This window comes from Cupressus sempervirens, chromosome 4 (genome assembly GCF_028749045.1).
Source record: "Cupressus sempervirens isolate cs-2001-9-10 chromosome 4, ASM2874904v1, whole genome shotgun sequence".
Taxonomy (NCBI): Eukaryota; Viridiplantae; Streptophyta; class Pinopsida; order Cupressales; family Cupressaceae; genus Cupressus; species Cupressus sempervirens.
Window position 1 is genome coordinate 141,693,503 of NC_143121.1, and position 72,089 is coordinate 141,765,591.

The following is a 72,089-nucleotide window of genomic DNA, read 5'->3' on the forward strand; positions in this document are numbered from 1 at the left end:
AAGTTGCCAACTACCAAATCTCTCTCACCTTTCGTCGTGGGATCGAACTGTCTACTCCGTTAGCTCCGGGTGGCCGGGTAAACCCTATCCCCAACCTCATCCTATCCCCTTCAGTGCTCGAACGTTCTCAGGCACGCCAATCTGAAATGTCCCCAAGGGTCACTAAATGCCATAGGGCTGCGATCTTTGACAGGGCATATCTCGGAGCTCATGCGAGGTATGGATGGGATTCTAGTTCCTACAGGACCGTGTTGTGGAGACCTACAATAAACTCTCTCGCTTTTTGGAGATCACATTCTGTTTTCATTTTACAATGCCATCTCGGCTGATGCTGAAACTTGTAGTGTTGGCCAGTACAAAGTTGCCAACTGCCAAATCTCTCTCATCTTTCATCGTGGGATCAAACTGTCTCCTCCATTAGCTCCGGGTGGCCGGGTAAACCTTATCCCTAACCTCTTCCTATCCCCTTCAGTGCTTGAACGTTCTCAGGCACGCTGAACCAGAATGTCCCTAAGGGTCACTAAATGCCATAGGGCTGCGATCTTTGACAGGGCATATCTCGAAGCTTGTGCGAGGTATGGATGTAATTCTAGTTCCTACAGGACCGTGTTTGGGAGACCTACAATAACCTCTCTCACTTTTTGGAGATCACACTCCATTTTTGTTTTACAACTCCATCTCGGGTGATGCTGAAACTTGCAGTGTGGGCCAGTACAAAGTTGCCAACTGCCAAATCTCTCTCACCTTTCGTCGTGGGATCGAACTGTCTGATCCGTTAGCTCTGAGTGGCCGGGTAAACCCTATCCCCAACCTCGTCCTATCCCCTTTAGTGCTCGAACATTCTCAAGCACGCCAATCCGGAATGTCCCCAAGGGTCACTAAATGCCATAGGGCTGCGATCTTTGACGAGACATATCTCAGAGCTCGTGCAAGGTATGGATGCGATTCTAGTTCCTACAGGACCGTGTTGCGGAGACCTACAATAACCCTCTCACTTTTTGGAGATCACATTTTGTTGTCATTTTACAACACCATCTCGGGTGATGCTGAAACTTGTAGTGTTGGCCAATACAAAGTTGCCAACTGCCAAATCTCTCTCATCTTTCGTCATGGGATCAAACTGTCTGCTCCATTAGCTCTGGGTGGCCGGGTAAAACTTATCCCCAACCTTGTCTTGTCCCCTTCAATTCTTGAATGTTCTCAGGCACGCCGAACCAGAATGTCCCTAAGGGTCACTAAATGCCACAGGGCTGCGATCTTTGACGGGGCATATCTCAAAGCTCGTGCAAGATATGGATGAGATTCCAATTCCTACAGGACTGTGTCGCAGAGACCTACAATAACCTCTCTCTCTTTTTGGAGATCACATTCCATTTTTATTCTACAATGCCATCTCAGGTGATGCTGAAACTTGTAGTGTTGGTCAGTACAAAGTTGCCAACTGCCAAATCTCTCTCATCTTTCGTCATGGGATCAAACTATCTGCTCCATTAGCTCTGGGTGGCCGGGTAAAACCTATCCCCAACCTTTTCTTGTCCCCTTCAATGCTTGAATGTTCTCAGGCACGCTGAACCAGAATGTCCCTAAGGGTCACTAAATGCCACAGGGCTGTGATCTTTGACGGGGCATATCTCGGAGCTCGTGCAAGATATGGATGAGATTCCAATTCCTACAAGATTGTGTTGCAGAGACATACAATAACCTCTCTCGCTTTTTGGAGATCACATTCCGTTTTCATTCTAAAATGCCATCTCGGGTGATGGTGAAACTTGTAGTGTTGGCCAGTACAAAGTTGCCAACTGCCAAATCTCTCTCATCTTTCATCGTGGGATCAAACTATCTGCTCCATTAGCTTCGAGTGGCCGAGTAAACCTTATCCCCAACCTCTTTCTGTCCCCTTCAGTGCTCGAACATTCTCAGGCACGCTGAACCAGAATGTCCCTAAGGGTCACTAAATGCCACAGGGCTGCGATCTTTGACGAGGCATATCTCGGAGCTTGTGCGAGGTATGGATGCAATTCTAGTTCCTACAGGACTGTGTTGTGGAGACCTACAATAACCTCTCTCACTTTTTGGAGATCACACTTCATTTTCTTTTTACAATGCCATCTCGGGTGATGCTGAAACTTGCAGTGTGGGCCAGTACAAAGTTGCCAACTGCCAAATCTCTCTCACCTTTCATCATGGGATCGAACTGTCTGCTCCGTTAGCTCCGAGTGGCCGGGTAAACCCTATCTCCAACCTCATCCTATCCCCTTTAGTGCTCGAACATTCTCAGGCACGCCAATCTGGAATGTCCCCAAGGATCACAAAATGCCATAGGGTTGTGATCTTTGACGGAGCATATCTCAGAGCTTGTGCAAGGTATAAATGTGATTCTAGTTCCTACAGGACTGTGTTGCGGAGACCTACAATAACCTCTCTCACTTTTTGGAGATCACATTCTATTTTCATTTTACAAGACCATCTCAGGTGATGCTAAAACTTGTAGTGTTGGCCAGTACAAAGTTGCCAACTGCCAAATCTCTCTCATCTTTCATCATGGGATCAAACTATCTGCTCCATTAGCTCCGGGTGGCCGAGTAAACCCTATCCCCAACCTTTTCTTGTCCCCTTCAATGCTTGAATGTTCTCAGGCACGTCGAACCAGAATGTCCCTAAGGGTCACTAAATGCCACAGGGCTGCAATCTTTGACGGGGCATATCTCGGAGCTCATGTAAGATATGGATGAGATTCCAATTCCTACAGGACTGTGTTGCAGAGACCTACAATAATCTCTCTCACTTTTTGGAGATCACATTTCGTTTTCATTCTACAATGCCATCTCGGGTGATCCTGAAACTTGTAGTGTTGGCCAGTACAAAGTTGCCAACTGCCAAATCTCTCTCATCTTTCGTCATGGGATCAAACTGTCCGCTCCATTAGCTCTGGGTGGCCGGGTAAACCCTATCCCCAACCTCTTCATGTCCCCTTCAGTGCTCGAACGTTCTCAGGCACACTGAACCAGAATGTCCCTAAGGGTCACTAAATGCCACAGGGCTGCGATCTTTGACGGAGCATATCTATGGGCTGTCAATACTTTGACTATACTTTAAGTCAATGATTATCAATATGTGAAAAAATGGAACTCGTTGTATTTTGAAGTACTGAGAAGATGGCCTTGCCCTTCCCCAGGAGTTTCAGAAATGGGAGACATTAGGTAAGAGAGTGAAAATGTTACTATCACTTAAACGCACATGACGCAATTGGAAATGCAAATTTTGATGGTAATCATTTTGTGATAAGGAAGAGACTAGGGATGATCATTGTTACTATCTCTTTAGTAGTGGAATTTTGTTTTCTCTTGAATTTGGTGGTGGGGGATCAGTGGTAAGACTCCTTGGATATTCCTTCTTATGATGTTAGTGACAAGTGTTGCTCTTTGAAAACACTTGTACAATCTTTTTTAAATTATTAGATAAAAATAGAGAATTGTAAGTATTAAACATGATTAGCCTTTAGTTCCTAGAAGATCTTTATTTCCCCATCAATGCATTTAGAAAGTTAAGTTTGAAGAAGATCATAAATAGAAAAAATTAGAGAAGCGATTTAAACATTTATATTGATTGGAAACATGTGAGTCTTGAGTTTCCTCTACCTTTTAAAGAACGTTCCTTAGCTAGCAGACCTAATTCCACATTCCATAAGACTGTCATTGCACTAAAGATTTAGGAAACCAACAGCTCTAAGATAAAGCTTCTCGGTCAATAATAATCTAGCCTATTGAGGTACATAATACTTCTCAATTAAACTTGTGTTAATTCAGTATTAATTTTGTAATTAACTACAATTTTAGTATCTGTGTACAGGGGGTGACTGAGAAAACTATTTGAGGTCCAATTTGAAAATATATTTGTAAGGATCTCGACCAAGGTTCACAACTTCGATGATTAATACATTCATTCAGGCCAGAACCTCACTACAAAAAAATAATATATAAAAAAGGTAGTGAATAACGTCATGTCTAGACCCAAATCAACCAATGAAAGTCAAATTAGCATAATGTGGAAAAACAATATATGCATTGAGTGGGTTGTCATAAAAAAGCTTCATGATAAAATTCATGTCTAGAATTAAAAGACCTTAAAGAACATTTATGCTTGTAACACAAATGGCCATTCAAAACTGAATATGATTACAATATGTGAAATAGCATTACAAGAACTTGTAATGCTCTTGTGAACATCGTGTTAATTCTTGTAAGAATCCCTAAGATGCTTGTTATACTCAAAATTTTGTTGAAATTGAATTAATTTTTATCCTGTCGGTTAATTGGCTTAGGGTGATATATGCTTCTTGGATGGAATAATGAGTTCATGATTAACTCTGTATTAAGATTCATAGCATCTTCTAGTTATTTGTAAAGGAATTTTATAAATTACTTGCTAATGTCATATGGCTTGCTTGAGAAAGATGTCTGTGTTCTTATTGATGGGTACTAATGACTATCCACATTTAGTTCTTTAATATCCTATTTGACAAGCGTTCCATAGACATTTCTTTGCCATACTAAGTATTTTTGAAAACATATTTGAGTAGGACTATAGTAGATACTACCAGAAACAGCTTCTTTGCAATTTTTGAGAAATACTAATAAAGCAAAAAAGAACATCTACTAGTTGGTAGACATAATGGCAACTCTCTAGCAATTCAATTTAATTTCATACATGCACATATCTAATTTAATGTCATACACGAACATATCTAATTTAACGTCATACATGAACAAACATATAATATAAAATGATAACCAATAATGTCATATACATTAACAAACACATAATATATTATGATAACCAATAATGTCGTATATGAAAAAACATATCATATATTAACCAATAATGTCATACATCAAATATGTCATACATCAAATATAGAATGTCATATGTACATCAAATGTGTATCGAATATGTCTCTCAAATGCCTATATATATACATGGGGAAGGAAACAGGTATCTATATATGTGTATCAAATATCTCAACTACATCTTTTCCTTCCCACGAGGGGAAGGAAACAAGTCTCTCGACATCCTCTGCCGTCGTGTGGAGGGAGACAGTGGAGATGACGGGGCCTTCCTGACACGCTCACTTGACCTCTTGTTGAGGCTCTTCTCCAGGTCCAACTAATACAAAGAAAGTAGATATGAATCAATATTTATTATACGTTGAAATCAAATATATATACTCACAAAATCAATTATTTTATTACCGCCAACAAATAGTCACTCTGTAAGCCCACCTCAAATGCTCGTGGACGATCAGGCGTGACAAGACCCTACAACAATTCAATAAATATAATCACTTATAAATAACATTAGAAATTTTGAGATTAACTATTATAAACAACAACTAAAACGAAGAAAATTCTTTCATACCTCCGTCAGTGGCTGTGAGCTAGCCACAGCTGCGGCCACTCCACTATCAATAGACTGTCGCAGATGAGGAGGTGTGTCCGACATCATGAGCTGCACGTCATACAATACACGTTATATCTAACATGAAACATGGAATAAATATAATCAAATGAATTAAATTAACATGAAACAACTGTATTGTGTGAAGCTCGTATGATGTCTCTGCTCTGCATCTGTGGTAAAGGTTGAGGGTCCTGTGGAGAACTGATGCACATGCATATTTTTTTTGGTCAATCCTTAATATGATTACGTAATAAATATATGTATTAATTAAAATGATTAAATTGATACATACCTCAAGACTCGTCGAAGGGACAAAAAATGGGCCTGGAGGATCACTGCTAGGCCCAGGAACACTTTGACCCTAAATTTTGAACAATGTCAATAAATCCTAATTAATTAATCATTCACTATACGTATGAAATGTGATCAAATTAGTAATTTACCTGTGTGTCAATGCCAAATGTCTCATTCAGGAACTGATCGGTGACAAGCCCATCATCTACACCATCTCCGACATGAGTGCCAAATGTGCATAGGGATCCACATGAAGTACACATGTGACCACGACGTATAGAAGGCTCCCCCTCAACTAATGGGCTCGTGGAATGGATGAGGGTCTGTGTCAAAGCATTAATGGTCCCTAGAGTGCTGGCCTCTACATGTTCCTTCACAACTGAAGGAATAATCACGTGCTCACGTTGTGGATGGACCACGGGTGCCCTAATTACATTAGGGTCACGACGTGCTCTGGGCCTCTCAAATGATGACCCCCCACCTCTACCCTGGGAGTCTAACATATCAAAATAATTGGGGATCTCCCCAAGGACAAACTCACAATATAATTTCTTCAAAAAATACATGGGGACCTCATGATTGTTGCAAGGAGGGGCATCAAAAACCATCCACCATCTATCCCAAAAATTATTTCTAATAGCATCATGTATGCACCAATGGATGGGGAATCGTTTAGTACCCTCTCTAACAGTATTTTGCTCACCGGGTTTTCTAAATAATGCACATATACTACCTTTTGGTATTTCCTTTTTTTTAACATCTTCATATGACAATTTATTTGCATAAAATCTTTTTTGTTCATCCCTCTTAGCCCGCCAAATATCTAACTAACCACTAATTGAGGCTATCTGAGTGTTAAAGGATTCGAGGAATGATGCCAATTGAGCCCTCATTGGATTGGTTTGTCCGGATTCTTTCAACCGAGCAATGATTCCTTCTAATTCAGTTTTGCCTCTATCTATTTCATTTTTTAGATTTTCTTGTGTGCCTGGTGGAGGTCTTGCAATTGGTTCGGGTTGTGGAATTTGTTCTTCTTCTTGAGGAGGGTTTTGGTTTTGGGGTTCTTGAGGGTTTTGATGTTCTTGTGGATTTTCTGGTTGATTATGAACATTTCCTGATAAAAAATCAATTGAAATTCAAATAAATAAACAAATCTAAATGAAATTTGTAAAAACCCTACAAAAGAATATAAAAAACTTACAAAACAATATGAAAAATATATCAAACAATGCAAAGTTAGGTTTATATCACTTACGGCGTCGCCGTGGGTGCGCTTGTGGTCTTGAATTTCGTCAACGAGGAGGCATTTTGGCAAATGGTGGTGCAAATGTTGAGTCTTCAACTCACGTACGTGCTGCTCGCTATAGGAGTAAAAGAAAATGGTAATAAAAATGATGGGCTGCGGGTTTGCAGCCCATCATACATACTTTTTATTTTTTAGAAAGCGCGTACGCGCTATTTAAAATAGAAAAAAAAAAAATTCGTTGTCACCTTTTTGGCACCACAACTCGGTGCATATGCCCAGATAGTAGAGTGCACAATGTGTTTCATGTATCACACCTCAAAAAAGCATTGGGTCAGAATGTGATGCCTTCTGTAGTATTACCTCCCTTGGATGATGAGTGAAAATTGATCTTAGTGCCAGAATCCATTCTGGATAGTAGAGAGAAGCAGCTTCACAGGAGAGTAATCAGAGAGTATATGGTTAAGTGGAAAGATATACCTGTTGAAGATGCTACTTGGGAGGGAGAGGTGATTTTGCAGCATCCAGCATTAAGATTGCTTGAGGCCAAGCAATTTGGGAGGGGGGGACCTGTAATGTCTCCATTTTGGAGGAGTTGATTATTTATAAAGTTATCAATAAAAAAAAATATTACAAGGTAACTTTATATTTAATTAAGTGATATATCTTATAAAGTCATTAAATAAAATAATGTTCTAGAGGTTGCTGGAAGGAGCAGAGAAATAATTTAAAAAAGAGGCCGACCTATCGACGAAAAAAGAATAAATAGGTATTGAAGGCTCATTGCCTATCATCGAGATTTATTATTGATTTTTGTTGATGTGCATTGTGGAGCCTAGGGTTTCTGCAAGTAGTCACAATTGGCCATTGAGAACGAAAACTCTCAATTGGTACACAATTTTGAGGGTGTGAAAGATCACCTGAATTATTGCAGCTGTGGGAAGGATATTTCAGTCCTTTCACTTGTGCTTAATTGTTGGTTTGGAGTCTCAAGTGGAGTTGCACTTTCACCATATCATCTTCAATAGTCAGTCTCCAATATTTGATCAATCCAGGTTCTTCATTTCAGTTTGTAGTTGTAACAAGTTCTCAATTGTATACAGCCAGTTAGGGTTTGTCTATAATGTGCCATGTCATAATGTTTCGGTGCTAAAAAGTGCCATATCATTTGTAAAAACATTTCATTTTCATTGAATGAATACATTAGCACTATTATTTCCTTATTTCAGCAATATACTTTAGCAGTGTATTAAATTTAGGGTTTTGTTTAGTGGCCTATTGGAAAGGGTCATTACATATATCAATGAGGAACATGTTAAACTGTGGAAAACCACTCACAAAAAAGAGGGACACAGAAAGGTGGAAAACCACTCGCAAAAAAGAGGGATACACAAAGTTCCCAACAAGAGGGCAAATAGCCCAAGCAGCCACAGACCATGAAGATTTACATTTTGGTCCATTCTAATTATATTATTCTGTTATAATTTTATTAATAATTTTTTGAAATACATTTTTAAAAAATTGTTCTAATTATAATTTTTTTTTAGTTCTGCAATTAATCAAAGAAGCCATACCCAGCAGCTGGAGCTTGTAACAGAGAAATAGAGAACCTCCTTTTCACAAAATAACAAACAAAAAAATAATCATAAAAATACCTTCACACAACACCACCACCAGCTAATCGAGAGTTGCCTGCGTCTTTAGAACCCAAGATTTCTTTAACATGCTTATTTGCAATTACCAAATTAGAAGTGGAGTGTTTAAATTTATTTGTCAGTCAAAAACGCTTTAATTTTATCTTTAATTTATATTGTTGTAGATATTCTTCAAGTACCATAATTTCAAATGAAGAAAATACTTTAAACAACAAAGTTTTACAAATGGTAATGGAAATCTATCATATTGAATGGTTGCAGGATGCGCTGAAAAGATAATGAGGATGATTTACAGTGGTTTTTTAATGTTTGTTTGGGCTTTCTTGTGCATTTTTCATCGACGCATGATTCTGGCTATAAGGAGATAAACTCATAATTCTAGGTCCAAAAATAAAACATCAACATTAATTAAAAAATTATTAAAAATTACAAGATTCATTTATTTTTAAAACTACCAGGGATCATTTAATATCTCCGTTGTTCTTCAGCCAATTTCAATGACAATTTAGTGACAGATTGTGCCCAAAGCATTAAACAACTTAATATGCAATAGTTTGTAAAACAAATTATAATTAAAAAAGAAGATCATTCTCCATTGAAAGAGACTTATTTTTCCATCCACCGAAGGATGGGATTAACAAAAGTGAACATCACTAAATAATTATAAAGTTCTAGAGATGCATCTATAATACAGTGCTGCTTTCTTATGATTAATAAGATTTTACTCTTAAATTGTACTTAAACCTTGATGGCTTCTACAATCTTCATTTTTGAAAACAGTCCAGGCAGGCCCATGATCTTCACTACACTGAATCCTGACATTTGAAGCAGCCTTTCCCATTCCTGTTGGATTCTCTGTTTTCCCCCATTTGTAAGGGCAATCATACACAAATCCACAACCATTTCCATAGACTTATTTGGCTCTGACGCTTCTACAGTCATGTTTTCTGCAACTATGAGTTTTCCATTCTCAGGCAAAGCCTTGTGGCAATTCTCAAGTATCTTTAGGCAACTCTCCTCATCCCAGTCTATTAATACATTCTGCTTCACCCACAAAGATCGCATGATTCATAACCTGACTAAAGCTCAATTAATCTAAGCAAAGCTACTAAAACTTAAGTGAGATGGTGAGCAAGGGATCTTCACCTTGAAAAATATGGCATCTGCATTTGGTATGCTATCAAACATACTGCCACCCACGTTTTCTATTCCTGCATGTACAATATGAGGTAAAGTTTTCAAACAAAGGATTCTAAAATGATCATGTTTAAACATCACGTATTGATAGAAAAATTAAGTTTGAAAAAATAAGTAACTTTAATTATTTATCATTTTTAGTCTTCCAGTTAAGTCTTAATGTGTAATGTTTAAAAGTGTTGGAAAATATGGCCAGTGCTTTCCTCCAGATTTGTGACAAGTGCTTAACCACCTATAAGTTGAGTAGTGTAATGGAGCACTAACAGATCTGTCTTTTGGTGCAACGTCAAACTCACTCTAACAAGTGGTATCAGAGCTTGGTCACGGGTTAGAATTCTCACACCCTCCATAACGCTGAGGGGGAGATTGTTAGCAAAATGTTCAGCACTCCAGATTCATAACAAGGGCTTGACCAACTCTTGGATACTAATAGATCAGTCTTTTGATACAACGGTAACCCCGCTCTAACAAACAGTCTTTTAGCATATCTATATCTTCATCACTGTGAATTTCTCTTATACCTACAGCTTTTTCTATGAAAGAAACAAGAGTAGATTTACCTGGAATAGATGGGGCATCGTGAACAACATGAGGAAGATCAAAATTGATTCCATGGATGTGGGGATAAGCCTTCACAATGTGCTCCAAGGCCTTTCCTTTTCCTCCTCCCACATCAACCAAAGTTTTCACATCCTTAAAACCATCGTAGCAGCTCAAGATTTGCTCCATACCTAGAACCGTAAGAGTTGACATGCAATCATTGACAGCACTGTTAACAAGTGGGTCATCCTTCCCATACGCCCACAAGTCCTTTCCATGAGCTTTCTCGAATGCATTGCAGTCTTGAAGCACACATTCATGAAGATGATGCCACGGCGCCATTAACACAGGGTGTGCTTGCATGAGGAGAAGTGGGACAAGATTGCCTGGATTATTCTCCCTAACAAAAAACCTCTTTGCACAATCAGTGAGACCATATCGAATATCATTATCAGATTGGTTGATGTTGCTCCTCTGAGTCTGGACAAAAATTCCCTTGATAGATAGAAATGTGAGAATGCGAGAAAGGTTGTGTAGATTGGGAGATTCAATGGGTAGTTTTGAGGCAATCTCATTTAGTGAGAGGGATGCACCGGGGCCTGCTTTTGCAATGATATCAGGAATATTGAGAAGTATGGCGGATTTTAGAACAAGGGTGGGGACAAAAGAAAAAATGGTGTCTAGAGCCTGATCCAACTCAGCTGTGGCCATTGCTATTTTTTTTACTTAACAATGTTCAGAAAAAAATCTGAATTGCTTGATTGTTGTGGAAGTGACCGAGTTGAATATATAGAGAATTTGGTGTAGCAATATGATGTTGAAGTGTCTATTTGTTGAACTTCCTCATCCACTTGTTCAATGTCTTGTAATGAGAACTTAAAAAATATTTTTAAAATATTTTAAAATCTATATAAATTTGTTTAAGTAATAATAAATTAGTTTAATATAAATGATATTATTATTCAATTTTAATTATCAGTAATCTATTTTATTTATTTTTATTGATATTACTTATTTAGCATAATATTACCATAATAGTACATCATTGTATTATCAAATATTATTATTAGAATTTTTCATTAATTTAAATTAATTATGTAAGGAATAAAATTTACCTAATTGTTGACACACCTGAAATTATGAAAGTCATTTGATTATTACAAATATTTTTTCCTCATGTTTTTTAAGAAAGATATTATATTATTATTTACATAGCTCAAAAATGACAACACTACAAATTAACTACAAAATAGCAATGACAGCATAAAAATTCTTAACTAAATATAATAAAAATATAATTATTACACATTTTATCCTGATATGAATTGAAAATAAAACCAGTGTATATTTTTTTTCTCCGATAAACCTACATGAGCATGTTCAGCCTCCCTTTCTAATATACAAAATGCCCTCGATACGATTTGGGAAGAATGTAGACCGTTCATCTACGGCAGATTTGGGAAGCAATCAAATCAACGAATCCAGAAGATATAATTTTAAGATATCCTTTCAACATAATCATTTATGTCTACGCAAATGATATTTTCGCCATTGTCAACTTTGCTGGCGGTGACCATTAAGTCATGTTGTTTGGTAAGCTGTGAATATCGTCTCGGCTGAATACAATCCAACAAGGTTGAAACGATCACGATCATCGGTATTGGGAATGTGACATTCTATGAGTTGTCCCCCTTTCAATGCTTAAGGAAAGTCAACATACACAAGCATTTGAGTGCCTAGACCTCAGTAGGCAATATGATGAGTGCCTTCTCTTGGAAATGTGAAGTTCAATAATCACTTGAATCTTGATTTTTTTATGGGAAATGACTTTATAACTATTAAGGGTCTAATAATAGTGATTTTTTAATCATGTCTCTCCCCTCTTTTGCCATGTCCTTGTCCCCCGTCATCCTCGCTCTCTTTAAAAAAGTTAGGTTGATAGCTACTAGACCTTGGTGTGTAATAGAAATGTCAAATATGCCAAATATATGTCGAAAATCAATTCTGAAGAAAAAATTAGAAAGATGAGAGGGATGGAAAAAGAACAATGGCATTACTCTTGTGAATAACTCTATCCATTTCTATCCAGGTTTACCTCTCTATAATTCTAATTACCTCTCTCTAACTCTCTGTCCCTCTACTTCTAACTATATCTCTCTATCTCCATCTATTTATGGTATTCCATCCCTCCTCTTTCGTTCACTCCATCTCTCATTCTCTACTTCTCTCTCTAACTCTCTTATCTATCCTCTCTCAATAAATCTCTATCTGTATCACTCACTCCCTCTCTCATTCAATCCATCTCATCTAATTTTTATGTGCATCTTTATTTCTCTATGTATCTCACTTGCACTTGGGCCTATGTATTCCCTTCTATCTATATCTTTTTCTACATCTATCTCCTTGTATTTATGTCTCTATAATTTTGTATCATTTCTTTCAGAGGCATTCATGCAATCTTTAATGGAAACACTAGTATTGGACTTCAGTCCTGCCAATTTAATATTGACTTTTTAAATATAAATTTGGCAACTACAAATATGATTTTCTATGTCTATCTTTGTGATCATCAAACTATTAGCTGTAGTTGTCTAATTTGAATTAAAAACTATTTAATGAGAATAGTTTTAATAATTGTTAAACTATTTATTAATAAAAAGGAGCAAAGTTTATATTTTGTTAAATTAAATGTCAGAACAAAACATGTGTGGTGGAAAGAGGCATTAATGTTGATTCCCCTATTAGGTCATATTCCAGTCGTGATTAGATTTCTTGCATAATATTAAGTCATAACATCAGTTGATGTGTCATAAATTCAACCAAATTATCACTACATATTCTCATGGTTTTATATAGAAGAAACAAAATAGTAGATTTACCTGGAATAGATGGGGCATTGTGAACAACATGAGGATGATCAAAATTAATTCTGTGGATGTGGGGATAAGCCTTCACAATGTGCTCCAAGGCCTTTCCTTCTCCTCCTCCCACATCAACCAAAGTGTTTGCATCCTTAAAACCATCATAGCAGCTCAAGATTTGCTCCATACCTAGAACCGTAAGAGTTGACATGCAATCATTAACAACATTGTTAACAAGTGGGCCATCCTTCCCATATGCCCACAAGTCCTTTCCATGAGCTTTCTCAAATGCATTGCAGTCTTGAAGCACACATTCATGAAGATGATGACATGGCGCCATTAACACAGGGTGTGCTTGCATGAGGAGAAGTGGGACAAGATTGCCTGGATTATTCTCCCTAACAAAAAACCTCTTTGCACAATCACTGAGACCATATCGAATATCATTATCAGATGGGTTAATGTTGGTCCTCTAAATTTGGACAAAATTTCCCTTGATAGATAGAAATGTGAGAATGCGAGAAAGGTTATGCAGATTGGGAGATTCAGTGGATAGTTTTGAGGCAATCTCATGTAGTGAGAGGGATGCATTGGGGCCTACTTTTGCAATGATATCAGGAATATTGAGAAGTATGGCAAATTTTAGAACAAGGGTGGGGACAAAATAAAAAATGGTGCCTAGGGCCTGATCTAACTCAATTTTAGCCATTGCTATTTTATTTACTTAAGAATGTTCACAAAGCAAATCTGAATTTCTTGATTGTTGTGGAAGTGATCGAGTTGAATATATAGAGAATTTGGTGTAGCAATATGATGTTGAAGTGTCTTTTTGTTTAACTTCCTCGTCCTTTTGGGTAGCAATATGATGTCATAGTGTCTTGTTCATTGAACTTCCTCATCTCTTCCTTGTCTCTTTGCTCAATGTTTTGTAATGAGGACTTAAACATAATATAAAGTTTGATTTCTTAGCTAAAAATGTGAAATAGTCTAAGACTTTATTTTTTAAGTTTTTTTTTTGTCTTATAATAATATTTAAGACTGGTCACTTTATTAAATGTGTTGGGTAAGTTGGATAAATAATGTCTCCCCATTTAGCTGTTGTGACATTCACATTATCAAATGAACTTTGATATACCAATTAGAATTTTTTTTTACATTTTGACAAATTGTTTGAACTAAAAGAGTGGTAAAAATTTCATTGAATATCAAAGAGAGTAGAACAACACAAGAAACAAAGGAAACTACAGAGCTTTATTCTAGTCCACAAGTTGAACCTGCGTCTGAGATAAATCAAAGGGAAGCATCCTATGATCAATAATATTCCAAGCTGGCCCTTTCTTAGAATCCCATTTAGCCAGACAATTAGCCACACCATTCCACTCAAAAGGGAAATGCATAAAAGACACAGAATCCAGAGAATTGCATAATTGAATGATCTGTTGAATAACCAGAGCCAAATGCCAATCCACATGCACAAGGTTCCTTTTATTCAATAAATTCACAACCACCTGCGAGTCAGTCTCACAGATGATTCTTTTCCAGCCACGTTGACAAAACTGTTCCACTGCAACCAAGATAGCCAGGGCTTCCATGAGGTTATTAGTATGGTAACCCTTGTATATAGAAAACAAAAATTGAATATCACTAGAACTATCATGCCCAACTCCCCCAATACTAGCCAGACGAAGATTTCCCCAAGAAGAACCATCAGTGTTGATTTTAAGAATGATCACCTCAGGAGGAGACCAATGTCCCTGACAATTAACACGTTGAGAGTGTTTCTTAGCTCTATTCCCAAAGCGGGTGTGGGGGACCAAGGGAGTGCAACTGTGAAGAGGAAAGGAGAAGCGAGAGTAAATACTAGCATCTCTAGGATTCAAACCCCACCAATGTCACATTTAGCTAGGAGTGTTTCCTGAAGAGAATTAACAAGATTCCCCCACAAGTGCCTAATCTCAAACTGCAAGTCATGAAAGATCCTCCTATTCCTCTCAAGCCAAACATGCCACAAAATAAGGGAAGGGCCAATAGTCCAAGCAACTTGAAGAAAAGAAGTACTGGAAGGGGAATGGCCCAAACAGCCCCAAAATTTAGACAAAGAGGAAACATGCCAGCACGTGCATCCCCACACATTCCACTAGAACTGCCAAATCTGTTTCGCAAAGGGGCACTAGAAAAAAAGGTGAGATATAGTCTTTTCACTATTGTGGTAGAAAACATAGATGGAAGGCCCCTGGAAGCCTCGCTTGCAGAGATTATCCCAAGTAAGACAATGATTGTAAACCAAAATCCAGAGGAAAAAGTTACACTTAGGCCATGAAAAACTATTCCAAACTTTCTTCCACCAAGAGACCTCCACCTCACCAAAAATTTGCTTCGTCAGCGCAAGATACCTGGAAGAACCAAAATACTTGCCAAAAGAAGCACCTCCCCAAGCCAAAACATTAGGTTCCTACACCGAGCTACACTCCCTAAAAGCCAATATTTGAGATAGTTCCAACCGATCCCCCAGAGAGCCACCTAGCGACCAATCAGAAGAATTCTTCTATCTATAACCCACAGCAAGACCTAGGTTAAAAGCCACCTTATTCCATCCAACAGAAAGGAAAGAATCACAAAGAGACTGCAAGTGAGGATGAGAGGATAGGAGAGGAAGATGCCCATTCCAAGAATCACTCCAAAATAGAGTCTTAATGCCTCTGTTATAGATCCAAAATAGACTTCTCTTCACAAGGTGAGCACAAATCTTAAGGGTATTTCATATCATAGAGCCTCTTCCCTCAAGAGAAAACCTGAAAATATTTGAAGGTTCAACACCAACGCCAATAGAGCTTGGCAGCAAGAGCTTGACTGCACAAGACAGCAAACCAAAGGCCAAGGCCTCCTTCCTTTTTTGGCCTGCAAATGGTATCCCAATTGGTGAGGCTCCATTTGTTATGTTGCAAATTGCCACTCCAAAGAAATTGGTGGGAGAGGGCATCAAATTCCTTAAGAAAATACACTGGGGCAGCCTAAAACATGCTTCTGTATATGGGAAGGGCCTAAATTATAGATTGAAGGAGAGTCACCCTACCAGCAGTAGAGAGCCACCTATGAGTCCAATGATTGACCCTTTGTCGAAGTTTTTCAAGCAAGCTTTGCCAAAAATTCCTAGGCTGTCTACCCACCACAATAGGGACCCCCAAGTAAGTCAGAGGGAGAGACGCAATCTCAAATTGCAAGATATTAGCAATCCTCTGCTAGATCGGCTCAAGAGTGTTGAAGAAAAAAATAGAGGACTTGTGATCATTAATTTTTTGCCCAAAGACAACCAAATAAGTATCCAATGTGAGCCGAAAGGCTTTAGCTTCCCGAATCCAAGCTCTCCTAACAAGGGTCATATCATCAACAAACTGGAGGTGAGAAAGAGTGGGCAAACCATTTCCTCATTGCCATCCTTGAATCAAATTTTGGGAAACATGAAACTTGATAAGTCTGCCAAGTCCCTCAGCCATAATGATAAGCAAATAAGGAGAGAGGGGATATCCTTGACGAAGACCTCTAGAAGCCCCAAAAAGCTTTGTCGGTTCACCATTAAGAAGGACCGACAAGGAAGGAGTAGTAACACAACTAAGAACCCATCTAACCCACTCTTGATTGAAGCCAAAAGCCAAAAGAACTTTCCGCAAGAAATCCCAATTGACTCTGTCATAAGCCTTAGCCATATCAAGCTTAATAAACATAGCATGTTCCTTGGAAGTACACATAGAGTGAATAGCTTCCGAAGCAATAACTACCCCATCCAAAATTTGTTTTCCTACCACAAAACCCCCCTTGTTCCTCAGAGATAACTATGGGAAGACAAACTTTAAGTCTCTCTACTAGGAGCTTAGTGATGATTTTATAGACCACATTACAAAGAGCAATGGGCCTTAAAAAGTCCACTTGATTAGCCTCTTCCTTCTTCGAAATAAGGACTAAGAAAGTAGTATTCAAGGCTCGAAGCATTTCTTTGTTGGAATAGGACACTTGAACCACATCCAAAAGGTCATGATTGATAATATCCCAAAATTCCTAAAAGAATTCAACAGGGAAGCCATCAGGCCCCGGAGCTTTGCCCTTCCACAAGCTGAAGACCACCCCCTCCAAGTCAGACATACTAATTGGCCTCATAAGAGAATCATTCATCTCCCTGGTCACAACAGAGGGAATACAAGATAAGATAGTATTCTCTTCAATCTCTACTGGAGGTAAATCATCTAAAAAGAGAGAAGAGTAAAATTGAATAGCTTCCGTGGAAACAGCTTGAGAGGAGGTCAGATGCGTCCCATCAAAAGTAACAAGAGAAGAAATGTAACTCTTGTTATGCTGAGCCTGCATAGATTTATGGAAAAATGTGGTGTTCTTGTCCCCTTCTTGAAGCTAGTCAACTCGACCCTTCTGTTTCCAATAAATTTCTTCTCTAAGATCCCACTCAACTAAATCAGTAGAAGCTCAGGATTTTACTATGCCAAGAGCTTATGAAAAACTCAGATCCCGAATCTGCTTGGTAATAACATCAAGACGATCCTAAGCCCTCTTTTTCATAATATGGAGATTACCAAAACAATTCTTGTTCCAATGCTTCAACTTCCTTTTAACGTATTGAAGTTTTTTAGAGAAGGAGAACATAGCAGTGTCATAGGCAAGGCCTCTCTGTCTCCACCAGTAAGCTATTAAGTCATGAAGAGAAGAGTCTTTATAATTTTTCTAAATTATTTTTCGATGTGATATTATTATTTAATTTTAATTATCAATAATCAATTTTATGTATTTTTATTAATATTACTTATTTTAGCATAATACTATCATAATAGCACATCACTATATTATGAAATATTATTATTAGAATTGTTGAGCAAAAATCTCTAGTAACTTAGATATTTTTGAGGTTATTAATTTGTCATTAATTTAAATAAATTATGAAAGAAATAAAATTTACCTAACTATTGTCACATGGTAAAATTATGAAAGTCGTTTAATTATTAGAAATATTTTTTGCTCATAAAAAGATATTATATTATCATTTACATAGCTCAAAAGTGACAACAACACTACAAATTAACTATCAGGATATACCAATGATAGCATTAAAATTCTTACCTAAATATAATAAAATATAATTATTACACATTTTATCCTGATATGAATTGAAAATAAAATCACAATATATTTTGTTTATCCGATAAAACTGCATGTGCATGGCCTACCTTTCTAATATACAAAATGCTCTCGATACGATTTGGGAAGAATGTAGACCGTTCATCTATGGCAGATTTGGAAAGCAATCAAATCAACGAGTCCAGAAGATATAATTTTAAGATATTCTTTCCACATAATCATTTATTTCTACGCAAACGATATTTTTGCCATTGTCAACTTTGGCAGTGACCATTAAGTCGTGTTGTTTGGTAAGCTGTGAGTATTGTCTCGGCTGAATACAATTCAACAATCATCACTATTGGGAATGGGACATTCTATAAAGTTGTCCCCCTTTCAATGCTTAAGGCCCCGTTTGGTTGCTGGCATAGGAATAGAAAATTAGAATAGAAAAATGGAATGGGAATGAAAATGAGGAATGGGAATAGAAATAGGCAATTCCAATCATGTTTGGTGCACTTGGAATTCGACTGGGAATATGTTAATGTATTGTTTGGTTATACAAAAATAGAATAGGAATAAGGTTAAGTTTTGTATTTTTTTAAACATTTTTTCTATTTTTTTTTTAATTTATTATTTTTTTAGTTAATTCGTTTTCATTTTCATTTTTTTAAACAAATAGATATAATTTTAAAAAATGTTATTAAAAAAAATTTAACAAAAAAAATTCAAAAAAAAAAAAAAATTTAAAAAATTTTTAATGGAAAATCGGAATGGGAATGGAAATGGCCTATTCCAATAACAGATATTTTTTGGCATAGACATATGCTCATTTTAGGAGCAAAATTGGAATATGTCTTTCTATTCCCAATTCCGATTGAGCTTACCAAACAGCGAATATAAAACATATTCTAATTTCGTTTTCCTATTCCACTCATATTCCAGCAACCAAACGGGGCCTAAGGTAAGTCAACATACACAAGCATTTGGGTGCCTAGACCTCCCTAGACAATATGATGTGTGCCTTCTCTTGGAAATGTGAAGTTCAATAATCACTTGAATCTTGATTTCTAGGGAAAGGACTTTATAACTATAGGGGGTCTAATAATCGTGACTTTTTTGTGTCATGTCCACGTCCCCAGTCATTTTCCCCCTCCTTAAAAAAGTCATGTTGATAGATATTTTTGTGTCGTGTCCACGTCCCCAGTCATTTTCCCCCTCCTTAAAAAAGCCATGTTGATAGTTATTATCTAGAAAACAAAATAGCCAAAAGAAATTACTTACACACCCACCCTACAATTATTCACCATGTCACTAATAAGTAAACACTAAAGTGTGCAAGTATTGATACATTTGTGTTCATAATACAAATCAACTTGTACCAAAAAAGTAGCATTGTTATAAAAAAAAATGATTGTTTACAATTACAAACACAATGGATTGTTCTAACAATAGAAATATATTATATTTATGTACAAAACATATTTAATTTAAATACAAACATGCATGCATGGCCATTGGTACATAATATGTTCTCACTAGAAAAATTGAGACAGGCCCTGAACCCTTAACAACAAAATAACATCAAGTCTGTAGGACAACCAAATTGGGATTCACTAGGAGTGAATACCAGCCACAAAAAACCATAGAAAGCAAGAAACTACAACGAACAAGAACTAAAAACTACTAAAATCTATAAACACCAACTACTAACATAAGTAAACAAAAGTAAAACCAACAACTAACTATAATCAAAAAACCATTGGCCCAGAGAACCAGCAACCTCGAATAGTAGCACCACCAACATAGGGAACCAACAACCTAAAACAATAGCCCCTCCAGCACAGAGAACCAACAACTTCAAATGATAGCACCACCAGCACAAAGACCATGGACTGTGGCAAAAATTCCAACATAACAAAACTAGAAACCGACACATCCAAGCCCAGACACCACACCTCAACTAGTTGTAGACACTACTTGTTAAGATTTTTGAGCTTCTCCAATAAGGAAGCTTTCTTAATGGGCTAGAAGAGAACATACCCCTAGTCATTGTCTCCTCTTTTTTACCCTAATGGATACTTTCATCCCTCCTTTCCTCCTTTATTTTCCTTTGCATTTTGCTCTCATCTAGCTTGATCTAGATCCCACTTATGGCTTTGTTCATATTCTCATGCATTTCCTTATTCTAAGAGGTCATCTCTAGTGAGTGTTCCCCCAAAAGGAACAAGGAATCCTTCGTGGTAGCAAGGGCATTGAAGATATCTATCTTCTCCTCCTCTAAGGACATATGGTTTTTCAACTCAATTGTTTTTTCCTCCATAAAATCCCAATTATGGAGTCTCTCCCTAAATCTTCATCCACCTACCACAAAATGTCATCATCCTTCCCTTCAATCCTTTCTTCACTTTTCTCTCAGCTTCAACCACCACCTCCATCATATTGATCTTCATTCACACTATCTAGAGCTAATAAGAAGTCATTTGGTAATTGTGTTGAGCTCATTATGGTAGATACATAACACCTCAACTTTACCCACTAGTTCCTCCCCATCAAAACCATATATTGAATTGTGTTGGGTAATGGGGGAGGAAGACTTCTAAAAATTGGGTTCTCCTGTAGCTTAACTAAGTTGTAGAGGAAGGCAAAACAAAAGAGGTAGTGAGAGAGTTTTGTACAAATTTGGGAGTGGAATTCTTAGAGTTCCAATTAGACTCTGTGGACTATGATGACATTGAATCATTTGAAAGCTCAATCGTTCCCTCAATAGTAACATCTTTGTTTTTAGCCTTTCTAGATGGATTGAAACAACTTGAGGTGACCTGGGTCTTAGAGTGGAACACATCTTTCATCTTGGAAGTATACAAAATAGGAGTAAAAGTAAGGTTATTCAGCTCAATAGATAGGGTAGGAGTAGGAGTAGGCTATGGGGTAAGATTGAGATAGAAATTGTATGATCTATAGATCAATCCCTTCTAGAGGGGGGTCATCCCTTGACTTTAGCCTTAACAACTAAGTAAGATAGGGAGGAGAAAATCAAAAATGGAAAATAGAACTTAATATCCTACCTAATATGGTTAATCATAGGGAAGATATGAGAGTGAAAACATTTGTACCTTACCTCCAACATAACAGACTTAAAAAGGGTGAAAGAACAAGCATTAGTCATACTTTTATAAAGGAAAATGTTAACAATGGAATTTATTCATCTCTTTTCTATTGAGGTCTCTTTGCAACCTAGGGCATTCTTTTTGAGGGGGTTGTTCCATAGTCAGAAGGAGCCCTCGCACTTAATTCTCATCATCCTTATAGGATGGCTTGGTTGTTAATGGGCTCTCATAGCATAGGAAATAGCATTTTGCAAGAGAAAATGAAGGTTTCTCAATCCACACAACCCACTCACGGTGCTCTGGCTAAGATTAAATCATTTAAGGACACGGTGCAGAACAAGGTGGTGTTTCCTAATGGAACAAAATTATACCAGCAACCATCAAGGGACTCCATTCATTTAGAACCAAAAGAAACTAGAGGTAAGATTTCTAGTTCTAGAACCATGGCTATCAAACCTAGCATTTTCATGCAATTAGCCATTAATTCATAGAAAGTAAGGCTAAAAGATACAATGATATTCTTAGTTGTTCACGATGTTAATAATATCCCCTCAAGTAAATACATGAATGATTGGACCCATAATGTTTGGGTCAAGAAATTTGGTTTTCAATTCTCTTATTTTAGACTAATTCAAAAAGGGTTGTTTCTTGTATTTCTGCAACTCTAAGCATCAAAAGGATGTGGTAGATAAACAATATTGGAAGATATTGCAAAGTATCTTTCGAGATATATCTTGGATGCCTGATGCAATGTTAGAAGAAATTGTTGCATTATCATGCCCTAGATGGATTACGGTGGGGAAAATCCCCCCCTTCCTTTGGAATTTCATCCCTCAAGCCTTCACCACAATTGGCAATGTAAAAGGAATAGACCAGAAAAACATTATTCTACCGTACATGGATGCTTTCATACTTATTGTTATTAACCCAGGAGTTGATATTCTTGAAGTCTTAACCTTTGACATTGAAAACCAATTACTTGCATGCCCCATCACCTTCCTCAAATGGTTTAATGTGTATTTCTTGTGCAAGGAGGGCCATGGAAGAAAAGACTTCCTTGTGATCAAATCCAAAATCAAGTTGGATAATTCTAAGAGAAACCCTAAGGAAGCTTGCCCTATGCTTCATAAATTATTTCCCTAACTTATAACTAGCAACTTCAAGAAGAGATGGATGCTCTTCAAGCTAAATTTGAACATAAACTTAAGGAGGGTGATTTTACTCTAAAACCTCAGCTCCCAATAATAATTGGGCTTCCAAATATAGACACTCTAAATTCTAGTATGGAGAAACCCCAACCAAACCTAAACAAAGGACTGCTAATGCCTAGTAGCTTGCTCTTCAAAAAATTAGGAGTCTCTCTTTAACCAAGACTAGACCAAAATCTATCATTTGTGATAGCATTAGGTCTAAGGAAGACTCAACCTATGTGTTGGATAGGAAGAGAAGTGGGACTGATAATATAGTTTCATCAATGGATGTGCCCCTGGAGGTAGGGTTGAGTGTGCCTTAGTCAAAATGGGGGCTTCCACAGGTAGTGGTAATAGTCTATTGGAACTCAAAGATAATTATGAAGGCCTAGATAGATTATCTAATTTTGATGTGATTATCATCCCTATTGAATCTAGTTTGCAACCTCAAGAGGAGCATCCACTAATGGATGGTAAAGTCTCCCCTAATGTTCCCTCCAAACCAATGATGATGAAATTTTCAATCCTTTTGTAGTATACAATAATGAGGGAGGTATGAATATTGATGAGATCCCTCTCAATGAGGGAGAAGCATTTTCCTTCAAATCCTAGAAAAAGAAGAGGAAACCTAGGAAGGAGAGCATCCCAATGAAAGGTAAAGAGAACTAGGATGAAGGAGATGGAATTGAAAAATCCCAAAGAAGATAGTGAGACCCTGAGCTCCACTAATACCCCTAAGCATAATAAAAAATAGAAGTTTCAGATGTCTAGTTACTTTAAAAGATTTAAATCCACAGAGGAGACCACTACTAACCACAATGCATAATGGAGATTCAAATAGCATCTTGGAATGTGAGGGGATAGAATCTCCAAATAGGAATTATGTGATTAAAAGGCTCCTTAGGGAAAATAGAGGTGTTAATATTCTTATGATACAAGAAGTAAAATTAAATAGATTTTGGCTCTATATTGCCCTAAAATGCATTTGGAGAGTTGTTGATGCATTCTCCACTACATGTGGGGCATCCATTTTAGTAGGACCTAACTAGAGGAAATATATCCTAGAATGGGGAACCTCTGCTTGTAATAGGTTAGTTTGGGTTAAACTACATGACAATTATAAAAAATTTGGAACCTATAATATGTATGCCTCAAATGACTATAAGGAGATGATTGGTCTATGGAATTGGTTGAGTGGTCTTCCCAATATACCTTGGATCATGGGAGGTGATTTTAACATGGTAGAAGCAACATGTGATAAATTAGGGGGAAATAATTTTGATTGGAAAGGAAATGAAGACTTCTATTGGAATAGAATGATTGATAAACTAGACTATTTGATCCTCTAGAGGGGTTGAAAAGTAAAAACAAGGTAATTTGGTTCACATGGTCCAACTTTCAAAGTGGTGGAAAGAGAATATTTTGTATGCTAGACAGATTCTATGCAAATAAACACTTGTTTAGATTTTATTCGGGCCCTCATGTTGCTCCAATCACTATTATCATGTACTATATGTCTGATCATCACCCAATTCTTACCAAAATATCTATGGTAAGTGATATACCTAAATGTGAAGGAAAGAGTGGCAGTTTTTGCCTCAACACTTCTATATTGGAGGATGAGAATATTGGTCATGCAATAAAGATCATTAATTGGTTTAATAATAAATCAAAATACAAGGGGGATGTGATTCTATCTTGGAACAACAAAATTAGGTCCTAGAAAATCCTTTTTCAAACAGTGAGTGAGAAAATAGTTATGGATGGTAGGAAAGAAGAACTTAATCTGTAGAATGAGCTTTTGATGCTAGAAAAAGACATTCAACTTATCCTAGAAGATGAAAGTCTAACTAAGAAAATAGCTTTAACTAGAGATGCCTTCAGGAGATTTTAGCACCACAAAATTCAAGGAGCCAAGACTAGAGCAAGACTTAACTAGATGAGCATGGGTGACAGAGGCTCCTAATATTTTTTTTAACATGCTCAAGGAAAAGGAAGCTAGAGTTACAATTGATTTGATACAAGAAAGTGAAAAGGATATCCATGATCAAGAATGTGTCTTACAAGATTTTGTAGACTATTATAAAAAATTGTCTACTTTAGAGGATATAGGAGACACTCTAGAAAATGCCAGAGTATAAGTTTCTAAACTCGTCACTTAGAAGATGGGACTAGTAGACACTATAGAGATGGAAAAAATAATATTAGAAGTAAAAATTAGGAGAATTATACAAAGTATCAATAATGATAAGGCCCCCAGTCCGGATGGGATTCCCATTGAATTTTATAAACAAAGCATTGACTGGATCAATAAGGAAATGCAGAGAGTTTATTATGTTGCATTTTCAAGAGGCACACTAAGAGAAATTATTAATGTAGGATTTATTAAGCTAATTCTGAAAGATTTCGATAGGAGATTAATCAAAAATTGGAGGCACATTATGCTTATGAATGTATGTTATAAAATACTTGCCATAATCCTAGCTTCGAGGCTTGAGAACATCCTACCCAAGATCATCAACAAGAGCCAAACTGGATTTTTCAAAGGGAGATACATACTAGAAAATTTGATCACTTGTTGGGAAGTATTGGAGTGGGTGAAGGAGTCTAATCAATGGGCTACTATGCTTCTTCTTGATTATGAAAAAGTATATGATAGAATAGAATGGGTGTTTATAAAAATGATGATGAAATAATTGGGCTTCCCAAAATTTTCATGTATCATGGTACAAACTATGTTCAAAGACTCAAATGCATGTGTAGAAATCACAGGTAAAAGATCTCAACCTTTTGGTATGTCTAGGTATATTAGATAGGGATGTCCCTTACCACCGATCTTATTTGCAATTGATGTGGATGCACTGGGATATATACTAAGAGATAGCAGCTTGTCACTTTGTGTTAAAGGTATTATGTTCCCTAATAGTGAGGATGTCATTAATATTTATTTTGTTTATGACACTACTATTAACCTAGTAATGGAGGAAATAAATATTCAAATTTAATGATAAAACTAGATCTATTTTGCTCAGCTTCTTGTAGTAAGAATTATATTCCAAGATCCATCATGCTATGTTTGCAAGGTGACCCCACGGCCTGATACAGATAGTATGGATTTTCTTGGAGAGGCCCTAGCCACACTATAAGATATGTAGGGATTCAATTTTCTATGGACCCTAACCTAATAGAAATGTGGAGATGGGTGAAAAACAAACTTGACAAAAAAATTAGTAAATGGAATGTGAGATATCTATCCTAGCAGGCAAATTGCAATTGTGTCAAAAAATTATCTCCTCTTATACTATTTACTATGCATCTATGTGGATGTTCAACCAAAGCCAAATTAATTACTTCCAAAAGCTTATTAGTGACTTTCTTTGTTCAATGGATGGGAAAAAATGAAAGTGCATGTTGTTAAGTGGCAATGGTGTACCATGAATAAATTGATGGGAGGTTTGGGTCTTAAGGACCTTATATTACAAGGAGTAGCCCTAGCTGTAAAATGGATTGCTAAAGCAAAAAAAGGAGATGAACCATGGAAAGTACTGATTTGAAATAATATAGGTATGGGGAATCCTTCTAAAATTTCATACTAGAAGATCCTAAACCTTTGTGATCTCCTTTCAAGAAGATTTTCTATAAAATTTAAAGGATCTAGTGTTTTTAAATCAATTTAGAAGTACTAGGAAATAGTAAGGTCTTTTGTCAAAATCAGTGATTCACTCTACAACAATAATACAATCAATGAGGATTTGTCTATTTGCAGGAACCTAAAAAATGGTGAGAAACCCCTAGCCTTGATGCAAGGGTGTTCAGCTAAAGGATGGGGTAATAGAGGTATATTCTTCTTCAAAGACATCTTGGAGGATGGAATTTTATCTACTTGGGAAAAAAAATTCTCTAGATTTGACCTTCCTATCACTCAAAAGAGGACCTATGCAATGATTGAGAGAGCTTGTAGGCACTTGCTTCACTCTAGCCTTGTTGCTATCGCACTTGAGAGTCCCTTGGATATAGCTTGGAAATATGGCACCCCCTTCCACTATACTAAAGCTAAGTTGATTTATCATTTCCTTATTATTATCCTAGTCATATTTGAGCACCTAAACTCAACCTGGCAGTTGACCCTTAGTACCTGTTGTCACAAAAGTTTGCACCCATGTCCAAAGTTTTTACCTAAGGACAACCTTGTGAAACATGGAAACAACCTCCAAGCTATGGGACTTGAACTGTGAGGTTGAGTCTTCGGAGAAGGCCGACTTCCTTTACTATCAGGGTACACCTAACTACTCTTGGAGAGGAAAAGGGAGAAGGAATGCATGAAAAGAAAATCTACCTATTCTAACCTAAGGGGGTGATGCACCAAAATAGAGTGTTCAAACTAATCTCTGCCCATACATGCACTATTGAACCATCATGGCACCAAAAGATATACACATTTAGACTTGCTTTAATCTAACAGTCACACGCAGATCAGAAAACCCAAAATGAATGACACAAGGAAAGAGAAGATTCACTTATATATCATTCACAGACCAAAAGAGATACAGTCATGCAGATTGCAGATCTCTAAAAAACACCAATGAGAGGCAAATAGCTCTCTCACTTTCACATTAATGGTTGAAGGAGATAAGGTAGAATGTCATACAGTTCAGAGGCAAAGGGAATTTACACTGAAGTTGCAGAGCAATATCAGAGAAGTCAAGAAGAGTCGACCTTTTCAAAATCTACAAAATTTTGCCTTTATAGTTCAGGCATAACTAAGATGTCCTCTAACTGAAGTTGCTCGGCAACTACCTGCCATTAAGTCCTACTGAGAACAATCATGCAAATCTAAAGAAAATTTGATCTGAGTACAGATCCAGATGCAATGATATCTGATCTTGTTGGAACAGGGCCTTGAGAAGACAGAAACGGCACCATTCCTAATTGAGTAGATGGGAAGATCAGAGGTGGTGGAGTTTTTTCCCATGTTTACTAAGTTCAGCATTTATCCAAGAGTGGTTGGCATTGATCACGAGGGTCAGATCGCATAATAAAACCCAAATTCCCCTGTTTCTAGCTCATAAATCAACAAGATCAGCAGGTCAACCTAACTCCATCACAAGGATGAGCCACGTGGACCAATGATCTTCTTTTGTTTTGCCACTTCGCAAAGTCCCTACATGGTTGACCACATCTTCTTTACTAACTACGCCACCTCCCCAAACCCCTGACCACGATGTAACCACCAATTGGTCAGCCCTTAACTATTACTGCCTCTGTTAGGCCCACTGGGACATGTTTTGTTTAGGTGCTTCCCCACAATGTTTAATTACCTCACATCTCCATAATGCGGGGAAGCATCGATCGTCGATCTATAGAAGATCAATGATCGAGAAAGATTCTTCATATTACTGCGCTTTTTCTTCAAAATTCTGGGCCCACGAAACACTTGGCATTGGACCTGGCATACAACTGGCACCACCCTGGCATCGCCTTGTAGCATATGAAACTAGCTTGGCCCCACAAGGACATGCAACAAAAAGGCACTTTCTCGCATTACTTAAAGTCCTTGCATCTTCATATCGCGGGCATGCGCCAACCCTTGATTTCATTTGAATCTATGGCGATCAAAGCTCTGCAGGACTGCATACCTAGTCAGCAAGACAAACCAATGAGATACCTTTGTTGTACTCTAACTCATCTGACAGATGCCACGAAAGATGGGTCATCGTTACCTCTTTGAGAAGGGTGGGCCCATGATGTCACACCAGCCATGTGTCGCAAGGGGGCTTCCCCACATTACATAAAGGTTGTGCATTTGGAAAATGTGGGAAAGCACTCACCGTGGATCTGGGCAAGATCTAATGGCACGAAAAGTACCCGGCCGGCGGAAATAAAATAGGAAATACCATATATTTTAAATTTTTTTTTTTTTTTTTCATATTTCCAGGGTATTAAAATAATATAAAATATGGGAAATAACCATTGGGTGGGCTTGCATTTGAATTCAAATTTTGGCGGAGAGGGCAAAAAATGGCAACAATACCAAAGAATGGGAAAAAATAATCACTGAATTCTGCCATAGACCAAATGAACCAAAGAAGTTGTGCTTCTTCTAGAGACTCCTCTTTCACAAGTTATCTATCCTTAAACTAGATGGGGATGTTAATCTTTTCTCGTGCTCCAGAAAATCAAAGGCTCTTTACCACATTTTTTTAATTTCTTGTTTTGTCAAGGAGGTTTGGGCCATGTTTGGGATTATACTATATCAAAATTTCAACATTCATAACATCATTTCAGGGATATTCTTGAGCAACAATAAATGTTTTAATCTTTTTTGGTATGTTGTTTCTACTAAAATTTTATGGCTCTTATGGAAAAATAGGAATGGTAGCTTATTTTCTAGTGCTATTAGAAATCTTACTGGGTCTCTTAGGAGATTCATAATCTATGACATTTCAATGCAAATCACTTTGATTTTAAAGATTGAGGAGAAAAAGTTCCAGTAGCTACTACAAAATGGAACAGCCACCATGTTGAAGGAAGAGCTTAAGTATGAGTATATGACAAAGATAGACAAAGGGGAGTCTTCTACCTTTGGAAATGCCCTGAAGGAAGAAAGAAGAATGATCAAGGAGAAGAAGTAACAACCCATTGCTCCTGACCTAGCTTTTTTCCTTCCTCTAGTGATGGTGAGTGTGATACACCCAGGCCCAAAGTACTAGACTACAGTGGTTCCTAGAAATATTATGCTTGATTAGATTTTGTCTTATGTTTGATAAAGAAAATCCCTAATGTTTATATGATCTGAATATGTTATTTTTGTAAATTGTTTCTTGATGAGAATAATCTAAACCACAATAGTTGAAGTAACAATCGATATAAGATAAATTGATATAATGGTTACATTGAGTTGTAATTTTTTGATTCTTTGTACTCAATAGAAATAAAAAGGTTAACACCAAAATCATTAAACTTCAAGGACATTAAAGTCTTATTTTTGTTGGCAGTTTAAAGACGATATAAACTAATGAAATGTGTAAAATTGCATGAAGTTTATGACTATTTTTTTTTTAAATGAACAAGAATTGATGTGTTCTTTTAATTTTAAAAGGTGATTTATTGATTGTTGAAAATTAGGGGGTTTACCTCCTACCAAAAAAATATATGTAAAAAATATCTTTTTTGTATGAGTTCAAAACATGTTAGATGACATGTATAGATATTGTAGGAAAAAAGAAAGAATTGTTTACGATTTTTATTTTGTGATTAATAGCTTTTCAAAGTCAAACTTATCCAAAATTGATAGTTGTCTCCTAGCTCTATTATCCTATCAAATATATACCTATATATATATATATATATATATATATATATATATATATATATATATATATATATATATATAGAGAGAGAGAGAGAGAGAGAGAGAGGAATCTCTCCTCTAGTGCAACATATGATTTTTAAAAAATTTTGATATGATTTACTATTTTTTTTTGTCATTCTACCTCTTTCAAAAACTTAATATACCTAATCTCATTATCTAATAAACTAACATCATTTTTCTCATCCAAATTGTATAAAAATAATATGCTAAAAAAAAATATTCCTAGATCTACAAAGGGGTATTCTTGATTTTTCAAATTTGACAATTTTTAATACAGAAACAAAGTCTTAAAGCAATTCTTTTTGTGATTATTTAGATTTTGATGATGTGTCTACCATATGGCATACCATAGCAGAAGGCTCGATTGAATGAAGTCAAATCTCACTTTTCCAAGACCCTATACTAGTCACCCCTATGGGCAATGACGTGGGTACTAATGCCTCATAGTAAGGAGGCATCATTGTTCATTTTAAACCCAAATTAATCAAATAATTTTTCCTTTCGTGCTTATTTGGTTTATAAATTGACATTTTGGAAGGGAGTAGTGGGAAGGTGATCTTTGCTTCAAGGATTATTAATGAGATTTATTTCACTACTTTGTGTCATGGGTAATCAAAGGGCTAGATCAAGAAAACATGATCGAAAGAGGAATGACAAAATCAAAGGTTATACAAAATGTAATTAACAAGTTGTTGATGATGAAGATGAACCTATTAATGTTGAAGAAGATACAACTCAGATAGGGGAAGAAATTGGTAGTAGTCAAAATATTTTTTCAAGCATGCAAGATTCGATGAATTGAATGAAGATTATATTTTAATCAAATTTCATCTAAAATTGCATCTTATAAAAATGTGGGCAGATCTTGGCAAGCCATATGTGGAGCATCTTAATATTCCTTTTGTTGAAAAGGAACATGTACAGAAGGAAATACTAGGTATTATTAATGATTTGGACCACACTCTTATTCAATGTTTCACTCCTTTAGTAGAGGGTAACCATGGTCAATGTGGAAGGGGACATATGTGCAAGTCATGTGGATCTTTGTGCTTATTTGGGACTATCATAAAAGAGGAAGATGATGATGGATTCATGAACGATGGATTTCTCAGTCTGACATTTGTTATTGATACATAGGTAAATATTTACAAATTTATTTTAAAACATAATCACATTTCATAGATAAAAGAATGAATAATTAATTTAGTATCAATTGATTATCCTCAAATTCAAGGCAAGAGTGTTGTGGCACTGGTAGTGATTTCCCGGCCTTGATTTACACTACATCATTAGCTCCACAAGTATGTATTAAATAAATAATTTGAATCAATACATTTGATTACTACATAATTATATGAAAGGTTGTCTCATAACTTATTGTCCATGTGCATTAGTTCAATGTTGGATCATCAATATTCACATTTGAAAATGAATGTGGGCATCATGCCACTTACATTGAGATATCTTTATTTTCATGTTAATTTGATTTACTTGATTATATTAATTCAATACATTAATGAATAACTAAAAGAGTTGACAAATTATGACCAATATCTAGAGTCAAACTGGTCATGACATTGATAACACTCCTTCACCTAGTTTTCTAACAATATCATTGCTATATGTACAAATTCATTATAATGTACATGTTAATGTTACATTCTTGTATGAATGGTTGTCTTATAACTTTGCATACATGTGTACTAGCTAAATGTTGGAGCTTCGACATCAAGAACGTAAAATTAATGACATGGTGGCACCTTCACAGATGTACCATCTATTCCTTGGTGGAGTTGTAAAAATAAATATGTATTATTGATAAATACTCATTTTGTTTTTGTTGGCTCCCAAATCAATAGATTGGAAAGTACTAAAAGGATGCCAAGCTTTATCTTTGAACTCTCCAACTGATAGAATCCAATAAAGTATGATTGTAATCCTCTACACTTTAGGTTGTGCATCACCTAGATGGGTAAACTCTTTCTCTTCTCTCTTTCTAAATCAAAGCTTTTTATAGAAGATTAAATCCAAATTTATGTGGTGATCCTTAACTCTAAGGTGGAAAACTTAGAATGTAAGAATAAGAACTCCCTATAACTCTTAATGAATTATTCTTATTTATTATTCCTCCAATATTCTCCTACTTAACAAAAATTAAATGTAATATTTGTAAATCTTAGGTGTTCCTTACTCCTTTCAATGTATGAATACCATCTCCTTATCCAATTGGACATAGAGTCAATCTTGATAAACTCTGAATATATACTTCTCTAATAGACAACACTTTGAAAGGATTATCAGTATTATCAATCACCCAATTCTATCAATGTGACCAAATTGAATTTATAACATTAACCTATTGGATTTATTTAATCCTTGCCAAGGAACTAATTAGATATAAAGAAATAGGACAAAACTTCATCATTTCTTTCTATTTATTCAAATTAACATCACATAGCTTCAATTCAATCACACAAGTTTTAAATGTGAGAATCAATCCATGAATTGATTATAAGAGAGAGACTGAATTTAGTACAAGTAATATCCTAATTAGACAAGAAAATAGGGTATATTTTATTGATATAAAAAGGAGCAAGTACAATCAAGGATTCTTTTTCTTTCAGATGATACTAATTTATAATGAATAGTTGTGGTTTCATTCAAAAATGGGAAGCGACAATATTCCAATCATTTACATTTCATGCCTTTTCAAATCTAACTAATCATAATCAATGGAAAGTAGACAAAATTATTATAAACATAACAAATCAAAAAAAAGAAAAAAAAAAATTAACTTGCATTCAAATGGAACATCCTTATTCTCTATTACCCTCTTTGCCCCTTAGAACTACCTATTATCAATTATAGATATTCCTTAACCCATTCTAAGACTTTCATGAATGGTAGTCATTGATGGTGCAATATGTCTAACATAGTGAGGTGTTCCTTCGATCTGTTCCCCATGATTTCCCAAGATTCAACTATAAGTTTCTAGACAACATTCCTTCAAGTGCAATGACCCTATCTAAGAAGATGTTAAACTTGTCAACGGAGAAATTATTAGCCTTCTTCAAATGGTTTACAATCTATGGAGCCATATTTTGATACTCTACCTTCCAGTCTTCAAATATTTTCATACAACCTTTGAGGTCCGCAAGATTTAGAATTTTTCAATGTTTAATGGTGTCAAAGTTTGATAAATTCTCTTTAATCCTCCTTCCTCTCACACAATTTATTCCAATTCCTAAAACATTTAGCTCATTATTCATTTAGTTTCTTTAATTCTTTAGGAGCATCTAGGTCTCTTTGAATTATGTCACAAATTCATGTGATTTTAGATAGCTTGAGGACTTCCACATCTTAGCTAAACTATGTAATATAGGCTTGTTCTTCTTGAGTACACTTAACATTTTATTCAAAAAACACTATCCCTAATAGACATCTTCACATTTTCAAATCACAATATTAACCTTGAATGACCAAATATTTTCCAAGGCTAAGAATATTTGTGTTGAGAACTCTTTCTTGAATTTAGCATTAAGTGCATCTTCCATGTCCTTTAGAGTTCCTTTTTGCTCACTAGTAGTTGACTTCTAAACATTTTGATAGACAACCATTGCTTTCTAATGCTTTTCTCCATTTTGATTTTATATTTATTCATCCTTCTCTGTAAACTTGATATATAATTTGTTTATCACTTTACTAAATTCAATTTGATTGTCAAAGGAACTTTTTAATTCATCATGCATACATTTTATCTGACCCTTATTAAACATGGATTTGAACAATAGTTTATTAGTAGAGATAAGTGGATTTGTGTTCCCTACTATTTTTACAATAGTTGTTCATTCAACACTCTTAGGAAAATTAATCATGTTGAGCTTATGAGCCCCTTTTAAATTCACCCATGTAGCCATGTCTTATATTTTAGGATTCTAAACTAACCCTACGTGTAGGTATATTACTAGGGGTGGGGGGTTGAATCAGTAATCACCAACCCAATCAAATTTATAGGCCCAACAAACTTTACCAAATAGGTTTAACCTTTAAATCTTCTTTTCCTATTATCAACACTTCTAACTATACTATTATACCCTCTATCTTAACCCCAACCTTAAAGATGACTCCACATCAAGATCAATAACCCTCTTGAGGATCTCCAAGTCCTGAATGATATATTATCAATTCTAGCACCATCCTCGGTTACATCTTTGCCTTCTATGAAGTACTCCCTCTAAGGTCCTTCTTGGAAGATATATCCTCTATCCATGGACCTTATCACATATGCATTGTTGGAAATAATTCTTCAATTGTATATTTTCATTGATGCTCACACAAATGTTACTATTAACCAAGCAATGTAGAGTTTACAATATTAACCTTGTATATTTCAGTATTAACTAAGTAGTCAGGTAAAGAACTTTCAGTATTAACTAAGTAGTTGATTAATGAAGAGAATCTTGCTTGCAAAGGAGTCATAGTGTTAACCGAGTGATAGCATAATTTAATTAACAAATATTTTATTAATTGAGGTCGACTATTTGGGTATCTATTAATTTTTATGAAAGGGTACTCAACTCGAATTGTCTAATATTATGATATATAAGAAAGGTCAAGTTTGAAGATAGAATGAACAAGTGGAATATGAAATAAGATGGATATGTAAGTGAAGGAAAAGGCAGAACAGGAAAGTGTGGAAGATAAGTTGCAAAGAGCATCTTATTAGGAAAGATCTAGAGGTCAAGCCAAAATAGAGATCTGAATCTACAAAGTAAGTTGCTTCATCAATAAGGTCAAAATTATTGTTTCTTTCTAACCATTGTAGTAGTAAATAAATCTCTTAACAGAGTTGACTTAACAGTCATTTTATAAATCCTCTAACAAGGTGACATTTCAAGATTAAAGTGTTTGAAGACCTCTAACCAAGACACTCCTAACAAGGTGATCTAAATCCTTTAACAAGGTCATACTTAACAGTATGTTTTGTAACCTTTAACAGGGTTGGCTCCTAACAAAGCTCACTTCAGAAGAGTGAAAATTATTTGTGAATAGTTGCAAGGTGGTTTTTCCCAAATTGGATTTCCACCGTAAATCTTGATGTCATCTTTTTTATCTTCTTCTGCTTTATATTTTTGCAACTAAGTTACTAAATAGTTAAATAATCTTAAGATTACTTTGATAACTGAGAATTAGTAATATTCTAATGTTAACTACTATCTATAGGCGACTGCTTCTAGCTATGGGTATAGAACCGTTACCTGTCAAAGTTTATATTGACATTTAAGTGACAAGGAATTGATTTTGTTGTAACGGGTTCACCCCTCCCCTCTCAATTATACTCTTACATTTCCAACAATTGGTATCAAAGCATTTGGTGCTTGCAGGATAGTTTTTAAGGACCCAAGCTAAAGATCAAGATGTCTTATAGAAGGGAGATTCGTAAGGTCAACAAAGATAACTTTTAGCATGGCAAGAATTGATGAAGTTGCATCTATCAAGAATCAATTATATTGGTTTGTTCTACTTGGAAAATAGATATGTGCCACCACCTAAACCTATGATTTTGGAGTAGATGAAAGAGGCAAATGATCACAATATAATGATAAGTGATATAGCTTCCTCCCTAAACTATTATGAATTTGATGGGGTCCAAGATTGTCCTACTACATTTGATATGTGGGAAAAGTTGCAGAGTGTCTATGGAGGTGATACAAATGTGGAAAGAGCCAAAGTAGAAAGCTTGAGAGGAAAGTTTGATCGAATGAAAATGAAAGAAGGTGAGAACATTGTCCAATATAGTAAAAGAATCAAAGAAAGTGTGAGTGCAATCAAAGCTACAAGAAGTAAATTTTATTATGAAACAGTGGTCAGCAAGGTACTAAGAACACTACTTCCTAATGATGCAATTAGATTTTCAAAAATTCAAGAGATGAGATGCAATCCTAAAAATGATATGATCTTGGATGCACTTGTGGGAAGATTAATTGCTTTTGAGTTAGATAACTTTGATAATTTTTCTCCTACTTCTAAAAATCTTGAATCTGCATTCAAAGCCAAACTAACTCTTGGGTAAAAAGCGAGGAAAGTTAAAAGGAAAATAGGTTGATAGTGATGAAGAAGATGATTCAGATGAAGACCTTGAAGTCATTGAAGCCCTACTTGCAAAAAGACAATCAAAAGGGAAAGGAAAATGCAGGGACAAAATCCCATTGATTTTTTTCTCATGTAAAGAGGTTGGTCATATTGCTGCAAGATGTCAAAACAAACAAGATAAAGATGAAAAGAGGTTCAACAATTTCAAAGGCAAGAAAGACTTCAAAAGCTAGAAGGCCTACAAAGACAAAGGTAAGAAATCATGTTACATTGCAAAAGATTCTGATGGTGATAATAATGAAGATGGAGTAGTTTATGTTGTTGTTAAGGATGAATTTGATAATGAGGAAAATGAAAAGATGGCACTTATCTCTCATGTTAGAAAAAATGATACATGGATCATAGATAGTGGTTGTTCTCATCACATGACTGGTGACAAAACTAAGTTTAAACATTTAGAACACTATGATGGTGGAAGTGTTAGATATGGAAATAATGAACCATGTTATGTCAAAGGAAAAGGAATTATAGCATTAACAAAAGCAATAAAATGTGAAAATGCCTACTAGGTTGAAGGATTAAGACATAATCTACTTAGTGTAACTCAACTAAACAATATACAATAAAAAGTAGAATTCATGAATGGAAAAGGTAAACTATTGGATGGAAAAGGAAACCTACTTGGAACTAGAAATTAAAAAAAAGGAAATTTGTTTTACTTAGATCTCACTAAAAGTACATGTTTCCTAGCTCAGATAGAGGAAATTTGGTTATGGCATAAGAGGATGTGTCATGTTAACTTTGATAACCTAGTTACCATAAGCAAGAACAAAAGAGTAAGAGGTATACCTTATCTGAAGAAACCTAAGATGGGCATGTGCAAGTAGTTTCAAATTGGAAAGATGAGCAAAAGAAGCTTCAAAAGTAAATCTTAAAATTCTAAAAAAGTTTTCGAACTAGTTCATACAGACCATTTTTGAAAGCTACTATGGAGATATATATTTCATTCTATTTTTTGATGATTATCCTAGAATGATGACTATAATATTTTTAAAAGATAAGTCTAATACTTTTCAAAATTTCAAATGGTATTTGGATAGAGTTGAGAAATAAATAGGGAAGAATTTGAAATGTCTAAGATTAGATAGAGGAGGAGAATTCATCTCAAATGAATTCAATAAAATCTGCAATGAAAGAGGAATCAAAAGATAGGTATCAACACCTAGAACTCCAGAGAAAAATGGAATAGCAAAAAGAAGGACCAGATCCATCATGGAATGTGCAAGAACACTAATGACAAAGAAGAATGTTTCCTCTAAATACTAGAGAGAAGAAATTAGTACAACAATTCATACACTGAACTGGGTTCAACTGAAGAAAGGTACAAGAAAAACACCTTATGATCTATGGAGCCTAATGTTTGTTATCTTAGAGTGTTTGGAAGATAATGTTATATCATGAAAGATTAAGGAAAGGAAATTTTAATGCAAAAAGTGATGAAGGTGTGTTCCTAGGGTACTCCAATAATAGAAAGGCATACAAATGTTTGAATCTTATTATTCACAAAGTCATTGAAAGTGCACATGTGAAGATTGATGAGTTTGCGAAAACAAGTGTAGAACAAAGCAACAAGAAGCCTAAAGACTACAAAAAAATTGTTTACTATGAGGAGGAACCTGAGACTTTACCTCAGAAAGTTGAAGCCAATCAACAACCAAGTGTACCTAGCAATTGTCTGGCAGTTCATCTCGAGTCACATACAAAGGCACCTAAGTCACAAATAGTTCAACCCAAGTTGCAACCTTAGGTAGTGCAACCTGAGTCACAGGTAGTGCAACTCGAGTCATAGTTAGAATAACCTGAGTTATAGCCAAATCAGTCATAAGAGCCTAAGAAGAAGACAAAAGATCATGGAGAACCAAATGAACCAAGTTCAGAATCAAGAAAGAAAGATCCAAGACTTGCCAAATAGGTCAGAAGGCATTATTGCACCTAAACAAATAATTGGAGGAGAGACAGAAGGCATACTGACAAGGAACAAATTAAAATGTACATGTTTTCTTAGTGAATTTGAGCCTAGATTTGTAAAAGATGAATTAGAAAATGAAGGTTGGATAGAGGCAATGAATGAAGAAATTGAGCAAATAGAAAAGAATAAAACTTGGTCTCTTGTACCTAGACCTGAGGATAAGAATGTGATTGGTACAAAATGGATATTCAAAAATAAGTTGAATGAGAAAGGAGAAGTAACAAGGAATAAGGAAAGGCTTGTATGCAAAGGTTATGCTCAAGAAGAAGGTATTGATTATGGGGAAACATTTTCCCCTGTTGCAAGACTTGAAAGAGTTAGAATACTTTTATCATTTGCAGCACAAAAGGGATTCAAAGTATATCAGATGGATGTTAAATCAACCTTTTGAATGGAGTCTTGGAAGAAGAAGTCTATATTGAACATCCTAAAGGTTTCATTGATCCAAGCAAAAGAGACATGGTATGTAAACTTCATAAATCTTTATATGGATTAAAACAAGCTCCTAGAGCATGGCATGAAAGACTACATGGATATTTGGTAAAAATTGGTTTTGAGAAGACAAATTATAATAGCAACTTGTATATCAAAGAAGGACCACAAGACAAGATATTGCTTGCAGAAATATTTGTAGATGATACCATATTTGGAGGACATGAGATGTTATGCAAATCATTTTCTGAAGAAATGAAAAAAGAATTTGAAATGTCTATGTTTGGAGAGATTAAATTTTTTGTGGGTCTACAAGTTCATCAGATGAAGGATGGAATATACATCACCCAATCAAAATACATTAGGGAAACATTGAAAGCATTTGGAATGGAAGATTCCAAGCCAGTTGGAATAGCTATGTCTATTGGGCATAAGCTCTATAGTTCCTCTCATGTTTGCAGTCTATACCTTATTATATTTTGGTATAAGAGATACTTGTTACTCGTGTTATTTTTACATTTGAGATGACCTAATGGTCAGATGTTATACTTTGATTTCCAATATCATAGTTATTAATTTACTATGTTGTTTAGTTGATCATATTTGCATGATGATGCCTTTTTGAGTTTACAGTAGATTTTATAATGATATTTGGTTATCAGGTATTTGGACATATCCTCTAACTACGTTTATATGTTGGATTTAATGCTATGGTTATTTACTTCATTCTTTCTTTGTGATGTTATATACAAAGGTGAGTGATGTAAATAGATTATTTCAGTATAATTAAATAAATGGTTGAATTAGCTCATTTAATGCATTATTGCTTTGGCTATGTTATTATATGCAACTACACTTGATCATGTATTTTAGTGTGCAAGATTTATATCCCTAGTAGTCGCACATGGAGTTAGTGATTCAGCTGTTCATATCTAGCCAATGTCATCCCTGTATGGTCGACGTATCTTATTTAATTGATAAAATTAAAACCTTCTAGTGATTTAATAAATCAGGACTCATTTGTATTATGTGATTAGACATGTGAGCGTGTCTATGCATTTAGAGGTTAGCATTTGTCGCAAAAGTTATTAAGAGACTTTGTAATTTTGGGTTAAGGGATTTTTTGGCTTTATTTAATTTTATTTTAATTCTTGGCAGGCTTGCCATAGTTGAATTCCAATTACTTAGAATAGCCTATTTTCATTTGGGTTGAATTAGGGTTTAACTAGGTGACTTGGTTGTTTACCCTAATTGATTATTCATGAGATTGATCTCATTGGATCCAACTCAGGGAGACCTTGGATTGTCATGACTTTCAACAGCTTTCACCGGTTATTTATTTTATTGTGTTGATTCTTGTTTTTGCCCTTTTGGCTATCAAGTAGGGCTCTCTTTTTTTTATGTTTCAGCTCTATTTTTGCTTCAGTTTCTGGTAGTTGTATGTTAGGAGGTTGAGAACTAGTGTTCCCCTCCATTTTTGATTGTTGGTTCTATCCAATTGGTCAGGTATGAATATTTTCATGATTTTTGGGATGGGGGTTTGGGGTTTCGCACGGTTATGTTGGCCATTTTTGCATACATTGCTCAAACCTAAATTTTATTGGATTTTTGTGGCTTATTCATACTTGGGATGAATGGGTTTTATTTGCATTGATTAGTCAACGTTGGTTTTTGGGAGGTTTTCACCTTGATTTTTGTGCCATCCAGTTTTCTTGGATTTTCTTGGCATGATGTTGGTCGTAGACTCATATTATCCATGGGATGTTAGTCCAACCAATGTTTCACTTTTATGTTGTATTGGGATGTGTGCAGCATCTGTACTCCTAAGCTTGTATTCGATTGAGTGTTATTTTTGCTTGTGTTCTCATCTAGCCCTTCTTTTATGATCTTCATGATGGTGGTGCACCCACACAAAAGCATGTGCACATACATTTGTTGGGTGACTTATGAGGCCAAAACTCCAGTTGCATTCAATGGAGTTGTGTTCATTAGGGTTGGGTTGGAAATATGCATGCCTATGGGCACTCATCATGTGATGAGAATAGATATGTAGGGTAGCATAGAGGGGCTTCTCTTCCAACCTTGGTGACTATTTCCTAGAGGGTTGGTGTGAAGAAGTTCTAAACAAGTGATAACTAAATAAATTAACTAGGTAATAAATTTAAGATAATAATATGTTATGTGAGTGTCTGGTTAAGTCCAAAGACATAAGATTGTGCTCCTCCCTAGGGGAGTTAGAGATGCCAACACTATCTTAGGCTACCTGATGCTAAGTTACTTGCCCTCTAGAGAGCCCCTACATAGTGACCAATAGAGTGTCTAACCAGGACCTAATCCACTTGCATTGTCTCATGATCTTGGTTATAGTCCTCTTTACTATCTAGCATGAGTGTTAGTTGTGGGCATTTTCTTTATGTAAGTTTGTGGTTTGATCATTATCTCCATTAGCATAGCAGGAGTGGACCTATGAGTTTCACACAATTGGTAGGCATAGCTACCTATACCACTACTAGGGACCAGTGTACAGAGATGGTCTATTATTCCAGTGCAACTGGTGATTGATGTTTCACTTGGTTATTTTGGGTTTCTGGAGTATGTTTCCTTGTGGTTTATGCTTTAATTAGAATGCTTGGATATCATGTTTAGATGATGTTAGTTTACTAGATGCATTCCTTTATTATGATGTTAGCATACGGTTAGATGATGTGATTCACTTAGTTGGAATATCTATTGCTTTATTGGTTTAGCATGATTAGATGTTCTTGTTCTTATGATGTTATTATGTTGTAGTAGTGATGCCCTCATAAGATAGCTCCGACTATCCAGTTGGCTATTTGGTATGTTATGCATTAGGGATGGCTAGGGCCTTCAAGGTCTTATGATGTTATTACAGTTGGGAGGAATCATGCATGAATTTAATTGTTTTTGTACATTGTGATGTTACTTTCCACATGTCTTTCAATTATTGTTATGATTTAGATGGTTAGTTGTGTTTCTATCTTGCTACTCTTGTGTTTGAATGTTCAAGCCTCAATTTGTGGATCTGGTGCTCCCCAATGTGGAGATTTTAACTCTTATTCTTCTTTTGTTTATCTATTGGAATGTTTCCTTGCATTCTTGGGTGACAGTACTTCATCATTGGGCACTACTGGAAAGTATCGCACGCTTTAGGAAATTCTACCACAAGATACTAGAAAGTACCGCATGGCCCTTAGAGTTTCATTGTACGATACTGGTAAATTATTGTACAACCTTAGTAACTATATCACCCAAACCCTAAAACTATCACACGGCCATTAGAGAAATGTCATATGATACTAGTAAAGTATCGCCTAGGTTATTTAGAAAGGGTGCCTAGGTTTGTGGGAAAACCTACTCAGGAGACTAGCAGGCACTTTTCAACTTGACCGAAGGGTTTTGAGAGGTTATTGGGGTACCCTCTACTAAGATCTTGAACCCTAGTGTTTGACCTTTAGAATCTGGGATGTTTCATATTCAAATGTGTTTGTAACCTTCGTAGCTTCATCATTTTTGGTCAGTAGTGTCGCTTGGAGATTCATTGGTGTTGGATGTCTTTGTAGTCTTCCATTATGATCTTTGTGATCCTTATATGTTGATTGTTGTGTGTATCCATACTTTTTTTTAAAAAAAATCTTGGCTTTTATTTATCCTTGTTCCAAGGATCTCCAGGTGGGGAATTACATTTGGTATCAAAGCCCATGTTGCAACAATGGGATCTATGTGTTATGCTTCCACTATGTTATTATTTTTATTGTGTTTATTGTTACCTTATGTTTGCTTATGTTGATATCTTGTGGGTTCATGCTCATGACTCTTATGATTGTCCTGTATGATTCTGACCCTTATCCTATTGATTCCTTAGTGATGCCTCTTGTACATAGACCTGGTGGTAGGGGTAATAACCAATGAATTGTTAATGAAGAAGAACACCAAAAGGAGGAACATTAGGTTGGTGGGGAAGGATAGGGTAACAATGATAAAGGTGGCATTGGGACATTGATTCCTTTGCTACAAGAGATTATTTCTTGGTTGGGACCTTGTGTAGAGGAACACCAACAAGGTTGTGGCCATGAAGAGGGATCTCATCATGGAGATACCCATATGTCAGATCATAGAGAGGAGTGTGAGCATGAATGTTCTCGCACACCACCTGGTAGTAGAGGGCACCATCAGGGAGGTCGAGACCATGATGGTTAGGATTCCATCTGTTTGGACATTATGAAATCTCTTTAGCAGTCTAAACCATCATTCTATGATTGTACTGGAGGTGGCCTCAGGGTTGAAACTTTGTTATTGGATATGGAACCTTATTTTTCCATTTATCCATATGCAACCAATTTGAGGGCTTGTTGTGTTGTTATGTAATTGAGAGACCATGCATCTATTTGGTGGAATATAGAGGGGTAGAAACTTTAGATCACTATAGCATTTATCAATAGGGAGATCTTTGAGGAGAGATTGTGTTATAGGTTCCTATCCCCTCAGTTTAGGGAGGCTCATGTTGATGAGTTCCATGAGATTAAACAAGGTAACATGTTAGTGGATCAGTACAAGATCATATTCTTTAAACTCGGGTAGTACTCATGCTATAATCATGATGAGATACCCTTACTCAACATTTTTTCTAAGGTTTGAAGGACTCAATCATTTGAGAGGCTTAGATGCATCAACCTAGGATGCTTATCTTTGTTGTGGAGAAGGCACAGATCGTGGAGAGTAATTTGGTTAAGTGGTTTAGTGGAAAATTAGGGTTTCAAAGTTGTATTGCATAGACTATAAGGCAAGATGCATAGGTTCGTCAGTCCTTAGGAAAGGGCCAAACCCAGTTGGCACCCTCTCATGGTGGTCATCATCGTAAAATTCAATGAGGGTATTGGACTAAGGGTGGACAGAATTCAGATACCTGAGGGAAGAAAGGGGATGACCAAAGTCGTGGCTAGAAGTCTCAGTAGGATCGCCCTTCTCAGAGTGGTCAGTAGAATTCTAGCAAGGGAAGTGCACCATATGCTAGTGTTGCTCAAGGGGGACGTGGACCTAGTTCTAGCTTTGTAGGAGAATGTTACTCTTGTGGCTAGGTTGGCCATAAATTAGTGAGATGCCCTATTAAGACATCTTTAGGACCTAGTAGAGGTTTAGCTAGATTGCAGCCTACCATGGGAGATGTAGGTTCAAGTCATTGAGTCTTTGCGACAGTTGATAATCATCAAGTTGAGCACTAGGGTACTATACTCGAGGCTACAAGTACGTTGCATGGTATTTCATCTTCATTATTATTTGACTCGAGTGCTTTAGATTCTTTTATTTCATAACCTCTTGTTTAGCAATGTGGACTAGTAGCAGCAAATTAGTTCGATAGGTGGCAAGTAGAGTTAGCCATAGGATCAAAAGTGACTATGGACTCCTTGGTCAATGGTTGTATTTTGGGCTTGAGTACCTTCACCACTATAGTGCATCTTTGTATCCTACCTTTAGGATCATATGACATTGTGTTGGGCATGGATTGGTTAGGCACCCATTAGGTGAATATATATTGTTAGCATAAGTTGGTGCTTTGTGTTGATGACACAGGTGGGCAGGTGGAGCTTTTAGGGGTCCAAAGACTAGTCTCACTTTGGATGATCTTAGCTAATCAGCTGAAGTGGAGTGTGTGGAAAGGTTTACAGATGTTTTTAGTCTTTGTTAGTGATCTTGAGGATGCTGAGAGTCATACACTGACACTTGATGATTATCCACTCCTTCATGAGTATGAAAACATGTTTCTTGATGAGATACTAGGTATGCCATAGTAGTGTGACATTGATTTCTAGATCAATCTCATACTAGGTGCGAAGATGATATCACAATCTCCTTACTGCATGACTACTCAAGAGTTGAGTGAACTCAAATTGTAGTTGGAGGAATTATTGGCCAAGGGCCATATTCGTCCTAGTGTATCCCCGTGGGGTGCACTAGTCATCTTTGTGAAGAAAGATAGATCATTTTGTTTACGCATTGACTACTGGCAGTTAAATAAGGTGATAGTGAAGAACCAGTATCCTTTTACAAAGATAGATGAATTGTTTGATAAAATTAAGGGAGTGTGAGTATTCTCAAAGATTGATCTTAAGTCAAGATACTATCAACTTTGTATTCATGAGGCTGACATTCATCAAACAACTTTGTGTACACACTATGGGCATTATGAGTTCACGGTTGTACCCTTTGGGTTAACCAATGTGTCATTGGTGTTCATGAGTTTGATGAATGAATTATTTCATATGTATCTCGATCAATGTGTCATTGTATTCTTGGATAACATATTGATCTATTCTAAGACTTTTGAGGAACATGAGGTCCGTTTGCACCAATTGTTGCAGTGCTTGCAAGATCATCAGTTGTATGGCGACCTGGGAAAATGTGGATTCTTCCAATCTGAGGTGAAGTATTTGGGGCATATCATCACTAGTGATGGTATTATGGTGGATCCAAAGAAAATCTTAGCTATCGTTGATTGGTCGGTACCCATTAATAATTTTGAGGTTCGCTCATGGGATTATCAGGTTATTACTATTACTTTGTGAAGGATTTTTCACATTTTCTTCATTCCATCACTTCTCTTTAGCGAAAAAGGAAGTATGTTTGGTCATACTAGTGTGAGGTAGCATTTATTGCTCTTAAGGAGTGTTTGGCCGGTGCACTAATCCTTGCAGTGCCTAATCCTGTAGGCAATTTTATGGTTTGCACGGATGATTCGTTGGAAGGTGTGGGTGTGGTGTTGATGCAAGTGGTCATGTGATTGCATATAAGTCTAGAAAACTCAAGGACCATGAGCTTAACTACCCTACTTATTATTTGGAACTAGAGGTCATAGTGCATGCACTTATGTGTTGGAGATATTTCCTTTTGGGACACGGGTTTGAATTACATAGCGATCATCGTAGCTTGTAGTATATCTTTACTCAACCAAACCTGAATGCACAATAACATCATTGGATGGATTTCTTGTGTGAGTATGATTTTGATGTTCACTACATTAAAGGGAAAGAAAATGTGGTTTTGGATGTCTTGAGTAGGAGGCGACATGAGATATCATTTTTGTCATTGGGAGTGGATTTGTGAGGCCATATCTTGGAGGCCTTGCCTAGTGACACATGGTATCAAGAAGTGAGGGTGGAGGTCAAGTTTGGACATACCCTTGGGGGGAGGTTTTCAAGTTATTTTCTTGAGTCTGATGGCCTACTGTGACACTTAAGGTATATATATGTACCAGTGTTTGGTGATCTTCATATGTTGATTTTGTCAAAAGCACATTGTACACTATATTCCACACATCCCAGTGTCAAGAAGATGCATGCTGATCTTAAAAAGTTGTACTTTTGGGAAAGGATGAGGTGCAATGTTGCTGATTTTTTTGCTTGATGTCTCAAGTGCTAGAGAGTGAAGAAAGAGCATCAACATCCAACGGGTCTTTTGTAACCACATGCCATTCTAGAGTGGAAATGAGATATAATATATATTGATTTTATCACAAGGTTTCCTATGTCATCATGATGACATGATTGTATCATGGTGATAGTGGACAAGTTGTCCAAGGTAGCACATTTTTCACCCATGAGGACATCCTACATATCTTTTTCTGTAGTGCATGTTTTCTTGGAAGACATTGTTCGATTGCATGGGATTCCTTGTCAGATTATTTTGGATAGAGATCCAATGTTTACTTCAGCACTGTGGACATCTCTCTAGCAAGCTTTGGGTGCACAACTCAATTTTAGTTCGACTTATCACCCAAAGATCAATGGTCAGACAAAGAGAGTGAACCAGGTTCTGGAAGATATGCTTCGCATGTATGTGATGGATAGGTAGGTGAAGTGGGAGGATTATTTATACCTTGTTGAGTTTGGATATAATAATGGGTATCATAGTTCTCTTGGCATGTCACCTTTTCAGGCCTTGTATGGTAGACCATGTCGTACCCCTTTGAGTTGGGATCATTTGGAGGATTGAGTACTTCTAGGTCCAAAGATGCTTCAGGTTATGGAGCAGCAAGTTTTTCGTATTAGAGAGCTTTTGGTTACTGCTCAGATAGGTAGAAGAAGTATGTGGATACCCATAGGTTGGATTGTCACTTTTCTGTTGGTGACAGGGTGTTTTTGAGAGTGTGTCCAAGGAAGAGCCCCATCCATTATGGGAAAGGCTCTAAGTTGGCACCACATTTTGTCAAACCATTTGAGATCCTCAAGAGGATTGGTCATGTTTCCTATCGACTAGAATTTCCACCTATCCTATCGCACATCCTTGATGCTTTCCATGTTTCTATTTTGAGGTAGTATATTCCCAGTGTGACCCATGTTCTTGATTGGGATGCTTTACAGGTGGAGGATGGGCAACTTTCTTTGGAGCCCATTCATATCCTTCACCATCGAAGACTGAGTTTGATAGGTTAGGACATAAAGTAGGTAAGGTTCTAGTGAAACCCAAGCGATGAGACTTCTGCTACTTGGGAAGATGCTACAAGATTGAAAGATTTGTACCTCTATATTTTTGCAGGCTTCTAGGAGTAAGATTATGCCTAGTGGGGGAGGATGTAGTGCCTCTCATGTTTGTAGTCTATACCTTGTTATATTTTGATCCGAGAGATACTTGTTACTCATGTTATTTTTACATTTGAGATGACTTGATGGTCAGATGTTATACTTTGATTTCCAGTATAATAGATATTAGTTTACTATGTTGTTTAGTTGATCATATCTACATGATGATGCCTTTTTTAGATAATGGTAGGTTTTATGATGATATTTGATTATTCGATATTTGGACATATCCTCTTATTACATTTATGTGTTGGATTTAATGCTATGGTTATTTACTTCATTCTCACTTTGTGATGCTTTATGCGAAAGTGAGTGATTTAAATAGATTATTTCAGTATAATTAAATAAATGGTTAAATTATATCATTTAATGTATTTATTTCTTTGGCTATGTTATTATATGCAATTGCACTTGAACGTGTCTTTTAGTGTGCAAGATTTATAGCCTTGGCAGTGGCACATACATGTTCATATCTAGCCAATGTTGTCAATATATGGTTGACGTATCTTATTTAATCGATTAAATCCAAACCTTCTGATGACTTAATAAATCCAGACTCATTTGCATTATGTGATTAGACCTATGAGCATGTCTGTACATTTAGAGGTTCACATTAGTCGCAAAATTTATTAAGAGATTTTGAAATTTTGGGTTAAGGGATTTGATGGCTTTAATTTATTTTATTTTAATTCCTAGGATTTTTGTCATAGTTGAATTCCAATTACTTGGAATAGCCTATTTTAATTTGGGTTGAATTAGGGTTTAACTAGGTGACCTTGTTATTTACCCTAATTGATTATTCACTTGAAAAGTGAATAAGTATCCAAAAAGGAATTTTATTCTGCACTCCTCACTTTCTGAAATAAGAAAATTGAGAGCTTTTCCCAAATCCTCTTCTGTAGGATTGTGTTTCTATTTGTTGTAGGAGCTATGAGTGTGGGATCTTCATGAGATTAATCTCATTGGAGCTAGCTTGGGGAGATCTCGGATTACCATGACTTTTGGCAGCTTCCACAAGTTATTTATTTTATTGTGTTTATTCTCATTTTTTCCCTTTTGGCTATCAAGTAGGGCTCTCCCATTTTTATGTTTAAGCTCTATTTCTACTTCTATTTTTGGTAGTTGTATGTTAGGAGGTTGAGAACTAATGTTTTCCTCCATTTCTAATTGTTGGTTCTACCCAATTGGTCGGGTATGAACATTTTCTTGATTTTTGGGATGGAGGTTTGGGGTTTCGCCCCATTATGCTAGCCATTGTTGCATACGGTGTTCAAACCTAAATTTTATTATATTTTTGTGGCTTATTCATCCTTGGGGTGAATAGATTTTTTTTTTGGTCATTTTTGTCAACATTGGTTTTTGGGAGGTTTTCACCTCGATTTGTATATCACCCAATTTTCTCAGGTTTTCTTGGCCTGATGTTGTTCGTGGACTTCGATTATCTGTAGGATGTCAGTTTGACCACTGTTACACTTTTATGTTGAATTGGGATGTATATCGCATCTGTACTCCCGAGCTTGTATTTGGTTGAGTGTTATTTTTGCATGTGTTCTCATCTAGCCCTTGTTTTATGATCTTTGTGATGGTGTTGCACCCACACATGAGCACATGCGCATACATTTTTCATGTGACTTGTTAGGCCTTGTATCATCTTAAAATGGAAGCACTTCCATGTTAAGAGTGTTTAGCCCTCTAAGAAAGTGGTCTGGAGTCATGTCAAGCATGAATGGGTTTTTGCATGGATCTAGTTTTTTGTCTCTTGTTCTACGTCTCTCTCTATTTCCAGCCTATTTTTAACAATTTTCTCTGAGAAACTGAGGACTTTGACTTTTTGGGTCAAGGACAATCTGAAGGGTCAAGGTTGATCTTGACCCTGACCTAGGTCAACGATAACCTCAACCTTGACCTAGGGTAGGGTTGACCTCATCCCTAACCCCAAATCCAATTTTTCAATTTTTGGAGGTTTCAAGATATCAGGCTTTGGAAAGTTTCATTTTCTCGCTTCTGGGTAGGCTCTTTTGAGTTTCAAAATGGTACACTCTTTAAGTTGCATTTAATCTAGGTCCATTTCTAGGGGTTAAGGTTACTTGGGATTTAATGCTCCCATGTCGACCTTCTCTAAAATTTTGTGCCCTAGATCTCTATATAAGCCTTCTTCTCTCATTTTGACATCTATCTATTATCTACTTTTCATGAGAGCATCCAAAAGAATTTTATCATTCAAGCATTCAAGTTTTCCATTGAAGATCAAGGATTCAAGCATTCAAGCATTTTGAAGGGATTTGGTTCAAGCATTCAAGATTCATCATTCAAAACCCTAGATCTAACCATCATGGTGGTGTGATCTTCCTTCAAGATCATTTGTTCATCTTCTATATCTATTCATTCTTCTCTTAAGGTGGATTTCAAGCATACAATCATGGAGGTTTTGATTTGCATTTTCTAATGTTATGTTCAAGCTTTCGTATCAACATACTTGTTTACATTTCAAATACAATTGCATATGTATTGAATATCATATCTTCAATGTTAGATTTATTTCTACTACTTTCTAGCATTCTTTATTTTGATTCCATTATTAACGTTGATTCCAAACCGAGGTTTGACCAAGGCAAACCCCTCATCCAAGCAAAAAAACTATTTTTCTTGCAGATATGGGTGTGGAACAATGAATTAAAGTGCAGATTTGGATACCCTTTTCGTTGAACTTGTGGGATCCACAAACAAAAAATTTGTTGGAGCAATGCAAGCCAAGGTTGACTTTTTGGGGCACAATTGTGCCCTTGGGTAAGATTGTGCCTCGGTATCTAGGTCAAGGTTGACCTACCTTCAAAAGGACAAAAATTTTCTAAGGTTTCTCTATCTTGACATTTCCAGTCTAGAGTAGGTTGCAGGATTCCCCAAAATTGTACATAGACATCAGAAATCAACATTTTCTAGATTCACCCTACTTTAAGGTTAGTGTTTGTCTTTTATTCATTCAAGGTTTCAAATACTTTTTTTTTATAGTAGATTATAGGATTTCCTCCTTTCTTCATATTCTCCATTGTTTGATTCATTTGTGCATTGATCACTTCCATGTGGTTAATCAATTTGGATCATTCCTTTTGAGAATTTGGGTTAAGGATAGGTCCTATATTCCCCCCTCACACACATTTCTTTCTATCATCCACATTTTCCTCTATACATTTGGGTGAACACATTTTCACCCTATTCAGGCCTAAACTCTCGGTTGTATTCAGTAGAGTTATGTTCATTGGGGTTGGGCTCGGAATATGCATGCCTATAGGCACTCATCATGTCATGAGCATGGATATGTAGGGTAGCATGGAGGGGCTTCTCTCTCAACCTTGGTGACTATTTCCTAGAGGGTTGGTGTGAATAAGTTATAAACAAGTGATAACTAAATAAGTTAACTAGGTAATAAATTTAAGATAATAAAATGTTATGTGAGCACTCGGTTAAGTTCGAAGACATAGGATTCTGCTCCTCCCAGGGGAAGTTAGAGCTACCAACACTAGTTTGGGCTACCTGATGCCAAGATACTTACCCTCTAGTAAGCCCCTACATAGTGACCCATAGAGTGTCTAACCAAGACCCGATCCACTTGCATTGTCTCATGATCTTGGTTGCAATCCTCTTTACTATCTGGTGTGAGTGTTAGTCATGGACATTTTCTTTATGTGTGTTTGTAGTTAGATCATTATCTCCATCAGCATGGTGAGAGTGGACCTATGGGTTTCACGTGGATGGGAGGCATAGCTACCTATACCACTACTGGAGACTGGTGTATAGAGACCGTCTATTATTCCAGTGCAACCAATGCTTGATGTTTCACTTGGTTATTTTGGGTTTCCAGAGTATGTTTCCTTATGGTTTATGATTTAATTGGAATGCTTTGATATCATGTTTAAATGATGTTAGTTTACTTGACACATTCATGTATTATGATGTTAGCATATGGTTAGATGATGTGATTCACTTTGTTGGAATATCTATTGGTTTATTGGTTTAGCATGATTAAATGTTCTTGTTCTTATGATGTTATTACATTGTAGTAGTAATTCCCTCATAAGACAGCTCTAACTGTCCAATTGGCAGTTTGGGATGTTACGCATGGGGGTTGGATAGGGCCTTCGAGATCTCATGATGTTATTATGGTTGGGAGGAATCACACACAAGTTTGGTTATTTTTGTACATTGTGATGTTGATTTTCGCATGCCTTTCAATTATTGCTACAGTTTAGATGGTTAGTTATGTTTCTATCTTGCTTTTCTTTTGTTTGAGTGTCCAAGCCTCAATTTTTCGATAAGATATTCCCTAGTGTGGAGGTTCTAACTCTTGTTCTTCTTTTTGTTTATTTATTGGAATGTTTCCTTTCATTCCTAGGCGACAATGCTTCATCATTGGGCGATATTAGATAGTATCGCACACCTAAAGGAAAATTTTCATACAATAGTAGAAAGTATCTCACATTTTAGGGAATTCTATTATACGATACTAGAAAGTACCGCACACCCCTTAGAGTTCTATCGTACGATATTGGTAAAGTATTGCACGACCTTAGTAACTATATCACCCAAACCCTGAAAGTATCACATGGAAATTAGAGAAATGGCGTACGATACTGATAAAGTATCAATTTTTAGGAAAAATTGCTCAAGCGACCAGGGGGCACTTTTCAACTTGACTAAAGGGTTTTGAGAGGTGATTGAGGTACCCTCTATGGAGCTCTTGAACTCTAGTGTTTGACCTTTTGAATTTGGGATGTTTTGGATTTGAATGTGTTTGCAACCTTCGTAGCTTCAACATTTTTGGTTAGTAGTGGCACTTAGAGATTCGTTGGTGTTGGATGTTTGTTTAGTCTTCCATTGCAATCTTTTTGATCCTTGTATGTTGATCGTCATGTGCATTTATACTTGTTTTTTTTTTTTTAAATCTTGGATTTTAATTATCCTTGTTCTAAGGATCTCTAGGCGGGGCACTACAAGCTCTCAAAGAATGATGATTCAAAGGAGGTAAATCAAACCACTTATAGATCAATGATTGGGAAACTTTAGTATGTGTACACACCAGACCTAATATTGCATTGGGAGTTGGCATAGTTGCAAATTTTTTGCTAATCCAAAAGAAAATCACATGATGGCAGTAAAAAGAATTTTGAGATATCTAAAAGGAAGTGAAGAATATGGATTATGGTATAAGGAAGGAGGAAATCTTGAGTTGAGGGCCTTTACTAATGTAGATTTGGCAAGAAGCATTGATGATAGAAAAAGCACTAGTAGAGGAGCATTCTTTCTTGGAAAGAGGTTATTGTCTTGGACAAGCAAGAAACAAAATTGTATTTCTCAATCCATGGTAGAGGCAGAGTATGTTGTTGCAGCACTGAATTGTTCTAACATAATGTGGATCAAGTAATTAATGTTAGGAATGAAGGAAGAAATCAAGGAACCAATGGTTATCTATTGTGATAACACAAGTTCAATCCATATATCCAAAAATCTAGTGGTGTACATAAAGACAAAACACATTGCAATCAAATATCATTTCTTAAGGGAATTGGTTCAAGACAAAGAGGTGAGATTAGAATATGTGAACACCAAGGAGCAGTTAGTAGATATATTTACTAAGGCTTTACCTAATGATGCATTTATGTATCTAAGAGGTAAACTAGGGCTTATTCCCCTATCTCACTAAAGAAAAAGATAGTGAGGCATCAACCAAGTTTCGTTGAAGATCTATCAAGTTGATGCAAATTGTCACACTTCAAGTGTGAAATGTAGAGAATATTGCATATGAATTAGTACAAAAGGTACATTATAACTTTAAATTTTGCATCCTTTGGAATTTGATGTCAAAGAGGGAGAGTTCAATGTCAACAAGGAAAAGTGAGGGAGAGATCAGTATCAGAGTGCAAGAGGGAGACTTTTGTATCTTAGAAGGAAGATATTTAGATGATGGAATGTACAGCAAAGTGGGAGTATGTCAAAACTTCACAATAGAATTTTGACAGGAAAGTAGTAGAGACAAACCCAAGTAGAATCTTAGAGAGAGTAGGTGATCCTCCTTCAGAGTTTCCTTTATTGTAGAAGATATACTTTCTTTCTTCTCAAATCTCTTTGGGTACCGTCCATCTACCTAACTCACACCGTAGATGATGGGATCATGTTCTTAACTATGCCACAAGCATCCTATTTTAACATTTCATGTCCACACTTAAGTAAATTTAATCTCATGGTACCATGTGAGGTTGAACTCTTTTACATAATGGGTCTTTTTCCTCCCCATTTGTTTTGTCCTCGTGGCATTTTAAAACTTTTCTAGCACAAGCCTTTTTATATCTTCATTGTTGTTGGGGCATTTTAGAATTTCAATGTCCCACTTATTTAACTACTTTTCATTCTACCTCATCCACATTTTATTTCTTCAGTCTAACCCATATTCAACCAAACTTGGGTCAAGGTTGTTTGTCCATATTCTCAACCTTGTTTGAATAACTTAATAGACGAATAATCATAGAGGCTTCCAACGGAACATCCCTACTTCAACCAAGCAGACTTGATATGGTATTGTTGATTTGACTTTAAGGTAGTAATGATAAGGTGCTTTTGTATTATTTCTATCTAATTCCATTTTTTATTATATAGGTTGATCCCCCAAACCTCACTACCATATAGCACAACCGAAGTGACCAACTGCCTAAAAGGAGTATTTTTTGTTTCCAATCCCAAAGTTTTGCTTGTCTACACCTATTTTGTAGCAAAAAGGAATCCCTCCATCCCCCTTTTATCCACTTGGTTCTAAAAGTTTTCCATTTGAGTTTTTTGTTAAAGTCTATGCCCATGTACTTGTATCCTTCCACAATATCAAGAATATTTCCTTCAAAGTGGAAGTCAACCTACTGCTATTTCTTTTTTAGAGAGAATATCATAATTTTAGTCTTGTTTTGATGAAGTAAAAATAGGTTTTGAAGGACTTGAAACCTTTTACATAGTATTAGATAGAATAAGCATAGAAAGCCCACAAGGAACTATGCATCAACACCAAAAAATCAAGAAAACTAAGACAAGAAGCCTTAAAACAACAAATAGGAAAAAATGGCAAAAAGCCAGCAAAAAGACAGCACCAGGATAGCTACAAATTTTAGTCTTGTTATTGTTCACCTGCATCCCAAATTCTTGACAAAAGCCCTCTAAATTTCTCAAGTGATCTTTTAAATCCTTGATTATTTATGCTATTAGAATAAGATCATCAGTAGAAAGAAGTAACTTCACCATGTACTTAGCAAGTTGGACCACCCCCCCTCAACCGTTTTGTTTAACCAATCTACCAACTTGTCAATATATAAGCCAAATAAAGTGGGTGAGAGAGTGCACCCCTATTTTACACCAATATCACTGCCAAACCAATTAAACATGTCACCTTTTGTTCTGATTCTAGCTCTGACCTTCTCATAGAACCTATCAATTTCTGCCCCAAGTTCATTTGGAACTTGGAGTTCCTCCATACATTTCCAAAGTTTTTTTCTAGGAATCATGTCAAAAGATTTTTTAAAATCAACAAAATAGTAGAAAGCCTCTTTGCCCTGGATATCCCACACTTTCTCAATAAGGTGTCTAAGAGTGATGTAGTGGTTGATGGTGGAGTATTTTGGTCTAAAACTAGTTTGTCCATTCTCTCTCTTTTCATCTTTTTCTACCCAACTACTAATTCTACTTCTATCATGCCCCAAATTATTTACCAAGGAGTGGATTCACCATGTTCATGTGGTAATAAGAAGGATTTTTGAGATCCTCGCTCTTATGGAGAGGTATGACCATGCTAGTGGTCCAACTTGTTGGAAAGCCACTCTGATTTACTTTGTTGAAAATACTTTGAATGTGAGGAGCAAGAAGTTCCCTATGCCAATTCAAAATTTCAACTTGAAGCCCATCAATGTATTTTTCTTTATTAGTTGCTAGATTTTGTATTCCTTGTTTAAAATCCTCCACTGAAAAAAGTTCAAAGAAGGTGCTAATTCTCGGACAAGTGTTTATGTCTTAAGTTTGCTCATAAAGAAGTTTTCATACTCTATTCATTGATTGTTTGTAATATTATTTTCTATTTGTTGCGTCTTTTGGTAGAGTTCTCTCCAAAATCTCTTAGGATTGTGTTTCCCCAAAGAAATAAGCTCTTCTCTCCTTGTGGTGACAAATCTCTCTTTTTTTTATTTTATCAAGTTCACATATATTATGTTTCTTTCCTTGTTTGGTTTATTTTCTTTGATCATTTTCTTTACTGTCTTGCACTCATCTTCAGCCAAGGATTGGATGGGAAAGTGTTGTTGTACCATTTATTTAACCAGGATCTTTAACATGCCTCTAGAGCTTTATGAATTAAGGGAATAAGAAAGATGTTGCAAATATGCTCTTCATTTTCTCTCGTTCCTCTATGTGAAGGATCATCTTTTTTCAATTTGGAGATGGTGCTCTAAGGCAACCACAAATAGCTCCTGATTTTCTTGATTCATGATAAATTCCCTTGGGAATGATTGTTCTTGTGCAAGATGTCATAATATGTTAGTTATGATTTATTGTTATGAATATCCAGTGTTGTGAAAAGAAGCATGTGATCAGATTTCAACTCTGTAGGATGTGTCCCAATATTAAAATCTAGTGGTCTAGATGTAGAATCTTGTGAACAAAGGACATAGTCCATGACATTATGACCATTGTATGTCTTACACATAATACCTATTGATCCTGGCCATTTTTTCATACCATTGCATATTATCAAAACATGCAAGTTGCAAACCCCTAGAAATTTGACACTAGAGTGGGAGACATTTCCATGTCCATCATGTGAGATCCTTTTCCAAATTATCTTTATCTTCCTCTAATCAAATAGGATCAACATCTCCTCCATCTTTTTTGTCTAACTGAATGGCCTGATTTCACGTTGTCCTTGCACTAAAGTCACCCATTAGAACTATCTCCACCAAAGAGCCAAAGCTCAATATATCTTTTTTTAAAGTAGCATAGGGGTCCTCGTTGTCAAGACCATTATTATTATAGAACTTAGAGGTTTTTGGAGAAAATTAGCATGTAGCCAGTCAAATTGTAATACCCTTTTCTACTAATTTCAAACTTATAAATTGTTTGTTTGGATTAATTCTCTACTTTTATAGTGTCTTCCCATTCTTTTTTTATTAAAATTGCAATCCCTCCATGTCCATTACCTATTTCTGATCTGTTCTTCCAAACTGAGACTTTATTACTAAATTTGGTACCTTGCATCCCTCATTTTCATGTGTCTCTGTAAGAATAATGATATATTTCCCTTCTACAATGGCCCCCAAATTTGGTCCTCTTCTCCAAGGAAAACCTCTAAAAATCTATCTCAGCACATATAAAAACTTCCAGGGGGGTTGCATCCCTATTTAATATGTGATGATTTATCACTAATTTGAGCTTTTCCATTTTTTAGCCTAGCCCAAAGCCCCTTTTCCCTTGTAGCCTTTACCTTCTCCCATTCCTTCCTTCACTCTTCCTGTTGTGTAAAAGTTAGATCCTCTTCAAAATAAAAAAATGGTGCCTTTTAGCATCCCCCTCATCTTTAGAATTGCATTTTTGTCTTCAATATTCTTTAGTGTGACTCTTACATGCCTGGATCTATTATCTAGTTTCTTGCCTATCCTAATTGCTTGAATATCGTGTAATGCCCACCTATAGTTTGTTTTTTTGTTGTGTGTCAAACTCTTTTAGGCATATTCTCATACATGTGTTAGTTTCAGAGATATTTGGTAGGCTATTATCTTATGATGTGGATTATATATCAATGGTGATTACTTAGTTGATTATATATCACATGTTATATTTGATGATTATGATTACTTGCATATTAATGATGCTATGATTACTCTTAGTTGGTAAATATGATCGCTCTCATGACAATGTCATATGATATGTTTTTAGATGATAATGATTTTATATTCATGATGATGAGTGGATTATATCTAAATATGCGATTATTTGTACTCATGATTTATTATGGTACTTACCCCATACTTTCATGTGTATGGCGTGCGTGTGTCTATTTTATTTTTGTCTAGTATGTTTGATGTGGTTGAGGGAGAGAGGCATAGTTGCATGTTAGTTGGGATCGACATGATGTATTGCTTCCCATCATTGCATGTTTAGCTTAGATATATATATATATATATATATATATGTGCATGCTTTTCCTTTATAAAGGTTGCAAGTACCAAGCATTGGCTTCCCTGAATTGTCAAGATAAGTGTCCTCTATTGCAATAACTTAATGGTAAGAATGGGAAGAGAATGATCAGATCCAATCCAAGCCATAATCTAATTACTTGTCCTAAGAAGGAGGACTCATATCTGACTATCTACCATTTTTAAACTCATGAGTCTTCCTTTGTGTATATTGTTTTACTTTCACCTTGGTCATTTTGTCCATGTTGTTTTATGTGATTCTTCTTGGTAAATGGTTTAATTTGATGCTTAGTTTATTTGAGTTATTAAATATTATATGATTTAAAAGAGGAAATATTAGATAAGATGATATTTAATTTATTGAAATGATTTGGATATATGATGTGATTTAAAATATTTAATTTAAAAGTCTAAATTAAAAATTAAATTAAATTAATTTAAATATTAAATATTATTTTATTATAAATATTTAATTAATATTGATTAAATTATATTTTCATTTAAATAGTACACTTTTATTATCATTATTGATTAAAATAATAAAATATTGCTTTTAAAGTGCTTGCATTAAATTAATTGGGAAAAACTGTGACGCCCCGCCATGTGACCCAAGAGAGGTTAACCTAAAGTTTTACTAAGTTTGTCAAACATTTTTTTTTTAAAGTCAATAACTTAACAACAACAGATATAATATAGCGGAAGCAATTAACATACACTCATACATCAACAACACATAAACAAGTTACAACTCTTAAGGGTCCCATGATGTTGAATCACATTTAAGTTTAATTAATAATAAATATAATATATAATAAATCTACATCAAATAATAATATACCAGCATGAATCCATTTAAATAATATACAATTATATATGATGCCACTTAGCAATAAATAGAATATACAATCATCCACTATACAGGTCACAAGGTATGAAAGGCTAAAATAATATACATCATGAAATAAATTACATCATCTCTTAAGATCTTATGAAATCAAATACAATACAATAGTACAACCATCCATCATAGAAATACAAGAACAGATAGAAAGGAACATCTGCACAAACACATCTAGCAACGGCATCTGACGGTCAGATCTCAATGTTATAAGAAAAAGCACTACCACTCGACCTCGTGAACCCAAAAAGGTCCACTCCCACCGCGCTAAGGAGATAGTCTCAAGTCCCAAACAAGATAAAAAACTCAAAAGTCAAAAAAAAACATCTAGGTTCAAGGAATCACCTGAAAGAAAACTATCTCAAAGGGTACCAAGACACAAGTATCAACTAATCCTAGAGGTGACACAGACACGTAGGAAATCTACTATGCAAGTGGGCAAGTGTCATCGCACGAACCAACTCTAGGGTTACCCGGCTAGTCTTTTAATCCTCCGCCCCCCTAGTGACTCTATGCAGCACTAGTATCCTTTTGTACTGACAAGGCATACTAACAAGTCAACTCTAAGGTTACCCGGCTAGTCTTTTAATCCTCTGGCCCCTTAGTGACTTTCTATGCTACCAATATCTTGTTAATTCATCTTAAACCCATTTAATGAAATGTTATCACTTATTAAATAACCTACAATCCACTTTGGGCCCCGGCCTCCATTGCAAGCCACTTCCCAACTTAACATACAGATAACCTACCCTAAGCCCAGTAAAATCAAAAGATCACAAAAGACCACATACCATACATCAGTTCTTTAAAAAGCAACTGACAAGTATTGAAAAACACTAGTCATAGTCACTGATTCCACCAATACAAGATTCCAAAATCAAGTATACATAAACTAATCCATGTCATAACATGACATCACCAAGAACAAATCATACAAACACCTCAGTCCTATAAAAGTGACTAGAAAGCAATCCAAATACAACTGATCAAAGACTCAAAGGTTATATCAGATAGGTCACACCATTCACCTCAGTTTCACACAAGAACCCTAGAAAGCAATAACAATTAATAGATCAACACACATCATAGAGCATACCAGACACATTACCATGGTTGAGTATAAAAGATCGTATACAACGCATCATCATGACATCACAAAAAAAACTCTCAAGCCTTTGGTAATACAACCTAACTGTTCAAAGCTAAGGAAACCCAACACCCAACAGTAAAATCACACATCATAAAAAAAGTGCATACAAAAGTAAATTTCATAATTCATTAAGTTTTGAAAACTCTAAAGTTTAATATTTACTAAAGGTTTTTAAGATTAAATCATAGGCAATTCTATAATGGAAATCAATTTTCTCAAATAAGGGTTTCAACTCAGAGAAATTCTGAAAACAGAAAACACAACAGACAGGAAGAAGATAGAAATTCGAAGAATGAGCAACTACTGCACAAACCCACAAGATCCAACCTGGATCTGATGCTAAAATAATGAATGCACAAACATGCAAGAATCTTCCTTTTCCTTCAAAAACCCTCTTTCAAAAATTGGCTCCTCCAAACCCATGTGTCTAGAAATGAGCTCTGATTTCCTTAATAATAGATTTTCTCCCAAATTAAGGCTTCGATCATGCAATCATGCGAAAACTTTGTCTTTAATTATTACATTTTAATTTTTATGCACACACTTTATGCAATTAAATTAAAATAAACTTTATTAAATTAAAGTTTTCTCTCCCTTATTAATTTTTGAAATGTTTTTAACAATATGCTTATACATTAATTAATAATATTATTTAGAGTTTATTATTAAAATAAAACTCCTAAATAATTATCATTAAATTAAATAAATATAACTACACCACAAATATAACCATATAACTTTATCTTTAAATTTTCATTCTTTTATTTAAATAAATTCATGGGACATTTTTTTTTTCACTAATATATTTATTAACTCGATTAATAACATTATTTAAATTTTATTATTAAAATAAAACTCCTAAGTAATTATCATTAAATTAAATAAATATAAATATGTCAAAAATAGAATTTCAATAGTCTTTTAACTTTAATTCTTTCCTGCACATTTAAAGAACTTTTAATTAAAATATTCTTTTATATTTTCTTTTCTTCCACTTTATTAATTATGCAAGCACTATTTAAAGCATAGTTTATTATTTAAATTAATAAGAATTTTAAAGCTCGTTATTTAAATGCAACTCTAATCTAATAATTATTAATTAAATAATCATAATAAAACAATCTTTAATCTTTAATCTTTTAATATTTTTATTCTATTTTTATTCAACTTCTTAAATTAGACTTTTAAAATAAATATTTTAAACTAAAGTACATATTTAATAATGTAATTAAATAACATCATATTCTAATTTCTCTTTAGCCAATTTTCTAAATTTAGACTTCTAATTTTAAGGCATAAATTTAATTAGTTTTTAATTGACTAAATATTCACATATTTTAATTTTTTTTTTTAATCAAATAATATTTGTTACTCGTCTAATAACATTATTTAAAGTTCATTAATAAAATAAAACTCTTAAATAATAATTATTAAATAAAATAAATATAAATATGATAAAATTTTAATTTTAATTTAATCTTTTAAATTTAATTCTTTTATTTAATTAATTTCTCAATTAATTAAACATAATTAAATATTAAATTTTCTATATACAATTTTCATGCAATAACTTTATGCAATCTAAATTAAAACATCTTTATTAAAGTAATTTACTTTTTCTTTTTAATTAATTTATTATATTTAAATTTTCATGCATAAGCTTTATGCAATTTAATTAAAATAAACTTTATTAAATTAATTTTCTTTCTCTTTTTAATTAATTTATTATATTTTAATTTTCATGCATAAGCTTTATGCAATCTAAATTAAAATATTTTTATTAAATTAATTTTCTTTCTCTTTTTAATTAATTATTATATTTTAATTTTCATGCATAAGTTTTACGCAATTTAATTAAAATAAACTTTATTAAACTAATTTTCTTTCTCTTTTTAATTAATTTATTATATTTTAATTTTCATGTATAAGCTTTATACAATTTGATTAAAATAAACTTTATTAAATTTATGTTTTCTCTCTCTAGTTAATTAGGAGATGTTTTAATAATATATTTATTAATTCCACTAATAATATTATTTAGCATTTATTATTAAAATAAAACTCCTAAATAATCATCATTAAATTAAATAAATATAAATACATCAAAAATAGAACTTTAATAAAATATTTTAAATTCAATTCTTTTATTTAATTAATTTCTCAATTATGGATTATTCTGGATTTGCAACAATGGGGCGGAGGCCCAATTCTAGTTTGACTCTTGGGATGGCTATCCCCTAATTATTTCTCAATTCCCCAACCTAGTGTTTCTTTGTCAGCAGTTTCGAGATGTTGGGCGGTCTTTGGTGAGTGATTTTAAGTCTTTTTTCCCTTGTGGGCAAATGGAAATGGCTAAATGGAAGTCCCCAGATGAATGGCCAGTTGTTGATTTACAGGAGGAGTGTGCTATGTTGCATAATATCCTCTCCAGTAGAAGCTATTGTTCTCTCCGGGAGGCTGATGTTCTTGCCTGATCTCCCAATTCTAAGGGGATCTTCACAGTTGCCTCTGGATATAGCAGATTGGTGTCTCATAAGATGGTTCTGCCTGAAGTGCAGTAGTGGAAGAAGGTCTAGAACAAGCTATCTTGGCCAAAATGCAACTGTTTTTATCTGGATCCTGGCTTGGAATAAGTGTTTGACTTGGGATAATATTCGGAAGAGAGGGTTCCACGGCCCTTCTATTTGTGTTATGTGTGGGGCTAATGAGGAGGACTCTTCTCATTTATTTTTTCGTTGCTCCTTTGCTCTGCAACTTTGGCATTTCTGGTGGGGAGTTTGGGCAGTTCCTTGTGTCCATGCTTCCTCCTTGATTGAGTTTTGGCAAAGGATGGGACGACCCCATTCTATGGCTTCTTTTCTGCAGGAGGTGTGGTTTGTGGGGCCTATCTTCTTATTATGGCAGATTTGGCTGGAGAGAAATCAAAGGATTTTTTGTGGAGAGCAGAGGCTAGTACAACAAATTTGGCAGAGGTTATTGGGCATGATTCAAGAGACAGTGGAGGCTAAGTGCGAAGTGGACTTTCCTTTGGGGAAATGAGATACAGAGTTGGTAGAGAGATGGGGGACTTTGAGATCTTCTTTGGTCTTAACTAGGGCTAAGAGACGATGTCGTGAGAAGCGAAAAATTGACAGGGTTGGTAGATGGCAATTGCCTTCTCAAGGGGTCTTGAAGATCAATACTAATGGTTTTTCCAGGGGTAATCTGGGTCTAGCTAGTATTGGCAGGACTGGGAGAGATGCTATGGGATCAGTGATTTTTATCTTTTCAATCTATGATAGGATTCAAACCATTAAGCTGGTGGAGGGTTTGGCTATTCTTGCTGCTCTCAAGAAAGCTCTTTCTTTAGGATGGAGACAATTAGTTTGTGAGTCTAACTCCCAGGTTTTGATCAACTTGCTTAATGAGTAGAAAGTGGTTGATGTTAATTGGCAATTGGCTAGGATTGTGCAACAAATTTTGCATATTAGTTCTTTGATGGACATGGTGATTTTTGCACATATTCCAAGGGAGTGGAATAGGGCGGCTGATTGCTTAGCGAAATGGGCTTCTGAGCATGCTGATGGATGGAGAATTGAGGAATGGGAGTTGGTTCCTCAAGAGCTCCATTTAGACTTAAGGAGCATTCTTGATGAGGATAGGGTGGAGAATGGTGATAGATGATGGTATTGGTTGTCTTACCTATGTTTGGGTCTATTCTTTTATTTTTTCTCGGGACCTTAGGTCCTTGATCTCTTTGTATTAGTGCTTTCTGATTTTCAATAAAGTTTTTATCCCCTTTATTTTTAAAAAAAAAAAATTCTCAATTAATTAAATATAACTAAATATTGAATTTCTTTATAAAATTTCTATTAAATTATCTTTTCATATTATTTAATTAAAATAGAAAATCATCACAGACCCACAAAACCAAATACTACAACTCAATTGAAAGTCAAAGAACAAAGTCTAACTCCAAGGTCAAAGTCATGAATTCATGTCACTTGACGAATTCAGCAAGGTGAAACTAACTCAGATACTTGTCCTATTTTTTAGAATTGGCTTAGGGTTTAGGATTTGGACTCATGAGTTATCTCCCCACTTATAACATTGAAATACTACAATAGGGTACGCTCATCCTGGAAATTCAAAAAAGTCGATACCCGATACTTGCAATCTAGATAAAATCCACGCATGTACAAACACAATATTATAAACTAAATAGGCAATGGCAGGAAGTGGTACATCATGTAGATCCTGACTAGTAGGTGACTATGACTCCCTTCCTCAACCACATCAAAAATGTCAAACATAAAGAAAACATACATGCACACCATGCACATGCAAGTATGGGGTAAGTATCCATAGAAACCACATAAAAATCATTTGTCTAACTAACATCATTAAATAACTGAAAATCACTAAATGAACATATATATCATCATCGAAACAATCATGAAATAACTAAAATAACTAGTACTAAAGTAACTTGACACATATATTAACTAAATATGAAATACAATTGATCAATTCTGGTAATCCATCACCGCTAATCATAAAACAAAATTAGAAAATTGGCCTAAAAGAATTCGACAATACAATCAAAAAAGTCAAGTAGGGGCAGGCATTACAAAAATAGAGTAAAAGAATATATATTTTCAAACAAACCCTTGATTGATAATTCAACAAAAAAAAATGGAGAGAAAATGAATTAAATCGATTAGAGTTTGTTTGAAAAATTAAGTGGATGTGATCTACAAATTATTTATATTTTTTTTTAAAAAAAATTAAGATTTTATTTTGCATATATAATTGAGGGTTTGAATATTTAAGATAGTTGATTTTTTAGGAGAAAATATAACTATATTATTTACATGTATAGATATAAATATACATGTTAGTAAAAAATAAATAAATAAATAAAAATTAGTTGTTGATAATGTACAGAAAAGGGGGAAAATAGTATTTATTTATTTATTTATATTTATATTAAAATGAATAATAGTTAAACAGTGGGTCACCTACTCCACGCCCCTATTTCTTTGAATGAATAGTAGGAATGGGGGTGGGGGTTAACCCCAATTCCCTCCCCATAATATAAGTTTGATTTTATAAAAGAAGGGGGAAGTGGGTCATGTATGAAAAGAAACTTATGTTTTAAGAAAAGAGTTTATTTCTTTAATAATTATAATTGCCTCTATACAAATATAATCAAGATTTTTTATTTAATTTGTTAATTTGGTTATTTTAAAATAGTTTATTTAAATTAAATTTATTTTATTATTAGACTAGTTTATTTATAATTAAATTTATTTTTAAAATTGTTTTAACTAATTGATAATTTAAATTGTTATATTTATAATGGAATCTAATTGAATTAATTTTAATTTCGTATTTAATTTATAAATTTTGTTTATTATGGTTATCGATAATTATTAGTTAGTTTTAATCAATATTGATATCAAATAATAAATATATTTTTAATTAAAATATAATTAATGTGAACAAGAATTCTTTTGATGAGTAATTTTAATGAATGAAGTCTGAGTAGGATGTTTGCACTTACTTTTTTTTACATACGCATCTTTATGGCCAAACCAAACCTTTGGGAAAAAAATTAACTATATGAATGGAAACCTATGTTTTCTTTGTGTTTTATTTAAATGCATATGATGTTTATTTTGTGATGCCTTGTATGTGAATTGGTTAGTTGGCCAAACTAGGATGTACACCAAAGGCGTCTATTGGGATTTCTTTATAATTATTTATTTGATTGGATATCATGATGTACTGTCTATTTTAAATTGAAAATTACATTTATGAGAGTTTCTCGGTTGAGCATTGATGTTTACTTGGGTCTTGAGAGAGAATGGATCTATTGACCAAACCAATTCAAAGTTCTTTAGGATTTAGAAAGAGTTGAGATGAGGAGAGGTTGTGGATGTGTGTTGGGCTAGGGTTTGATCCCTAGCCCTTTGTGTTTTCTTTGTGTGGTGAATCTATTTGTTGTTCCATTTTGATTAGACTAACAATCTGCTAGGTGGAGTTAGTGTGGCCTTCAGATGTTTTGTGAGCATTTGCAGCCATTGTTAGATTAGGATTTTAGTGGCTTGCATGGAAAGGTCTAGGGTTTCTTCTGCATTGGTAATGGCAGATGGATCTTCTCCTCAAGTGCATGCAAGCATATCTGAATCATTTCATGTGGAGGAGATCTCCAAGCTAAAAAAAGTTAAGGGACGTATTCCACAAACTCAGGATTTCCATGTTCTAGTTATTCCTCTAGAGGTTGTGAAGGAGGACATTGAGTATTGGATAAAGCATGCTCTAATATTTAAATATATTAAAGTTTGAATATCCTTATCAGATCTTGAGGCATGGATTTGACATTCATGGTAGGTGGACGGAGATATAGAGATCATGTTAGTTGGGATAGCTACTTCTTTGTAGTATTTTCTTGCATGTCTAATGGGATCACGTTTTTGAAGGGGGGCCTTATTTTTACAACCATGTGGGGTTATTCATTAAACCTTGGCATTTAGGATTTAATTTTGCAGAGGATCTCCCCTCTAGAGTGCTAGTTTGGATTTTCTTATCATGTCTTCCTCTTGACTCTTGGCGAGAAGACATTCTTTGTCAATTTGTCTTCGATTGGAAAGTTGGTTGCAATTGCACATTAATCCCTGGATAAACATTTTATTATTTTTTCCTGAATCTGTGTTGAAATTGGTTTGAGTAATCCATTACCAGTTTCTTTGGAAATTTGTCTTGGGTCTTCTTCCTAGGTACAACAATTGGATTATGAATCCCTCCCCTTTCGATGTTGGATATGTCATGAGTATGGTCATTTGCAATGTCAGTGCCCTTGGGCTTCAGCTTCTAAGGGGGTTGAGGGTTCTATTACAGGTAACAGTGGTGGCTAGATGAATAATTCAAGAAAAGAAAAAGATCAAATGGATAATACAACCAAGGGGAATATTCAAATGGGTAATATAGTAAAAGGAAAAGCCCAAGTGGCTAAGGTTGGCCCTGATAAGGATGGATTTATTTATGCTTGCCCACAAGCTAAGGGGTGTGGACAAAAGAGACCCTTTAAAGACCAGAAACTTGATTCTGGTTTTAATCAATTTGTGGTGCTTGATAGTATGGCCTTAAAGGAGGGTATTCCTCCTAAAATATCTTCTGATCTAGTTGGCTCAAGTGAGGGAGTTCCACCTCACGAATCTTGTGTGGTTTCCCAGAGAGTGATTCATCAATAGAGTGAGGTTCTTATTGCTCCTAAATCTAGAGCTTCGGTGACTCTTTTTGTGCCTCAGGATAATGACAGTGTTTTGGTAGACTTGGTTAAGGATGTGTTGGCATTTGGTAAGGTTAAGGTGTCTCCTCTACCTTTTGGTTTGATGCAAAGGCCTTTTAAGAAGGTTTCTTTTAATCCTCCTTTAAAGAGTGGGCATAAAACAGATCGGGAGAAGATCAAAATTGGAGATGTGTTGGTAGAATCTGGGACTATGAAACCCTTGGATGCTCATTTCCCCAACTCTACTTGGCAATGATTATTCTCTCATGGAGTGTTCGGGGTTTGCATAGCATCCCTAGACAAAAGGTTATTCACAAGTTGGTGATTGATCATTCTCCAGGATATCTTTTGTGTCCAAGAGACTAAGCTTTCAGTGGAGTCTTTGGTCTGGTGTGCCCCTAGTATATAGTCTCCTGGATAGTGCTAGTGTGTAGGGTCTATAGGGAGTGTTGGTGGTCTGGATTTCTTTTTGGATCCACAAAAAATATCTCCTCTTGGTTGGATAGCTTATTTCTCAGCCCTTTCTTTGGTGACCTCTTCTTTGGATTCTGGTGAGTTGATTCTAATTACTAATGTGTATGCACCTGTGGACTATGTGGGAAAGGTGGGACTTTGGTTGCACATTTGGTATGTAAGAAATTTTATCCTTACCATCCTTGGGTTTTAGGAGGATATTTTAATTCAGTTCCAAGTCTTGAGGAGAAGAGGGGTGGTTTATCTCAGTTGGGGCCTTCATCTAATCTTCTCCATCAAAATATTGATTTGTTGCATCTTTTTTTATATCAAGCCAGCTAATAGGACCTTTACCTAGAATAATAGAAGATTTGGGGTTGCTGAATGTCTGGATAGATTCTTGGTTTCCTGCTTCTGGGTTAGTAGCTCCCTCACTCTCTCTTTAGAAATTTTGGACTGGAGGGGCTCTGATCAAAGGCCAATTAAGATTTATGCTATTAAAGTGATTATTCATAAGAATCCTTCGTTCAAGTTCTAGTTGATGTGGCTTTAGGACTCCTCTTTTTATGATCTGATGGCTTTCTAGTGGAGAGACAGTGCCCCTGCCTATGGTATTGTTATCTATTATTTCTCTAAAAAGCTTCAATATGTCAAAAAAAAGCTCAAAAAATGGAACAAAGATTGTTTTGGAAGCCTTCATACCATGAAGGGGCAAGCTTAGGAGTGTCTTGATGTCATTACTAGGAAAATTAGGGATCTTGGTTTCTCTGAGGCTCTAAGAAAAGTTGAATCCCTTACCTATAAAGATTTGGAGGAATGGAACTTCGAGAGGAAATATACTGGAAGCAAAAGGCCAGAGTTGATTGGCTCTAGGATAGAGATAGGAACACCTCCTTTCATAAAACTAAGCAGTATCATCGAAATCAAAGCTATATTTATTCTTTAGTTAATTCAGAAGGTCTTCAATTGTCTTCCTTTCCATCTTTATTCTAGGAGGCTATCTGATACTTTTATGCCCTTTATTTGAGGATTGTCCCTCAGCTATCAATGAAGAGACTATTATTTTGTCATGTATTCCCTCCCTTATTACTTAGGGAATGAATGATTATCTCATGCGACCGCTCTCTATGGATGAGTTGGAGGAGGTGGATTTTGGTATGCATAAAGGAAAAGCTTCTGGCCCTAGTGTATTTCTTGTTGAATTCTTCCAAGAATTTTGGGATATTATTAATTAGGATCTTTTGGAGGTGGTTAGGGTATTTTATTCTAGCAAGCAAATACTATGGGCCTTGAATTCTACCTTTTTGGCTCTTATTCCAAAAAATAATGGCGCTAATCAAGTGGAGTTTTTTAGGCCTGTTGCTTTGTGTAATGTGGTCTAAACATTTATTTCTATGTTGATTAATGAGAGGCCTAAAAGGTGGCTCCCTACCATTATCTCAGAATAACAAGGAGGTTTTGTTGTTGGAAGACAAATTTTAGATGACGTAATTATTGCTACTGAAGTTATTCACTCTATGGCTAGTTCAAGGGAGTGATCTATGTTTATTAAGTTTGATATGGGAAAGGCATATGATAGAGTTAAATGGAGTTTCCTAAGGAATATTCTTCTTGCCTTTGGCTTTAGCCCAGAGTGGGTAAGTTGGACTATGTGTTGCAGTACTATTGCATCTTTCTTTGTTCTTTTGAATGGTCATGCTTCCCTGTTATTTGGTGCCTCTAGGGGTTTGCATCAAGGTGATCCTCTCTCACCCTATCTCTTTGTTATTATGGAAAAGGGCTTGGGAAAATTCATCAAGTATCAAATTTATCATAATTGTATTTATGGTTGGCATTGGGATGATGGGTTACCTTCTCTTTCTCACCTTGAATTTGTTGATGACACTACTCTTGCGAGTATTGCCCGGGTCCAGGAAGTTGAGGCTATTCGACATACTATCATCATCTATTTGGCAGCATCTAGAAAGAAAAGTAATGAACATAATTCCTCTATATAATTTTTTAACACTCCTGAACCTATTTAAAGGAGGATTGCTAATTTCCTGTGGTTTCATATTGGGTCGCTCCCTTTGACTTATCTTGGCATTCCTATCATTATTTTTAGGCATCTACGACTCTTTTGGCATAATTTTCTTGATAAGCTTCGAGAGAAGGTAAATAATTGGACTCATAGATGGCTTTATATTGTTGCATGGGTTACCCTTCTTCAATTTGTTATTTAGGCTCTTCCTATTTATAAAAGCATGGTTCAAGTTTCTCATGTTTACTTTCTCAAGGAGTTCGATGCACTTTATTGATAGTTTCTTTGGAGTGGTCATTTGTGTAACTCTAAATAGAGACTAATCAACTAGGAGACTGTCAGTAGGCCTAAGAAGGAGGGTGGTCTTGGTTTGCACTCTACTAGCTTAAGTAGTCAAGATTTGGCCGCTAAACTTTATTGGCGGTGGTGCTCTGGTCAAAATCAACTTTGGGCTTGTATAATCACTCAGAAGGATTTCAGGGGTGTTGATCCACATTCTATTTCCTTGCTTCCTTTGGAAGGTTTTGGCTCTATGGTGTGGCAAACTCTTAATAATTGTGTTCAACTAGTTAAGAGGATCCTTTTCTGGATATGTAAAGGAAGCTATGAGGATTTGTTTTGTTCTTATGCTTAGGATGGAAATCCTTCTATCTTTTCTATGTACTCTCATCTTTAGACTCTCTATGATTATTTTCTTGTTGTGGGATGGGATAAGGTGGTTCATTATAAGACCCCTTATTACTTGGGCCTTGTTGTTAGCTATAGATGGAAGGACTCTTCAGATCGGTCACCTGGGGGTTCAGAGGAGGACTGCCACAAACTCTCCACGGTTTTGGCTTCTAGGGAGTGTTGCTCATTGCTAGGGGCAGATGTTTTGGCTTGGAGTGGTGCTCCGTCTAGTAAATACTTTATTTTTGTTGGATGCTAGGAGCTTATTAGACAAATGTTTTGAGATGTGGTGCCTTGGTCAAAACTAGTTTGGAATATATTTTCCTAGTCCAAATGTAATTTATTCATGTGACGGTTGTATCATAACTAGTGTCTTACATGGGATAATCTTTGTAAACATGGATTTCATGGCCTCTACTTATGTGCATTGTTTGGTGCCTTAGAACCAAACTACTTTTGGGTTTCATGTTAAGGAGCCAAGTTCAATCGTTATGGGTGTTGTGCTATGGGTCATAATTGAGGTTTATGTGCTTAGGGGAGGTAGTCTAGATACATGTCTTTGGCAGTGTCTTGTAATAAGGGTTTAGGACCCAAAGTGATATGTACCAGGGTAACCTATTGTAAGTTGTGTAACAAGTGATAACATAGTAATTAAAATATCTTGCTTAGCCCTTTCCTTGAGATACATTAAAAAGATAATTTAGTGATATTGTCTTGCCCATGCCTTAAGTGCTTGTACAAGCTAAGGATGGGAATGGGATGATACCTAATGAGATGTATGACTATTTTTTCTCATCTTCATGAGAGGGTATTTGGGTTCTGCATGTCACATTAAGGGTTCAGGGTCCAGAGTGACCAGTCTAGAGCAACTCAATGCTTGAGGGTCTATGGTCTACTGAGAGACTAGTCCAAGGTAACTCAACTAGTTTGACCATGTGATGAAACTCTCTAGTATATAGCCTAAGTCTCCTTTGTAGATTTTGTATGTCTCTAGTGGTGTATTTATTGTTGATGATTTATTTTCATTGATCGCAGTTGGTGCGTCATGGGTCTTTTTACTTTTGACATGTGGTTTTTGATTTGAAGTAGATGTCTTTCATTGAATTTATCTCTTAATGTTGATACTCATTTTGTACTTGGTATATGTGGTTGAGTTTGGTATGTGGTGTTGGTATATGTTAGTATTGGTTGAGTATGTTTTCAATTTTGGTTATCTTTTCTTTATTGGTAGTTTGTTACCCTTGAGGTAGATTTGCCTATTAGGATTCATTTCCTAGGATTGTTTTATGGTTTGATATGTGTATGTGGATCATTCATTATCTTCCCTGCACGGTGGGGGTGGGAAAAAAACTAGCTAACCATGCAATTGGGAGATAGTGACTTCATACCATTTGGTTCCCCCTCATTTTGGAAGATGTTGAATGTTTGTTGATGTAGTTGTACCATTAACATTTGTATTCTTATCTTGTAGACATCTATTCAATTGATGAATATATGTTATTATGTATCTTGTATTTTGATGTACTTGTACCTATTCTCGCATACACACTGACATGTGCAATGGATGTTATTCATTAGATATATTTCATTATATCCGTTGTATTCGTGTTTTTTCTTATGAGATGATGCATCTATTATTTATTTAAGATCAGTAACATTGTACTTGATATTTAAACTAATTAATATAAACTTCTTAAATGCGACTCAACATGAAAGAACCCTTGAGGAATAAAATCTGTAATGTATTTTCATAAGCGTAATTGATGTGTATGTGTATTTTTCTTCTACATTGTTAATTCAATATTATTTAAACTTTAAAAAAACATAGTTCAATAAACATTGTAACATGTTAGGTTTATTTATCTTGGGTTCATGAGTGGGGCATTACATATTACATGTCCACCTCATTTGATCTTTCAAAAAGTCTCTTATTTGAATGTTCGTACTTTACTTTTCTAAAAAATATTTTAGTCCTTTGATTATGAAATTTGTAGCTTTACCTTGTTTGTCTTTTTCTTCTATCAATTGTTTCCTAGTCTTTTTTTCTATAATTTCATTTTTCTCATTTACAAGAACCCCATTTACAACTTGTGCCCTGGATTTGGCTACCTCTATTTGCTCCCTTAAACTGTTTTCTCTCATCTTCTAAGTCTTCCATTGCTGATTTGATTTCTTCCTTGTGTTTTTTGCTACCCATTTTTAGTAGTTCTAAGACCTCATTTGTTGA

At 35.4% G+C, this 72,089-nt stretch overlaps 1 protein-coding gene across 1 annotated transcript; it reads right to left on the reverse strand.

The window, feature by feature from the left end:
- Nucleotides 1-9,202: 9,202 nt before the first annotated feature.
- LOC149560344 (caffeic acid 3-O-methyltransferase 2-like) lies at nucleotides 9,203-11,145 on the reverse strand. The gene is made up of 3 exons (XM_089823591.1): nucleotides 10,407-11,145; nucleotides 9,796-9,860; nucleotides 9,203-9,690 (listed from the first exon to the last, which is right to left on the reverse strand). Exons 1-3 carry the CDS (start codon nucleotides 11,095-11,097, stop codon nucleotides 9,388-9,390), a joined length of 1,059 nt encoding a protein of 352 aa, XP_089679717.1. The 5' UTR covers nucleotides 11,098-11,145; the 3' UTR covers nucleotides 9,203-9,387.
- Between the last annotated feature and the right edge of the window lie 60,944 nt (nucleotides 11,146-72,089).

What these genes read in the sequence shown, in the direction of transcription:
- LOC149560344 (XM_089823591.1), bottom strand. Translation starts at nt 11,097, where the DNA reads ATGGCCACAGCTGAGTTGGATCAGGCTCTAGACACCATTTTTTCTTTT. An exon ending in CGATGCCCCATCTATTCCAG is followed by an intron (nt 9,861 to 10,406) that starts GTAAATCTACTC and finishes TTGTACATGCAG; the next exon opens with GAATAGAAAACGTGGGTGGC. An exon ending in CAGATGCCATATTTTTCAAG is followed by an intron (nt 9,691 to 9,795) that starts GTGAAGATCCCT and finishes TGGGTGAAGCAG; the next exon opens with AATGTATTAATAGACTGGGA.